At 43.2% G+C, this 72,089-nt stretch overlaps 3 protein-coding genes and 2 long non-coding RNA genes across 5 annotated transcripts; all 5 read left to right on the top strand.

Moving 5' to 3' along the window:
• The first annotated feature begins 18,468 nt into the window (after nt 1-18,468).
• LOC132473303 (uncharacterized) lies at nt 18,469-19,215 on the top strand. The gene is made up of 3 exons (XR_009529309.1): nt 18,469-18,499; nt 18,584-18,949; nt 19,084-19,215. It is a non-coding gene; the product is annotated as an uncharacterized LOC132473303 (long non-coding RNA).
• Nucleotides 19,216-19,445: 230 nt separating this feature from the next.
• LOC132469782 (adhesion G protein-coupled receptor E1-like) lies at nt 19,446-26,235 on the top strand. Its single transcript, XM_060067855.1, has 7 exons — nt 19,446-19,602; nt 21,945-22,067; nt 22,260-22,403; nt 25,303-25,449; nt 25,547-25,693; nt 26,069-26,106; nt 26,218-26,235. Exons 1-7 carry the CDS (start codon nt 19,446-19,448, stop codon nt 26,233-26,235), a joined length of 774 nt encoding a protein of 257 aa, XP_059923838.1.
• Nucleotides 26,236-26,258: 23 nt separating this feature from the next.
• On the top strand, nt 26,259-27,268 carry LOC132473289 (uncharacterized). Its single transcript, XR_009529306.1, has 4 exons — nt 26,259-26,341; nt 26,722-26,751; nt 26,840-26,999; nt 27,154-27,268. It is a non-coding gene; the product is annotated as an uncharacterized LOC132473289 (long non-coding RNA).
• Nucleotides 27,269-27,755: 487 nt separating this feature from the next.
• On the top strand, nt 27,756-34,040 carry LOC132469770 (adhesion G protein-coupled receptor E1-like). The gene is made up of 9 exons (XM_060067848.1): nt 27,756-27,960; nt 28,154-28,357; nt 28,938-29,156; nt 29,586-29,827; nt 29,923-29,989; nt 30,809-30,900; nt 31,057-31,216; nt 31,490-31,555; nt 32,782-34,040. The coding sequence occupies exons 1-9, from the start codon at nt 27,763-27,765 to the stop codon at nt 32,839-32,841; spliced, it is 1,308 nt and encodes a 435-aa protein (XP_059923831.1). The 5' UTR covers nt 27,756-27,762; the 3' UTR covers nt 32,842-34,040.
• Nucleotides 34,041-36,990: 2,950 nt separating this feature from the next.
• Nucleotides 36,991-48,309, top strand: LOC132469762 (adhesion G protein-coupled receptor E1-like). Its single transcript, XM_060067835.1, has 16 exons — nt 36,991-37,233; nt 37,553-37,637; nt 37,903-38,049; nt 40,951-41,094; nt 43,042-43,172; nt 44,046-44,126; nt 44,422-44,581; nt 44,739-44,852; nt 45,121-45,317; nt 45,477-45,671; nt 46,212-46,415; nt 46,813-47,054; nt 47,149-47,215; nt 47,542-47,633; nt 47,790-47,949; nt 48,232-48,309. Exons 1-16 carry the CDS (start codon nt 36,991-36,993, stop codon nt 48,307-48,309), a joined length of 2,340 nt encoding a protein of 779 aa, XP_059923818.1.
• The last annotated feature ends 23,780 nt before the right edge of the window (nt 48,310-72,089 follow it).

Raw genomic sequence — 72,089 nt, 5'->3', positions numbered from 1 at the left:
GCTGACCTCATCAATCCAATGGCAGGTGACGGCTTGCCAACTTTCAGAAATTAAAATAAGGGACGCCCACCACGGGCCCGACTCCTGTGGGGCGTGGCGCCCGCATTAGTGGTATGTTTTATTTTGTGCTGGTGTTTTTAGTAAAGGGTTGATCAAGAAAGCAATTAGTCATACTTAAAGCTTGAAATGCTTTATTACCACATAACATTCTCTTATAACGTGCAGTCAATTAAATCTTGAATGAAATCTCTTTGTGTGGCGTGTGCAGCAATGAACTTTTAAAATATAAACTAAATAAACTGAGAACTTCATGTTACTTTTTAAGTGCATAACTATAGGGACTCTCTTTGAATTTTTTTACGAAAAAAACCAGTACAAATAAACAACAAAAACACTTATAAACTTATGTAAAAAAAGAAAGTGCAAAACATTACTCCTTCCCTCAACATTACTCCTCCCCTCAAAACTGTTACTTCTTTTTCCAGGTGTACTTCTTGTTACTCCTTGCAGCACTGAGTAACTCTTTGTCTTTCAAAGCGCTGTTGTAAAACTCTGAACAGGACTGCTCAAAGTTGAGAGTGATCAGGAGCTCACTTCTCATGAGCTCTGTGGAGCACCTGTTCCTGCAGTCACTCCATTTGTTGGCCATTCTGGAGAAGATCCTTTCCACACATCCAGTGGATGCTGGGATGCTCAGGATGTGGCTGGTGATAGACAGCATGTTAGGCAGGTCAGCTACTCGAAAGAGAGCCACCCACCTGGCAGCCACACCTTTGGACTTCCATTCATCTTCAGCATCTTCTTTGAGCCTCTTCAGAATGGGTTTTGCTGTGGAGCATTCATCATAAAGTTCATCCATGTTGACTTTATGGATGAGGTTGAGCTTGGTGGTCATCCTCTCAATGTCAGTAAAGGTCATGGTGCCATGGTGCAGAGAGAGAGAGGTTGCAGTGAGAACAACCAGTAGTCTTCCGAAAAGTTGAACCATTTCTCAACATATGAGAGTGCTGTGTTGAGGAATGCAGTAAAATCTGCCCTTGCCATGTCAGCATCAAGTGAACGGAGACGCTGCAGCTTCAATTTAGTTAAGTAGCCATAGAACTGTTAATCTCGTCTCTGTGTGAGCTTTTGCTTGAAGTTTTCCATGATGGAATGTAACTCAACACAGGTGGTCTCATCACTCTCCAGCTTCTTTACAACTTCCTCAAAGAGAGAGAGGATATTATTGCAGAAAAGAAGGTAAACCTCCACAATGTCTCCATCTTCCTCAGTTGAGTCCTCACTGAGCTTTAACAATGCTCGAAGTTGTTTGGGACACTCCTCCCCCAGGCTGATGAAGTACGATTTCAGTGCAATCCAGGTTTGCATTAGCCGGGTGATGGCTGGATTAAGGGAGAGCCACCTGGTTGTGACATGTCGCAGAATTTCCTGGAACTCAACATCACAAAACCTACAAAACTCTTTGAGTGATTCTCTTCGTTTGGCAGATGTGGAAAAGAAGGCATAGACCTTCAGCTAAACATTTTCCACATCTACAGTGAGCTGGTCAAGAGCATGCTTCACTGTGTTGTGCAAAATATGGGCATGGCAGTTTCCTTGCAGCAGATCTTTTTGTCACTTCTTCAAGTTGGTGAAAACAGAGTTGTGAATTCCATAATTCACATTTGTGTTGTCTGCAGTGCACTAAATGCTGTCACATGATCCAACGATAAGCCAAATTTGTCAAGCGACTGCTCCATGAGAGCTACAATCCCAGCAGCGGACTCATCTGCATTTTCAATGAAATCCAGCATTTTGTTGGTGACCCCGCATTCTGGACTGAAGTATTGAACAGCAAGGGGGAACATCCTCCTGTTGCCTTTATTTGATGCATCTGTCTGAATGGAAAATGGAAGGGGTTTATCTGATGTTAGGGCCTTGAGAACATCAGCAACTGCCTTTGGAGCAAGGACATCTTTAACCACTGCCTCTGCCTTTGTTCTCCCTATACATTTTTTTTTTGAATTTTTGAATCCAGGAGAATCTTTTGATTCAGTTTGCACAGTCAACACTGTTGTAGCTGAGGTTGTGTCTGACTGTGTGGTACACCTGTGTCACCTCAGCTGCGGTAATCTAGAGAGGAGGAGTGGGATGACATATTGTTGATTAAATTGAACATTTGTCTGCTGCCTGTCTTGTCACTCGAAAAGAAGTCAGGTCATCCAAACAGTTAAACCACACTAATAATATAATTGATGTAATGATCACTGAACACTGCATTCCTCAAAAATATAAGAATTGTGACACAGAATACACAGAAAGCTCTACAAACATTTTTAATCTAGGAAATGTATGTATATTAAAGAATAAAGGTTTTCTTTTAACAAATGTATTTATTTATTTATTAACTGTTAATCCATTAGTATGATTTGTTCTTTAAGTGGCCATATATAATATTTATATACTTCTGTATATTAAATAAATGGTCGTTCATTCGACTTTTAAAACTCAACATCCTAAACATCAATCAAACCACAACAGTTTACTAAAATAGGCTCTGCCCATGCACTGCGATGTTCTGGCAAAAGCACAACCAGATAGGAAATCAATCACAACATAATGTCTCATACCGTATCAACCTCAGGAGATGATTGGGGTATGAAGAACTGTGACACTGACGCTTGGGTCTTCTGTGATCTTTCGTGTCTGCAGTGTTGCTCTCCTGTTGCATGCTGTCTGATGTCAGACAGACCACCGTGCGCCACTGAAAACACTCGCCGACATATTTTACAACTTGCCTTGTAAACATCTCCACTGACGCTGTCCAGCCAAGGATGTGCGTCTTCCCACTCACGTCCGTATTTCTGCAAGCGTTTACGCTTTTGAGGACGTGGTGGAGTACCGGGTGTAGTGGGCATTTTTAAAAGGCGCGGGTTTTGTGAGCAGCGCCGGTGTGTGGTGTCTGTCGCTAGGCAACCGTGACCACCACACGCATGCGCATACACACAGATGACCGGAGCAGGTCTTGCGTAGATCCCGCCGCGACTATTTTGCTGACCGTAGTATTCCCTGTGTTTTGTTTTGATCATTATTGTTAGATTTAGTATTTGTGTGTGTGACAGACATGTGTATTGGACATTTATGGAAATACGGAACAAATCGCGTCCCGTATTGGTTCAATTCCGGGACGCAACATTTAATTGCCAAATAAGGGACGATTCCGTATTTTACGGGACGGTTGGCAACCCTAGCGCCGAGGAAGCTGCGATGATGGGCTGTCCAGCAATCTGTTGTGGTGGCCACGTAATCAATGCAGCTCAGTGCCTGCTTTAACTTTGCTTTCATGGCCTCACACGCCACATTGATTCTTCCCCTCAGAGATTTCCTTGTCATCACTGAAGATGTAGGGCTCAGTGTTGTAATGAGTTCTTTGAAGGATGGAGACTCAACAAGGGAGAAGGAGAGCATTGCCTCACAGATAAGGTTAACAATGAGTTTGTCCACATTTATCTGGGAAACTACCATCCTTGCAGGAAGTTTGGCCTGCACAGTGCATTCCCAGTATTTTGGGGTCTTTGTTCTTGGGTCTTGGATTTTGACATGCACACTCTGTAGTGTTGCATTTTCCCTGGGTGCTTCCTCTGTAATTAAAGCACAAGCAAAAAACGACCATTAGGACACATATAATGTAATATTTGTTGTATGCACACATATTTGGCATCCAGGATATCCATCACATTAATAATTTCATTAAACCCTGTTACAAACACACTTAAAGCTGAGATAGCCCGACAAGACTAGACTACGTTTAGATCTAATAATAATATATCTTTCTCATACTCAAGGTCGCTTCACAGAGTCATGGGCACACAGAACAAGACAGCACAACAACACAAATAAAAATAAATAATATATACAGAGGATCTGATCAACTGCAGAGAATAGCTTGATGTGATACAGGACATCTGCTTTAGTTATATCAGACAGCGCTATAGGCTAAGCTAACAGACGTGTTATGCATTGGGCTAACTTAAACTCATGCAACTCAAGTTTATAAAATAAAACAAATCCAATGAGGTATTTCATTGCACAATTTCGGTTCACTTCAAGACATGTACCCCTGGGATGTGCGATATAATTCGGCCTGTTGGTAAATATGAAGTTACATTATTGCAGCATATTGATAATTTGGCGCCTAATTTTAAAATGACCTTGAAACAATCCCACCAGCATCGACTGGTTTAACTTGATAGATACCCTACAAGCCTAGTGGATAGTGTTGTTTGCTAGGGTAGAACTACCGTAGCTCTCCAACAAGTTTGTTGCACGACCAGAACATGATAGCTAGAACAAGTTAAGTTACAACTTACTTCTAGGCTTGTTCTAGCTAGGTCGAATGCAGGTAGGACTAGCACGCTAGGTAGCACGAGGAGAACCACTGAAAACAATGCAACTTACCTCAACATGTTTGCGGAGGTTGGATGTAGAGTTCTTGAAGGCTGATATTGTGGTTAGCTTAGGGTGACACAATAAACATTTCATAATGTTGTTTTCTCCCTTCCTTCCCATGGGAACGAACAGTGTGGCCAGATGTGCCCAGGGGTGGACCACGGGAGTGGGAGCCGCTCCATCAGCGTCCATCGCTGCTCCATCGGCGTCCATCACTGCAATATTATAGTGGCGCTGGAAATAGCTAGGTCCATGGGAAATAGGGGTGCGACAGGTGCTGTAGCACGCCCCGGTGGTGAAGCTTTCAAAGCGTGATTTTAAAAGTGCAATGATAGTGCGATAAAATGATAGCTTATACAACGGGTGGCTTAAATCCAGCGATCTGATTGGTTCCTAACGGTTGTATAATGAGCGCATACACAAATACTATGACGCCCAATCATTTTGTGAAAGTTTGCATATCACTCCGTGCCTGGAAGTAGAAACGATTACAAAAAGTAGTTGTATAAAAGCAATAGATCCGTTCACTGAAGCCTAAAAATATGTTGAATGACGGGAGTGAGCAAGGCGATGGAGAGACTAACGAAAGACTGCTCCATAGGATAAATTGCCGGCGAACCGCTCTTGCCGAGCCTTCTCTCGGGGGGAAGCTAAAGTGTGTTGCATAGTTACCGTCAGATTTGTTTTGACGCTATTGCGATCAGCCTACGCATAGCATGGTCTGGCTCGAGTCCTCAGCCCCAACGTAATTGTGAGCTGTCTCCCCGGCAATGGAATCGCTGCAATTTTGCAATCTAGGGAGGGGGCGTCGCTAGCGTGTACGCTTGTATTACAGTCAACGAAGATAATATGTTTATCAAAATACTCATTTTAATGAAGGCACGATGGAAAATGTAATTGAGTAAAGAGTAGAATTCTAAATCAAATATTTACTCGAGTAAGAGTAAAATTACAGACTTAAAAAAGGAACGTGAAAAGTACTTGTTGTCCGAAAAAAGTACTTTTTTACTCATTTGCGTTACTTACTTGTAACGCGTTACTACCCACCCCTGCCTTTTACTTAACATGAATGGTTTTTAGGCGCTGTGGTGACTTTTTTATCACCAAAAGTGATTTAGTGATAAAAGGGATTTTTAGACTGGTTCAGCTGCTGCACAATGACTCTCCCGTTCCTCTGCTTGCGATCATTGCGATTCACCATTTATTGATCCATTTATTCAAAAGATCCAAAGACAAAGAACGAGTGCATTACGGTTTCATTTTTATAATATTGTTAATAGCCTTATAAACATTTCAGTTGTGTTAGTATTTAATTTTTCATTTGCTTGTTGAGCTATGTATGACAGTTAACAATGTTGGTGCAGGCCTATTACAAATATTTATGTGGGTAGGCTACTCCAACCTCATTGCTGATCGATATGTAACCATTTATTTGTACATAAATTATTGATAGCATTTTTCGTAAATAGTTAGATGGAATCTGTTTCTTAAGCAATAACATTGAACTGTATTGTTTTCTAGGCCAACATACATTTACTATGTTGTTGGTATTATGTTATATGGAGCAATCTTTCATATGAAGTTAACTTATACTTCCATGGTCGGTAAACAATGCTACTGCGATCATTCAGACCTCTCGTTTATGATGCTACAATGCTAATGCTAAAAAACAAGAATATTTCTGCATCCGGTACGTCCTGAACTATGGCGTGGCTCGGCTCCCATGATGCGGAAGCATATCTCTCCTTGATGTTGCCCTGCGCCAATGAGCAGTTTACATAGGAATGAATGGGCGCCAATTTGGAATATATATATACAGTATATATATATATATATATGTATATATATGGTCATTTCATGGATCCCTGTGAGAGCAGGTTGACTTGGGGATCTGTGTGTGTGCCACGGAATATGAGTGTGATTAACCAGTCCCTCCAGAAAAATGAGGCCTTTTTTTATGATTGTGGCAGCCAAAAATCCCTGATTATGGGGCACGTTTTCTTAAAAAATGCGAGGAAATATGCGGCATATTTATGCAATTTTATGCAATGAAATTGCTGTAACTTGCAAAAATTGCGGCAACTTGCGAAAGATTGCAGCAACTTGCGAAAAATGCAGCTTTTCGATGACGTTCACGTCGCGTAATTACGTCACTTCATAACGCTCCCATGGCAACATGGGGAAAGGTTGGTAACAAAGGTTACCCACGGTCCTAAGCGATTGTGATCTGATTCTGGTTGGTGCTCCAGTTAGTATGCATTGTATATATAGATTGCAGCTAGTAGCAGCTACACACGGTGCGATTGCTATGCCAATGTGGTCATAGTTGGTTTTGTCTGATTGAGATATGTGACGACTTATCCCTGGCCTATCCTGACATAAATATGTTCTCGCATAACCTAGCTGTGTGATTATCCTAAACTGAAGGGGATTTTATTTGCGATGATGTTGTAACGAGTGAAGTCTACATTGGTCCTTCGCAAGTGTTTACTGGTGGTCAGGATTTGGCAGATGCAATTCTCCTCTGGGTGCTTGTATTTTTCTTCTTTTTTTAATGCAGCATAACATATGCTACCAGCAGCCCTTGCTCAGTACCTCGTTTCATTTCGTACCCCCTTTACAGTCTGGCATTGTTTGTCTGGTGTCTTTGTTGATGTCAAGATAAGTGTTAAATTGCCAACACTGTTCTTTGTCCTCTGTGTATTAGTATTAGGCCTACATATCCCGAGCCAATACCCTGGTGTTTCCAACGCCGTTTTGCAAAACAAGCCAAAACACAAACTGTGGTTTTCATCTTTTATTGTTCGAATAGGATCTTCATAGGGCTGGACCGAATGCCATTTTTCAGGCTTCGAATACTCGTTGGTTTTTCCGAGCGAATATTCGAATACTCGTTCCAGAAAAAAACACCATAAAAAACACCATTAAAGCTATACTGTACGATGTGAGAGAGCTAGCATGATTTGAAATTAGCTTCTCTTCGGAGTTCCGTTTAACTCCTCCCCCACCCTTCAGGACTCCCTGCCCCAACCCCTCGACACAGAGCCGTGCACGAGCGCTAATGCTGCTTACGGCTTACTTCAACGGCAACCATTGCGTCACTTTTCAGGCCATTCAACTCCCTCAGCTGTCGCCATCGCTGAAAAGCGAATCCATGTGTGATTGGTTCTTTAGATTCGGGTACAATGTCTCCGATTGGTAAGCATTTTAACAGGTTTATAGCAGATACAGAATTCGTTTTTTTTTCGCTTCTTTTTCATTGCCCATAAGTTATTTATTGCTGTCAGGATGTAAAAACCAATTTCAACAACATATTAAAAAGTGCATATCACTGAAAATCGTACAATATGCCTTTAATAATCCTTATATACTCCCTGGAACCGATTTTGACAGTATCTGCATATTTTGTTGAAGATTTAATAGCTTTTGAACGTTAATTAGTAGGCCTAAGTAGGTTGAAGTTCCTTCGTTTTTCCCTGTGAAAGCGAACAGCTGTTGCTCCGTTCCAAATCAGCTGTTCTCTGCCATCTCAGCCCTTACGGGAGCTTTTCAATTAATCCTGGAACGTGCATCTTTTCAGGGAATTTGTACAATAAATCCATAACAAATACCGAATATTGATTGTCTTATGTGTCCATATTATATCCATTATATTGACCGGGTATTCCCAAGACGCTCACGCTCTGCAGCAAGCCAGTCATAGTTGATTGGCGCGGCGCAGTACAGCGAACGTAAACAAACAACTAAGCTAAGGTTTTAAGTATTACTTTTCCTCCAGAGATCCTGCTAATGTTGTGTTATAAAGTAAAGGGAAACAAGATATCTGTTCTTCCTCCACCTCTCTCGCTTCTCTGCTTGGTGTCGCTGACGCTTATAGTTTGCCTCCCTCGCTCTGGTAAAGTCACGTATGTGAAAAAAATAAATAACGAAGCTCCGAATACTGATTTCAGCATCAAATACTAATTTTCCGCACCAGTATTCGAATATTCGAATAATTTCAACACCTGACAATACACTGTAGAGCATATTGTAATGCAGCGTTGAATGGATGAATAGCTTACATAAGGGTACCCAGCACTTTTCAGACCACACTCAAGCTTATGGTTATTGTCCCCACCACTTCTAAAAACAAACTGACGCCCTTGTATATATATGTCAATATTTCAGATTTTTTAAGCAGACCTCCTCAAAAACTGAAACGAACATGCTCCACAGAACACGCATTTCTCAGACAATTAACGTGCTCCACAAAACGATACGAGAGAGAAAGAGAGAGAGGCTTCAGAAAGGGTGTGCGCAAATAGTACAGTGCACCCTAGTTATGTTTATTCCAAAACCACAAATGCTATATATATATATATATATGTATATTGCCTAATTATATATATTGCCTATATATATATATATATATATATATATATATATATAGGCTATATAATTAGGCTATAATTATATTATTTAGCGTGTAATGAGACAATCTATAGCCAAATTGTCGAAGATGCCCGAGAATCTCCGGAAGTATCAGCATGGGAAATCGGCGCATCAGACCCATGAACCTATAAAGAAAGACGTCATCTCAAGCGGGAGAGAACGTTTGCGGTGCTGGTTTGTGTCACGTAAGTACAGGGCTCTCAAGTCTCACGCATTCGGCGTGAGACACAAGCAATTAAACCCATGCACACGCTTGAACCCGGTCTCACGAAAATACGTGACACTGTCACGTTATTTAATCTATTGAAACGTGATCAGGGAAACGTATTTTCTAAATGTTGTATTTCCATTGGAAGTATTTGTCGTGTCACAAAGCACGACTTCCAAACTAAGGTTCTGTGAGGGAGCGTTCTCTCTAATGTCCCTTTAGGAGCTACGTACAGATCATTCATTGTTGAAAATTGACTGTGATAACTAACAAATTACAGCTTTTGGCCACCCGTTTCTACTTAAAATTGTCTGTGATAACTAACAATGTGACAGCTTTTGGCCACCCGTTTCTACTTTCACCTTTGATTCTGAGATATTGTGACAATTCATGGATACATTAAATGCAGGTGCGCTGCTCTGTAGGCAAACCGCAAAGGAACAAAAGGGTAGCTGCTTCATCTGTTCTTTTTAGAATTGTATGTCTTGATGTTTATTTTATCTAGCCATCTATTGTCTTGTTTTTGGCTATGTGAATGAAAGTCTGCTTCGATGCCTCGCAAGTCCAGTGTCGCGAGCGGACGTTGCCATGACATCTAGAAATCATACCGTATTTAATGGGTTATCATTAATATTGATGTGTAGCCGTTGATTATAACTCGTGAATAATATTGTTTATACCACGGTCTGGGGTAATACTCGTATTCTGATTGGCTGCAGGGCGTGCATTAACTCCTGATATAGGCCTACAGACACCTCCTAAGTAGTTCAAGTCAGTGTTTAGATTCTCTGCCCGAGCCCGACCCGACCCGTCCCGCGGGCCGGGTCGGGCCGATATTTCCCACCACTATCCTCGGGCCGGGCCTTTGATCAAACGTTTTTATTTGTATTTTATCATTGGTTTATTGGCCTGATCTGAGGAGAAATCTATGCCATAAACAGAATATTATAGGCCTTTATTACACGGGTCTTCTCAATGCCGTGGAACGCTCCGTTCACTTGCATGGGTAGTAGTCCGGTGACTTGTCAACCCCAGCGTCTTCCGTTGCTAAGCGACGTCACCGTCTTTGCGGACAAATTATTTCTCTGCTGATCAACACTACGAAAGGTCAAAAGACTTGTATGCCCCCCCCCCTTGAATAAATCCTATGGCAGAATTATTATTATTATTATTATTCTCATTCAACTTGAACATGTGTTTTTACAGTAGAGTGGTGGAGGGATGACGTATGTTGGCCAACCCGGAAGTGAGCGTCGCCCGGGGTTCCCTTGACAAAAAGCCAACCGGTTTTTCCATTGGATTTTGGATTATTGCAGAAACATTTGCATCTTTGAAGCACCTCCTCAAAAACTGAAAATAAATGAATAAATAAAAAGAACCGTGCTCCAAAGAACGAAATGTAAACCAATGCATTCTGAATGTGAGTGTTTCTCCGATTTTTCCATGCTACACAGAACGAAATGTAAACCCATGCAAATAAAGACTTCATGGTCATAATAATTTAAATATCAGTAATCTCCTGAGTGTGTTGGGTGGTATTCTATTTTTTTCAACGGGGCTGCATCCAGTCACTTGACCGTCATGGTTGCTATGGTGGTTGCTATCGACCACCCCCCTCTAATCCTATGGAGCCAGTTTCCCGCCATAATTCAAACCTGAAAAGGCTTGTAAATCTGGGTTTGAAAACTCAACACCTTGTAAAAAAGGTTTTGCAACACTGAAAAAAGAGATTATAACCTGAAAAACATTCAAACAAAAATTCAAACATCTGTAAACATGATTTTGTGTTCTATTTTATCTTCTTCATCATTTTCACCAACACATTTTCAAAGTATTTTTTTTTTCACAAACATGTTTTCAAAGTTCAAACAATTTCACCAGCGCATTTGCAGAGTTTCAAATCTGGCACTGTTCTAACAGTGTATTTCATTGTTTCCCGGTTTTGAAACCTTGTAAATGGGATTCTGCAAACAGGTTAAAAAACTTGCAAAGGTGTACGTTTACGCCATTGCAATGTATTTTTTCAGAACTGACTTTTCAGCACTGACTTTTCAGAGATTTGACCACACAGGCGCAAGCTTTGAGTCACGTGAATATTGGCAGTGTTCTGTCGCGCATTCATTTTGAAACTCCTGACAGTCAAAGACTGAAGAAAAAAAAAACTTTCCTGGGGGCGGGACCATTTAGCTCTAAACCTATTGGTTGCTCTCGGCTGACGTACATTCCAATCACATGTGCCGTTCACCGGGCTGTGCGTGATTGACACTGCTCTGCCGATGACAAGAATGTGATTGGAATGTACGTCAGCCGAGAGCCGCTGACGTACGTCAGCCAAGAGCCACCTCACCCAGAGCCGCTGGGTGAGGTGCAACGAGATGGAGCACTTGCTGAGTCATTTCCTGTAGGCTGGAGGCACAGGTTGAAGCGTATGCATTCTTTGAGACCCCCTTTGATACATAAGAGACCCCAAGGTACAGCTTACTTAAAGGTTCTCGACTCAGTCACCTATTGCATCACTTCCTTTAGGGCTTCGGCCTCCTAATTGATCATTGTAGTATAATTGAATGCCCTCTTTCATATATATGATACCTCCACCACTGGGACATGGCAACAATTCTCCAAATCCATATGGGGAGGGGGGGGGGATGCTTGTGGACAGTAGGGGTGTACACTAGACATAAATAGGAAGCAAACTCAGGAGAAAGAATGACCTCTCACAAATATTGTTTCAAATAACCCTGCCTCGTTAAATCAATGAGCTTGGTGTTTGGCTTTCAAAAATAGGTTATAGAAGAACTCTAAACTGGAGAAAATAAAAACATCCAAGCTGCCTTTTAAAGGTTGGGTATGGGATTTGCGAAACGCCAGCAGATTTTGAAAATACACAACTCAAATGGTCCTACCCCCTCTCCTTCAACGCTGACTCTGACTCCACCCATTCCAAGTACCTGGACGCGCAATCATGCACGAGCGCGAACAGAGATGCGCGAGAGCGAGCCAGGCTAGCGTAGGTTTTCGTTTAACATGGCACTACATTCAGCTGTAAGTTGCACCCAGTACCGCGGGAAGTAGGGGTGCAGGGGGTGCTGCAACACCCCCTGTCCGAGGCCCTGTCTTATCACAGAAAACGATCATTTCTAAAAACTCCGGCCAAAGTGGAGATTTCTGAAAACGCCGGTTATGTGTTGTCGTGTCAACGGGGAGAAACGGGATTTTAGGTTCTGAAGCGTCACATTATGCACCAGGAAATGCTTAACGTCATGTGAGCGCCCGCTGTACCGTATTGGTCCGAATATAAACACAAACCCCATTGTAAGACGACCTATATTTGGAAAAAAGATTTGAAGACCAGATCTTGTTTTAATGAATAAATAAATTGTATTCATTGAAATAATATACGAAAATAAAAAGGCATAGAATAAAACACTGCATTGCCACTAAACAGTAGTGCAAATAGGCCGTACTGATGTGTACACCAAAGACTATTCCTGACACTCCTCTGCCCCGCTGTGTTCGCTCTGGCTGTGGTCGCTCCGAACTGTTTCGGCCCGTGGCAAAGCGAGTCATCCTCGCTGCTGTCCAAGGCATTTTGAGACGCAGCATTTATTTAATGCTCATATGACCTAGTGCTGAAAAAAGGTTACATGAAAAAGTGTGAGGGTAGTGGTGGTGCGCTAAACTTGTTATGTGAGCAGCTGGATGTGAACCATGGTGTGAAGGAAGTGAACACAACGATCGATTTTCAACTGTGCGCGCATGCACTGGTGTAATTGAGCTGCGCTGCTATCTTTTTTATCAATGTAACGAGTTGCGAGTCTAGTGCAGGCTGAGTTTTTTTTTTTCCAGCACCCCCTGCTGAGAATAGCCTACGTTCTCGCGGCTATGGTTGCACCAGATGTTATAAACATTAAACGGTCACATAAATCATTACTATTTTTAGAAAATGTATGTTTGTTTCATATAATTGTATTGGAAGTCCTGGTTTTCACTAGGGTTGCCGCGGTGTGGACATTTTCACACCGAGTAGCCTAATACACTCGTCTCAACACCGGTATTACCCGAGTATAAACGGTATAGACTTTGAAACTAGGTCAACCGCCACACAAGCATCGGTTTTTAGACCCTTCTCGTCCTTCAGTTGCCGCCAACGTTCGAAAGCAGCGCCTAGGATTATTCTTGATTTCAGTTTTTCTCTTTCAGCGTTTTTATTATCAATTACTCTCTGAAAAAGAGTTTTCCTTCTCTTTGCTGGTGGTGGTGGTGGTGGTGGGGATGGTGGCGTCTTGTCTGCCATGGAAATTGTCTTCTACTGCTAGGTCCAAATGTGGATTAACTAGTTCCAGTAGCTACCGCAGGATAACAACAAACAGGAGCTTGCTCTGGGTCACGAGCACTGCACGAAGGGGTCGCGCGCGGGGCGCGGGGGAGGGGGAGTGCAGTACGACCGTTTGATTGACGTACTTACTGTCCAATGCAACTCGGTGGCAATGGAAATGATTGGCTGGAGTTTTTCGAGCCCTGCCCGTTCCACAGATGATTGACTTGTTTAATTTTCATGTCAGTACTTCTAACTCAGTGGCTGTAAGCGGGTTATGATAAGGATTTCAAGTAATTTTGCAAAAATGGCCAAAAAAGTGAATTCCATACCCAACCTTTAAGGATACCTTGGAATATCTGTCTATTTTTTTACCATCAGACCCTAGTTTACGACTAAAACAAGACAATTGACACCAGCTCCTTTGCCGCATGGTTTTTAGAGCCATGTAATGATTAGAGGGGGGCGGTCGATAGCAACCATCATAGCAACCATGACGGTCAAGTGACTGGATGCAGCCCCGTTGAAAAAAATAGAATACCACCCTACACACTCAGGAGATTAATGATGTATAAATTATTATGACCATGAAGTCTTTATTTGCATGGGTTTACATTTCGTTCTGTGTAGCATGGAAAAATCGGAGAAACACTCCCATTCAGAATGCATTGGTTTTACATTTTGTTCTTCGGAGCACGGTTATTTTTATTTATTTTTTTATTTTCAGTTTTTGAGGAGGTGCTTCAAAGATGCAAATGTTTCTGCAATAATCCAAAATCCAATGGAAAAACCCGTTGGCTTTTTGTCAAGGGAACCCAGGGCGACACTCACTTCCGGGTTGGCCAACATACGTCATCCCTCCACCACTCTATCGTAAAAACACATGTTCAAGTTGATTGAGAATAATAATAATAATTCTGCCATAGTATTTATTTAAGGGGGGGGGGGGCATACAAGTATTTTGGCCATTCGTAGTGTTGATCAACAGAGAAATAATTTGTCCGCAAAGACGGTGACGTCGCTTAGCAATGGAAGACGCTGGGGTTGACAAGTCACCGGACTACTACCCATGCAAGTGAACGGAGCGTTCCACGGCATTGAGAAGACCCTTGTAATAAAGGCCTATAATATTTCTGTTTATGGCATAGATTTCTCCTCCGATTAGGCCAATAAACCAATGATAAAATAAAAATAAAAACGCTCGATCAAAGGCCCGGCCCGAGTATAGTGGTGGCAAATATCGGCCCGACCCGGCCCACGTCGGGCTCGGGCTCGGGCAGAGAATCTAAACACTGACTGGAACTACTTAGCAGGTGTCTGTAGGCCTATATCAGGAGTTAATGCACGCCCTGCAGCCAATCAGAATACGTGTATTCCCCCAGACCGTGGTATAAACAATATTATTCACGAGTTATAATCAACCCCTACACATCAATATTAATGATAACCCATTAAATACGGTATGATTTCTAGATGTCATGGCAACGTCCGCTCGTGACACTGGACTTGCGAGGCATCGACGCAGACTTTCATTCACATAGCCAAAAACAAGACAATAGATGGCTAGATAAAATAAACATCAAGACATACAATTCTAAAAAGAACCGATGAAGCAGCTACCCTTTTTTCCATCGCGGTTTACAGAGCAGCACACCTGCATTTAATGTATCCGTGAATTGTCACAATTTCTCAGAATCAAAGGTGAAAGTAGAAACGGGTGGCCAAAAGCTGTCATATTGTTAGTTATCACAGACAATTTTAATAGAAACAGGTGGCCAAAAGCTGTAATTTGTTAGTTATCACAGACAATTTTCAACAATGAATGATCTGTATGTAGCATTAGGGGGACATTAGAGAGAACGCTCCCGGACAGAACCTTAGTTTGGAAGTCGTGCTTAGTGACACGACAAATACTTCCAATTGAAATACAAAATTTAGAAAATACGTTTCCCTGATCACGTTTCAATAGATAAAATAACGTGACAGTATCACAAAATTCCGTGACACCGGGTTCGAGCGTGTGCATGGGTTGAATTGCGTGTGTCTCACGCCGAATGCGTGAGACTTGAGAGCCCTGTACTCACGTGACACAAACCAGCACCGCAAACTTTCTCTCCCTCTTCAGATGACGTCTTTCTTTATAGGTTCATGGGTCTGATGCGCCGATTTCCCATGCTGATATTACCGGAGATTCTCGGCCATCTTTGACAATTTGGCTATAGATTGTCTCATTACACGCTAAATAATATAATTATAGCCTAATTATATAGCCTATCTATATCTATATCTATATATATAGACAGTATAGCATTTGTGGTTTTGGCATAAACATAACTAGGGTGCACTGTACTATTTGCGCACACCCTTTCTGAAGCCTCTCTCTCTCTGTCCCTCCCTCTCTCTCTTTCTCTCGTATCGTTTTGTGGAGCACGTTAATTGTCTGAGAAATGCGTGTTCTGGGGAGCACGTTCGTTTCAGTTTTTGAGGAAGTCTGCTTAAAAAATCGGAAATATTGACATATATATGCAGTAACTAGGGTGTACTGTACTGTCTGGCAAACCATTCTGAAGCCTCTCTCTCGCTCTCTCCCTGTCCCTCTCTCTCTCTCTTTCTCTCTCATTTCGTTTTGTGGAGCACGTTAATTGTCTGAGAACACTCCCATTCAGAATGCATTGGTTTACATTTCGTTCTGTGTAGCACGAAAAAAGTCGGACCATCGTGCTCTGGGACACGATTCAATAGATTAACGCTCGTGCGCATGAGCACGAAATCGCGTGATACCGGGTTGAGCAATAGGTCACTTAGGGATGCCTACAGGTTGACTGGTGTTGAGGAAGGTGTAGCAATAGGTCACTTAGGGATGCCTACAGGTTGACTGGTGTTGAGGAAGGTGTAGGATTTTGGTCGCTTAGGGATGCCTACAGGTTGACTGGTGTTGAGGAAGGTGTAGCAATAGATCACTTAGGGATGGCTACAGGTTGACTGGTGTTGAGGAAGGTGTAGGATTTAGGTCACTTAGGTATTGTTACGTCATTATAGGGGCAGGTATTGTATTTGCGCAGCTGCGCTGGTCTCCGCTGCTGATTCTCCTCCACAGGCTGTTTGTTCCTGCTGCGCACTGATTGTGGGCATGGCATCGGGGAGAAAGTACGCCTGTCCCGATCTCTTGGGGAATATCCCGCACGCATCCCTCTTCCGTGTCGCAACCCCAGGCTGTTTCACGCTATTTCCCATGTGGGAACATTCTTACTTTTACTATCATTTATGCGTTGGTGGTTGGCGATGGTTGTTTTCACGTTTTTAGTTCAGGTTAGATAAGCGTAGTTAGAGGACCCGGCAGACTCACCTACCTTTTATTTCTGGTCGGGAGGAAGATAGTTTTTTCCCCCAGAGTTAGGTTTAGTTATGGTTTCCTTTCTGTTTTGTTCTTTTTCCTTTCGTTGATTTAATAACAATCCTGCCATGTGTCTAAAGCAATGTTTGAATCAATTCTTTGTTTCCAACGCAGCCCATTGTCTTCAGCCTACATGTCATCTGGTACCATCTCCGACCATGTGATGGTGCCGTAACAGGGATGCATAAAAATCGACTGATGTTGGACTTCACAAACCTTTCAGCTTCCTGTGAGCAGCCACAGTTAGTGAGGTCAAATCCCCTCATGCCCATACATTGAAGCACAAGTATCCTTATTGTCTTATGCAAACTCCATGCGTGGTTATGGCGAGATGCCTCTGAGACCTCCTTCCCGGCCATCTGCTGGGATCTGTGATTCTACGTCTTCTGATATTTGTTTATTTGCCTATTCTTTTGCATTAGGCTCAAACCTTTAGCTCGTAAAACACATTTTGGTTATTGGTTATTCTAAGTCCCTCAGACATTTAATCGGACAGGAAGGCTTGGTGTTCATTCAGAGGAGGAGGACCAGCCAGGATGTTCTACTGGGCCCTGCTGTTACATCTCAGTAAGTCTTTCTTGTGACTTTTAAATTACCTTTTCAACCACACTTTTCAACCACACTTTATGCAGCTATCTAACGTGTCAGCCATACACAGATTATTTGTCTGATGTTCTGTTGATCTTCCAATTGTTGAGTGATTCAACCTGAGCTGTTATTATAGTTATTAAAAGGTTGTTCCTGAGGTTTATCATTGTCAAAGACTTGCATGCATGTTTTGATGAATTCATACATGCATCCATCCATATATACATGCATGCATGAATGTATCAGAAACAGTATATGTACACACACATGTTGGGCAAAATAACTTGCTGAGTACATCACATGTACATTATAAATACAGCTAACTCCTACCCTAGCCTGAAGAGCACATCACACGGCAGTCACATTACAATATAGTCAACTTTTAACGCCTGAAGAGCACACCACATGGCAGTCACATTACAATATAGTCAACTTTTAACACATAACACACACATAATATATAGTCAGGTCAAGGCCGGAGCCGAAGGCCCCATTTCTCAGCCAGGCAGATGTTGGACACTCAGACAATGCACTAGTCATCCTCAAGAACGGGAGATTCACAAACAGGAGACTCTGTGAAGCTCTCCCCCATTAGGAAGAACACAAGAAGATCCACAGGCATACACTAAGGCCTGGGAGGCAAGGTCAAGCAAAAACACACAGAACCGTACACATCTCAAACGCACACACCTCATCGAGAGGAGGATACAGCATAAGAGTGTATCACACAGGAACTCATCACCTTCTTCTGCAGCAGACCTTCCACGGAGGCGAAGCTCTGGACGAACCATCAGCGCTGATTAGGGACTTAGACATATTAGATTTCTCACGCTTTATGACTTTGTATAACCGTTGCCACTTTACTTAATAAATCCAAGGTCCTCGTGCCGACAGACTTTATTACCTCTCCGTCTCATTTCATCTGGTCCAGTAACTAGACAGACCGTTTTTCCCTACACACACACATACACACACGCACTTGCATGCATATGCTACATCGATTAGTAATCTTTTAGTGCTTGGTTATTTGACCACTTAAAAATGAAAAGGCAACAGCTGAATATTTCACCTCAATATTTGTTTTATTTCTGCTCAGGTTTGCTTGTCATCCTCTTACATGGTGAATACCTTGATGGTAAGGCTGTTTCATTGATTGATTTTAATGTGAATATCATGAATGTGTTCCATATTGTTGACACCATCACATCAATTCATCCAGGATCCTGCAACGGCTACACCAACCTGACGGATCCATGGCGCAACCGCGCCTTTGAAAGAACTGACTGGCCCGGCCACCCCAAAGATGACAGACTGTTATACAAAAAGTGGTGGAGATTCACAGGGATTGGTGGAGATAGAGCCAGTGACAATTGTCAAAATTATGCGGGTGGCTTCATATACCCAAGGGATATGGTGGTGAATTATCCAGTCAATGAATCCCTGACACCAACAAAGGGATCAGCAGGCGCAAGCAGTAGCTCATGCCGATGGAACGTCATTTCTATTGAATGGGTGATCTGTCCGGGAGGCTTCCATGTCTTCCGACCGCTTGCTGCTGGGGATTCGCGAACTGGATTCGCTACCTGTGAGAATATCATTTTCTGTGTTTAAATTTCTCCCTTCACTATATACAATGTCAAAATCATTTTTAATAACATTTTTAACAACTATTATGTATGTGTGTGTGGGTGTGTGGGTGTGTGCACTGTCACCATTCAGATCATTCTGAATGTGGTCCAGACTCCTGCGGTCCCCTTGCTGAATGTACCAGTACCCCTGTGGGAGGCTGTGTTTGTGTCTCTGGGTATGAAATCCCCCCAAAGCACCTTCCTGTTAATGGTTCCTATGGCTGCGTTGGTGAGCTCCATTGGTCTCTCTTCAGTTTAGTTTATTGTGTTGAAGCTAAGCTTGATTAAGATTGTTTTACTTTAGCTTGTTTAGCTTATCTTATCTTAGTTTACTTATTCATTGCAGGTTTAGATCTGCACTTAATATTAATAACAGTAATTATTAATATTATTAATAATGATGATGTTGATGATGATGATGTAGTGTGTAGTTGTGTAACCGATGCCCGTTGAATGTCTGCAGACATCGATGAGTGTGTCAAAACTTCTGATATCTGCGGCCCAGACTCCATATGCACCAACCTCAATGGAACGTACAACTGTACCTGTCTGCCAGGATTCAACAACACTAATTCAGCAGAGAAACTAGGAACCACTCCCTCCTGTGAAGGTAGTGCGAGATCCTCCTCCTTGCGCTGTGGCTTAATGACATTCTGATATTATAATAATAGCATGAATAGAGTTGAAAATGATTCTCTAACACAGTGGCGGGGGTAGGGTTCATCAGGCAAGAAGGACTTCAGCGGCCCTTTACAGTAAAGATCATAGTGGGTTTCAATTGTTGCGCTTACTTCAAGATTTGAACCAAGCTCATATCAGACCCCGCATGTAGGCCTGGATCACATCGAAAATGACCTGAATGATACAGCGATTTACGGTTATTATAAGCCTATTCTTAAAGGGTATTTCATTAAAGACACAAGATATTCAAGAGTTATTGTAATTCTTATGTAGAGAGTAAAAGTATATCCAGTAATTTAAAGGTTGGGTATGGAATTCGCTTTTTTGGCCATTTTTGCAAAATTACTTGAAATCCTTATCATAACCCGCTTACAGCCACTGAGTTAGAAGTACTGACATGAAAATTAAACAAGTCAATCATCTGTGGAACGGGCAGGGCTCGAAAAACTCCAGCCAATCATTTCCATTGCCACCGAGTTGCATTGGACAGTAAGTACGTCAATCAAACGGTCGTACTGCACTCCCCCTCCCCCGCGCGCGACCCCTTCGTGCAGTGCTCGTGACCCAGAGCAATCTCCTGTTTGTTGTTATCCTGCGGTAGCTACTGGAACTAGTTAATCCACATTTGGACCTAGCAGTAGAAGACAATTTCCATGGCAGACAAGACGCCACCATCCCCACCACCACCACCACCACCAGCAAAGAGAAGGAAAACTCTTTTTCAGAGAGTAATTGATAATAAAAACGCTGAAAGAGAAAAACTGAAATCAAGAATAATCCTAGGCGCTGCTTTCGAACGTTGGCGGCAACTGAAGGACGAGAAGGGTCTAAAAACCGATGCTTGTGTGGCGGTTGACCTAGTTTCAAAGTTTATACCGTTTATACTCGGGTAATACCGGTGTTGAGACGAGTGTATTAGGCTACTCGGTGTGAAAATGTCCACACCGCGGCAACCCTAGTGAAAACCAGGACTTCCAATACAATTATATGAAACAAACATACATTTTCTAAAAATAGTAATGATTTATGTGACCGTTTAATGTTTATAACATCTGGTGCAACCATAGCCGCGAGAACGTAGGCTATTCTCAGCAGGGGGTGCTGGAAAAAAAAAACTCAGCCTGCACTAGACTCGCAACTCGTTACATTGATAAAAAAAGATAGCAGCGCTGCGCAGCTCAATTACACCAGTGCATGCGCGCACAGTTGAAAATCGATCGTTGTGTTCACTTCCTTCACACCATGGTTCACATCCAGCTGCTCACAGAACAAGTTTAGCGCACCACCGCTACCCTCACACTTTTTCATATAACCTTTTTTCAGCACTAGGTCATATGAGCATTAAATAAATGCTGCGTCTCAAAATGCCTTGGACAGCAGCGAGGATGACTCGCTTTGCCACGGGCCGAAACAGTTCGGAGCGACCACAGCCAGAGCGAACACAGCGGGGCAGAGGAGTGTCAGGAATAGTCTTTGGTGTACACATCAGTACGGCCTATTTGCACTACTGTTCAGTGGCAATGCAGTGTTTTATTCTAAGCCTTTTTATTTTCGTATATTATTTCAATGAATACAATTTATTTATTCATAAAAACAAATATAGGTCGTCTTACAATGGGGTTTGTGTTTATATTCGGACCAATACGGTACAGCGGGCGCTCACATGACGTTAAGCATTTCCTGGTGCATAATGTGACGCTTCAGAACCTAAAATCCCGTTTCTCCCCGTTGACACGACAACACATAACCGGCGTTTTCAGAAATCTCCACTTTGGCCAGAGTTTTTAGAAATGATCGTTTTCTGTGATAAGACAGGGCCTCGGACAGGGGGTGTTGCAGCACCCCCAGCACCCCTACTTCCCGCGGTACTGGGTGCAACTTACAGCTGAATGTAGTGCCATGTTGTTAAACGAAAACCTACGCTAGCCTGGCTCGCTCTCGCGCATCTCTGTTCGCGCTCGTGCATGATTGCGCGTCCAGGTACTTGGAATGGGTGGAGTCAGAGTCAGCGTTGAAGGAGAGGGGGTAGGACCATTTGAGTTGTGTATTTTCAAAATCTGCTGGCGTTTCGCAAATCCCATACCCAACCTTTAATGTTGTAGGCCTAATGTCTTTAGGGCTATTAGTTTCATTTTGCAGTTTCCTAGTTCTGGTTGCTTTAAGGCAAAGACAAAAATAGACATACAAAATAATTGGCTCTTTAATCTTACTAAATTAGAAACTCTGCTTTTATGATGTTCACTCCCTAAAAATGTCTTCTTGTCTCCGCAGACATTGACGAGTGTCTTGAATACCCCTGCGGTGAGGGTGATTGTAAGAACATCCCAGCAAGTTTTGAGTGTGATTGCCATGTGGGGTATCAGCTTGGGCCTGCTGCAGCTCCACCATGCCAAGGTCTGTAAAAAACACTCCAACACCAGCTCCAACTCCCAGCGGGACAATATCCCTGTGATATCAACACGGCCGTCATGTTATCTGTGATGTACAACATTGTAATACGTTTGTGTTTCTGGAGTGATTTTGGTTGGAGTTGAGTTCTGTTGGTTAAGATGTGTTTCTTCCTTCAACTTATTCCCCCTGGATTAGATATTGACGAGTGTTTCAATTCCACCGTCTGCGGCCCTCGTTCCAACTGCACCAATGTTCCTGGAAAACATATCTGCCAGTGTGAGCCGGGATACATAGCCACCGACCCGTCCACGGCCCCTGATGAGGACAACACCTGTGAAGGTATCTAGTCATGCCATCTGCTTAATGACACGCGCCTATGTTCAGGGGAACGGCAGACTGAGACATGGACTCGCTCCCCACAAGTCAATGTCAATTTCACTTTAGCATCCAAACAACATGAGCCAATGAGAGGTGAGAATGTGAGCTTTACCGTCGTCACAGATCGCTGATGGGTGAGGAACCAGATGATGGTGCAGAGCATACATCACTTGAGATTTAATTATTATACCACAGTGAGCAAATTTTTTTAAAATCATATAGATATAGTCGCTGTAGCAATGTGCATGCCACACGCCACCTAGGTGACGTTCACTGGGCTCCTCCGGACAAGTTGAGAGGGTAGGGTTGATTAAGTCAGACTGAGGTCGGCTTAGCTCAGGAAGTAGAGCAGTTATCTTGTAACCGAATGGTTGCTAGTTCGATCCCCAGCTCCTCCTAGCTGTGTTGATGTGTCCCTGCAAGCAAGACACTTAACCCTTATTGCTCCTGACGTGCTGGCTGTCGCCGTGCATGGTTGACTCTGCCGTCGGTGTGTCAATGTGTGTTAAGTCACATTGGATAAAAGCGTCTGCTAATTGTAATAAAGACGCTTAATTGTAAACCATGCAGGAAATCTCTCTCTTCGTGTGTGTGGAGAGTGCTGGGGCCTCTACGAATAGTCAAATCTCCTAACCTTTATGCCTCCTTTCCTTAGCCTTTGAGGAAAATGTAATCGGGTCAAGGAGAGATGAAAGGTGCTTCCTTTCGAACATAAAAATAGACAACACTTTAAAATGAATTCGACTCCACTCTTCCTAACCAACGTTATTGCGCGACGGCGGGTATTGCCGATCTATAGCGTCTCTAGTATGAAAGTACAATTTTCCGAAGATTGACCAAAGCAAGCGCTCTTTGATCCATGCGTTCATGTCGTATTGATTTCAATCAGGTTATCGCCAACAGTGAGAATCACTCAGGTCGGACTTGGCCAATGGGAATACTTCAGGTCACTTGAATTCCAATTCACATGTGAATAAAAAGAGGCTAAACTTATGTTGATGTTGAAATTAACTGCCCCCAGTAGTCTTTCTTAAATGTGAAGTTGGCATTTTCTTTTCTTATAGTGTATTTTATGTGCTTACTAACCAGCAATAAATAAATTCATTTATATTTAAATAATTATGTTTCTGGAATTGGTATCCATTATTATCAATTGTATTTTCTTCTCTTCTATTCTTCTGCTTTACTGCGTCTCCCATGCGTCTTCGAGTAGTGTCAGTAAACTTCGTCGGTGGCATGTTGCTTTAAATATTGCCAACGTAAAGGATTATGGGATGCCACTATCTGCTTTCCTTTCTCAAAGGAAGCTCAGGAGTAACCTATGCTAAAGGAGGGTTAAAGGAAGCATCGAAGCTCCTTTCCTAAGCATTTTTAGAATTCGAACCACCTTTCCTCCAAGCACTTCTGGGTCATCTCCATAGGAAAGGAAATTTCCTATGCAAAAAAGAGAATTCGTAGAGGCCCCTGGTGTCACCTGTGCACACTAATTTCTTGTTGGACCACAGGTGTGCAGCTTCTCCCAGCCACAGAGTCATATTCACAGTGATGAGCCTTTTTTTATTTGAGCATGGGTAGCTGTACTTTCATGCTCATTTGACTATGGCGTAGTTGACCAATCAGGTTACCCTCACAAATAATCAAATTATTTGTGAGGGTAGCCCAGGGCGTCACACGCAGCCCCAACTCTGGTCTTGGGTTTCCACACTCTGCCCTCTATGTGTATCCACCAAGAAAATGAAGATTCAACCTTGCAACTCAGGCACACTCAGACACACAGCGCTCAACTCAAAGATTTACTTAATGTAAATTCAAGACACAAGAAAAACCGACCTTCACAAACACTAGATACACACAAGACCAGCTGCAGCCTGGAGCTAAACACACAAGCAGAGTGTTGGAAAGATGCTGTTGAGGCACTCGGGTAGTCAGGGAAACAGAGAGCTAGAGAACCACAAGGGGCATAGACAATATGATGAAGGGAATAAACACACACACAAACGCACGCACGCGCGCGCGCGCGCGCTCGCACTCACACACACACACACACACACACACACACACACACACACACACACACACACACACACAGGGCAGGGCAGGAAAGAGACCATGCAGGAACTAATGTAGCCAAAGGTGGAATATTATAAATCATGCTCATTGTTCAGATCAAAATAACTCAGATCTTAAAACAGCTGCAATGTGAATAATTGACGGGCATTTTATGCATAAGAAGTGTGTATTCGCAGGAAAACGAGAATGGTTGTGTTCTGAAGACCTTAGAAAGAGCCCTCTATATCTACATAGAGAGCGGTCATCTTACACAGAGCCGTCATGTTTCTACAGCTCTAGAGGCGCTTAAATTAACAATCAAGATCGCTCTCTTGCTTGTAAACTAGAAAATGCATTTCTTGCAGAAAATGTGGTTAGTGCTGTAGTGCAAAGTATGGTTGAAATGATGTTTTAATAAAGCTTAAAGGTAAAAAAAATTACCAAGTTGCGAGGTATGAAGTATTATCAGAGAATAAGAGAATGGTGGATCTTTGGGGAACTAATGCTGTGTGTACCAATGGGTGGAGGGCTTTGCCATCGTGGACGTCTTTGCCATCCACCCATTGACTTCTATTATAAGGATAATATGTTAAAACTATATTTTAAAAGTAGAATATAAAACAATGGTAGCGCTCTATTCAAAGCTAATACGAACATTTTAAAACGTGGAATGGAGTATCAATGTGAACAACTGTGGAAGGAGTAGGGTTCCATAGTAGAGAATAATGTAGAAAGGAAAAATAAAGCTGTCGATTATGTGCAAGCATAGGATGAATGTGGTCATGCAAATATGTTATATGTCTCTGAACAGATGCTGATGAGTGTGTGGAAGACGTCACCATCTGCGGTCCTGAGGCCGTCTGTAACAACACAATCGGGGCCCATTTCTGCACCTGTAACCACGGTTACCGCCTCGACCTCTCAGATATGATCGCCAGCTCTGAAAATCCATGCAATGGTGTGTGGTTGGTCATTCTGTGTCCAACAATGTTGTGCTTGTATTGCCCTGATTTAAAAGCAGGTCAGGGTCTACCAACCTCCTGGCTTCTCCACAGACATCGATGAATGCAGTGAGACGGTGGATCTTTGTGGAACTAAAACCGTGTGTACCAACGCACCAGGGACCTTCCACTGCTCCTGTCCTGATGGCTATTACCCCACAACGGGGGTAATTTGGGAACCTGGTGTCACGTTCTGCCAAAGTGAGCAGACCGACTTTTTGAGTATATTGTAGTTAGGAATGCACTTCTTCAATTATGAAAACAACCCCAAGAGAGTGGTCGTTATCTTACATCGAGTGTAAGATACATATGAGATAATATCTTACATTTCCACAAACATGAAGTTCGGTTATGATAAATCATCATAACATTTGCATAAACATACCAAATATGTTTCGTAGAACATTCAATGTAGACAGAAATGAAGCTGATTAAATCATGACAAAACAAAAAACCTGTTCCATCTGTAGTAAGATCATTAATGGGCTTAGGCCACATTAAGGATCTTCAATATTATTATTATGATTATTGATAGTAATTATTAATACGATTTTCTCTTCAACAATAACTAAATAGGTCTTCAGGACATTCTTGATGCGATTGAACCTCCAGAGGCAAGTACTGTTTTTTTCGAGAATAAAATTGTTAACAGAAAAATAATAACTAGTTCGGGAGAAGCATTAGTACGACGATTGAAAAATTAATTCTTAAAACTGTATGAAAAGGAAACGGAAAAAGTTTGAGCAGGGATTTGTGTCGCTGTTTCAGGGACAAACAAAGGAAAGAGCTTTTCTTGGAAATATCGCCCAACAGCTGAAGAATAATGCAGGCGTCATTCTGTCAGAAGCGGTCAGTGTATGCAAAAACAGTTAGTTAGTTCACAGTCTCTCAAGACAGATGAGTGGCGTCTTTTTCTTTCGACGCTCCAGCCTACATGTCTGTTCTTTAGGGAGCCACGTTTTGGGTGAGGGGATTCAGAAACCCAGAACCAGATCCAAGGTATTTCAACCAAGCACGATGCAGAGTTAATTTTCATTTATTTTCATGAGCACCTATTCCAGGAAATTTACTTAGAATTTGGCAGATACTGGCTGGGGCTACTCATCAGTCTTCAGAGACTACTTATTTCTCAAACAGATGACCTGATTGGGGTTTCAAATAATTAAACAGGTTTATACACTATAAACAGTCTAATGACATCAGCAGTTTGTTTTTTGCTTTTTTTTCAGACAGTCAAAAATGGCTTTTCTGCATCAATGGTACGTTATAATATTATGTCTGTTAAATCCGTTAATTCCCTTCAAGAACTTGTCACCCAACTATAGCAACGCTTTCCTTCTGCCCCAGGAAGTGTCAGGTGCTAACTCTAAGTCACCCAAGGCAGTGACCAGTGATGGAGATGCAGATACAGGCAGTGTGATCCTGGACATCTCTGAGGGTCTGGTTTCTTCCCTTGTAGAACCCAGCCAGAACGGAACCAACAAGACACTCCAGACTGCAGTAGTAGGTAGGAAACATGCAACCAAGGCATTAGAACTAGTCACTAGTCCCTTGGTTGTTGGATCTAGGTACTAGGAATGAGGCTATAGGAACTATGTTAAGGCTTGCTGGATCACAATCAACTCGTTTATATCCTTTTGTCTCTGTACATTTCCCTCTAGATTTGAGTATACAGACCTTCAGTCTTGGATGCAGTAATGGAGAGAGTAATGTCCTTTCGGTCAAAGGAATCAGCATGGAGGTCAACCTCGAGGCTCTGGCTCAGGACAACAATGGTGAGGAATAGTGACCCCCTCAGCTGGCTGGGTGGAAGAACTGAATGTGGCCATCAACCTTATTAACCTGGTGGCCATCTTGGGTTGTTTGGTGGGGCAAACTTCTGGTATATTTGAGGACCATGAAATTTGATCAAAATTCATTGTAGTGCGGAAATAAAATGTAGGGAAAAATAATAATTAAATTGTCATAGTTTCCACATATTGTTCTTTGATTGGCAAGTGTGAAGAACATCAAAATACTTGAATCATGACTTTGTGTTCATATGTATACTCTGTATGTTTTTAGTCTGTTTAAAAAAAAAAAAGTACAGATGTGTACAAAAATAACCCTGCTCATAACGTTTAATGGAGGTTCAGACCTTAGGAGCAAAAGATTTATATTTGGCACATTTATAGAGGGAATTCAATGGCCTTGTTGCAGTGTACCACAGCCAAAACGTATAAATATTCAATCTTAGCAACTTATAATGAAGTAAATCTGAACCAAGAAAAATGTTTTTTCTTTTTTTTGCAGGATCGGCAGCAGCTGCAGTCCTCACCCTCCGCGACATGGAGAGGCTTCTCATTCCCCGCTTCTTACAGACCGAGAACCAGACTGAGATGAACTCTGACATCATCACCGCCTTCCTACCCAAAACCAAGCACTCCAACTTCTCCCAACCCGTCAACTTCACCATCCAGCACAAGAAGGTGAACCGTCTGACAGAATGCGCCATAGTCGTCAACTCATCCACCCATCCATCTGTACCTACATCCATGTCCAAACCTAAATGAATACACCCTTCCATCTATCTATCCACCAAAATATTATACCTCGATCCATCATCATCCATGAAGCGATATCAGTTCTTTACTGATTGCTTTTTTTTTTTTGCATCCTCAGAAATCAGAGGCTGGCCTGGTGACCTGTGTGTACTGGGAGGGCAAAGACCAGACAGCGGCGAAGGTGGATGCCTCCGGGGGCGAGGAAGCGGAGGCCAGCCGCTGGTCGGTAAAGGGCTGTTGGGTGGCATACTCCGATGAGAACTACACCATTTGCAGCTGTTCCCACCTCTCCACCTTCGCTCTCATCCTGCAGATCGGAGACGTACGTACCAAGCAGCTCACCCTGAGGTGGTTCGACTGCTCAATGTATTGTCTTTGTTCTCTGTGGACGCCGTATTTTCCTCCTCTAGCTGCCAGATGCGTATTTTCTACAAGAGAGCCAAAGGAGCAGGAAGGACAGGGGTCCATGCCTGCCTTGTTTGATGCAGAAACTGCTCCAACGTAGTGACACATACCACTACAATACAGGTCCCTAATAAAACAATCGGTTTTACAGTGGAGATCTCAATCTCTGAAGTCAGAGAGAAAGTTGGTCAAAGCCCAGCCTGTAGGCCACACCTGCACAGATGAACCACATTACCACTTCTGCCAACAACCCCTCCCAGCCCTGCCACACTGGCAAGAGAGAGAGATTTCTGTCAGATATACTTTGGTAAAAAGAGTGAATGAAAACAATCCAAACCAATCTCTCTTTGGCACTTAGATCCCTCCAGACCAAACGTTCAGCAGACAGTGTGTTCGTTTTGTTTTAGTGCCAAATTACAAGCGGTGACGCTTTTATCGACACAACCATTCCCGATATTTTCACAAGCTTCACGTTTTCTTGTCTTGTTCCTCAACAGCCTCCTCCAGAGGACCCCTTCCTGAAGTGGCTGAACAGAGTGTGTGTGACCATCGGCCTGTTCTTCTTTGCGCTGGCCATCGTGACCTTCCTCCTGTGCAGCTGGAACGCCAAGATCAACAACACGGCCCGTCTGCACCTCTGCATCAGCCTCGCCTCCTCCCACTTCCTGATGCTCTGGATGGACCGATACGTTGACAATAAGGTGTTTGTTCACACAGTAGGGGAACAGATCCACCGCCTGGGAGGATATATGCTCTTCTCATGATACCCTGAGGGCATTCTTAGTGTTGAATAAGAGGGAAGGCATTCTTAGTGTTGAATGGGAAGGAGGGCAACCTTATCTTTTTAGGTATTGCCTTATTAGCATTATATTTTACAATGGGCATGACCAAAAGTTTCATCGTCACAAAATCAAGACAGGGTCGAGACTTGGTCGACCTCTTTATCTGTTGACATTGAAATCTATAGTTTGTAACTACTGTAACCAATTACAAGGTTGTAGACGGTCAGCCATATAAGGAAAAGTAATAGGAAGGAACGCCCTTGGATATGAGGTCATAGGAAGGTAGGCCATATGAGGTTGTACTGAGGATGAAGAGCATAGAGGAGGGTCGGTTAAATACCTTGAACCTGGTCGTCTCTGTAGGTGGCTTGTAAAGTCATGGCCGGAGTGCTCCACTTCCTGATTCTGGCCAGTTTCTCCTGGATGCTCCTGGAGGCCCTGCAGCTCTTCCTCCTGGTCCGGAGACTTTCCAAGGTCCAGGTCATCCAGAGGGACGGCCTCCCTACACCAGTGCTGTACCTGATTGGCTATGGCGCACCGTTTGTGATTCTGGGCGTGTCTGCAGCGGTGTTCTCTGATGGATATGGTGCCACAGACTCACAGGCGTGAGTAGCACTTCCAGTGACCCACAGACTTATGACCATGTGTATCTATAGTTACGTATATGACATACACACACTCTGTTCTTATAACTGTGTAGGTGCTGGCTATCGACAGAACGCAGCTTCAACTGGGCTCTGACAGGGCCTGTGGTCGCTCTCCTTGGTGTGAGTAGATTGACTTTATTTGTATTTGTATTTCTTGTCACACTGTGAGATGGGACATTAATCGACGTGTGGCATTAGCAACCAGTGACTTTGTATTCTGTACTGCTGTACCCGGCAAAGCATGATTTTAGTTTATTTTTTCTAAGGAGTTGTTAGATTTCAGCTTATTTCTAAACTGTTCAGACAGACTCTGCGTTGTGTATTTTCAGTCGTAGTAGTAATTCTTGAAGTCGAAATCAAAGCAGCTTGACAGGTTGGATTAGAGGGTTGAATAGATGGTTTATTCCAGGATGTAATACAGCGAGATACAGACTTAGGTTGAATAATCTATAGTGGACCCGGTGGTCGATGACTTGTTCCTTGGCTGTCGAACCCTCTTCTCGTCGAACCAAAGGGTTGGGGCGAGTATTATACAAAAAGGGGATACATGAATAACACGTGAACAGACGCACTCTCAGCCTTGATAAGGTATCTGGCCCTGGCTATGTCCCAGGTCGGTTCAACCTTGTTGAGACATAACAATGCAGAATGTTGGAGATAACACCTTGTATCAGTATGAGAGGCCCTGGCCTGTTCCTAGACTAGAAATGTGAACAAAAGAGAGACACTAAAATACACCAACATTCTACATAGTTGTCGGGTGAAGGTTTGGCCAACATGTTTAATAGACGTTGGCCAACGTTCTAATGTTTTTTTTGTTGGGCGCTGTGCAAGCATGAGAGGTCCTCTGCTTCTCTGTGCCCAAATCAGGATCCCCTAGAGATTATGCTGTAGGCTAACATGTGGGATCCTCTAAAATGTGCCTTTGTGTCATTCAAGATGAATTTGGTGCTGTTCTTTGCCACCCTGGTGTGCCTGAGGCCCACCCTGGCCAGCATGAAGAGTGATGTGTCGCAGTCCAAGGACACCAGGTTCAACCAGACTCTGTTATCTCTGTCTGTCCGTCTGTCTGTCATTACATCAACTGGAACTATTCCAGCCAATGAGAGTGCAGTAACGTGGTTGGTCCAGAGGGTGCATCCTGTACCTGATCCACTTTGCTGTGCGTCTCTTGAACGTCTCTGCAGGTTGATCGTGTTCAAGATCCTGGCCCAGTCTGTCATCCTGGGCTGCACTTGGATCCTGGGCCTGTACCAGGCCAACCTCTTCTTCCAGGTGCTCTTCATCCTGCTCAACTCCCAGCAGGGCACCTTCCTCTTCATCGTGCACTGTCTGCTCAACAAGGAGGTGGGTCCAAATCAAGAACCCTTGTTATGGTTCATCTTTATACAGGACCATAAGAACAGGACAATGCTTATCGAACTGGTATATTGATAATTGTGATATTATTAGTTATAGTATTATGAGTGAAATATTGAAATATTGAAAATGCAACACACGTTTCCACTTTCCAATAGAATCATCCAAAAAACTGCCTACAATATTTATCTGTCATTAAGTTAAGATTACTAATGATATTATCCTTAGTATTAATCCATGTTACATGGTTGTACCTTCAAGGTAAGGGGAGAGTACTTCAAATGGCTGTCCTGCTCATTCAGGAAATCTGGAAATGCTGGAACAGCGGTGAGTGGCCTAGACACTCAATTCAATTCATATTTACAGATTACAAATTAGAATTTTACATATTTACACAAACACAACTGAATTGTTCTTAGGGATCCAGATTGAAGGATCTATTTGTCGAAATAAGTATATGTCGATTGCCATGGTAAAAAGCACAAAGTTGAATATGTGTTTAACCATACTACTACAAACCCAAACTATCCATCAGTAGTATTAGTGTTAATGTCGTCAAAATGCTACTGCTAAGCCACCAAACGAAGTAGATACAATTTCATCTCTGGGAACAAAGACCCTGGACGAACCCCACGGTGTCACGGTACCCTTGGCAGAGGCATCCAACCGAGCAGCAGTTCATTGGAGAACAGGGCCTTAAGATCCCTCAAGGATCCACCCAGTGCCACGTGCAGCTTAAACCACACGTCTTGCTTCCATGTACAAATAAATGGATGACTAAGGTGCCCCCCCCCGCAGCCCCAGGAAGACGTTACGTCCTCTGGCTCAGCGTCTTGACTTGGTGGGCCCCCTGTCGCTGACAGGGGTCCCAGCATTCGGGGGTCACGGAAAGCGGTTGCAAGTCAGAGTTAACTTCATACAGCTTTGTTTGTTCAGTTTCAAAAAGGTTCTCAAACGTTCCCCGGCTATCGTCAGGATGTGGGTGAAACTGTCTGGTTGAATGATAAGCTTGACTAGACACTTGAATAGTGGCAAGAGTTACGAGGAGGCATTTCATCATGCCTTCCTCAAGGCACCGCCATCTTGGTCCTTCTTTCTGAGCAAGCTTCCCCGCACCAAATCCTGAGTGGTATATAAGGAATCCACCCACCACTAGGGGGTCAAGGGGTACAACCACATACATTTACCAAACACGACAAATATCATCCAAATGCACATCAAACAAGCCGGAGATGTTTATGAACTAGTTCTACAAGTGGGAAATAAAGTAAAGTCAATACCAAGAGGCTTAAGTAGGACCTGAGATCTAACAGCACTCTTACTAGATAATGTGGTGGGCTCTTGAAGGGAAATGGTATGTTCGTAAGACTATGCAATAGCTCGTGTGACGGATAGGTCAAAATTACAACTGAATAATACAAAATATTCGAGTTATTTACCTATTTTGTGGCTTTAGAAAGACGTCAACCATCAACAGCAGGTTAGGGTAAGAAAAAGACAACAGCCAAAATAGTAATTTGATTGTATTATTGTTGTATTGTGATTGTTTTCAGAAAGACTTTCATTCCGGTTCAGACAACATGGACGCCACTGAGGAGCAAGAAAAGAAGTGATGGTGAAAAGAGGAGAATAAAAAAAGGAAAGCAATGGATGTAAAACATTATGCCTTAGATTAATGTATTCATAACGCATGTAAACACTAGGCAAAAACTGTTCCATGCATCATGTGTAAGTCCCTTTCTCGTGTCAAGGTTTGTTTGTCATTGTTTTGTTATACCCGCCCTTTTTGTCTGGTAAATAAGTAAGTGAAAAAAGTGTAAAATATCCTTACTTTTGAGTTCGATATTGTCATGTTCACATAATATACTGAATATCTTACAACTTCATACCAATTCAAAGTTAACCCATTTAGATTTGAAGAAGATTATTTAATCACGGTATAGTTCCCATCTCCTTTGTCCCAAATCGACCACAGAGCCAAGATGCATTGTTTAATCCTTCATTCTCTCACAGAATACCAAGACAACAAATCCCATCCTGCTACATGGATTACTCCGTTGTTGTTAATTATCACAAACAATGTGTCAAAACACATGACAAGGGATGTCCCATCTGTATAGGGTTCCGTTAGTAAACTTTTGCTCTGAAAAAACTTGCTTCAAACACTCTGCAATGCATTCTTTGTTCCACTCGACATGCAGTAAACAGCCCTCTTATTGCATCCATATCGGTAAACATCATTCACATAATGATCACTTCCTGTTATGTGTATCGATCGTTCATCTCGTTAGCAGTCTGCGCTACAAGCCAATGTGTTCCACTGCGGGATGTGAATACAGGGATGCTTTTGATAACATGTCGGTGTGCAGTTGTATTGCAACAGTATTGTTTTGGATACCGGCTTCCCCTGAAAGAGTGCTAGCCTACTTTCTGTTATCGAACAGGGAAACAACCTCAAAAGCAAAAGTTACCAAAACATGGATCTATTAAAGAATGGACACTAGTCATGGGTGATTCATGAATAACTAGTTCTCTTTGAACAAATCTGTTGTGCGATCCAACCCTACGATCCAAATCTGCGAGGGGATCGTACATTTCATTGATTCTTTCTTGGATTTGCACATGCACAAAATGTCTAAGATCTGCTACGTATGATCTGTAGTGGATCGTTCATTTACTTCCTATTGATCACTATTGACCCTTTTTTATTTGATGTTTGTGTATTAAAGTAGATCCTCAGACACAGGTGCATTGTTTTTAGTGTGCCAAGCAAAAAAAGAATTATGGTGATTGATTTCTTTTTTTTTTTAATGTTGACAATATCGTGTACTATTTGTCTACTTGTCTGATTAAAAACGAATGTTAACTTAGCCCCCTATGTCTTCTCTGTGTTACCATACATCTCCTAGTATATGCAAAAGCGCATTAGACTACCGTATTTGACACTCATTATTTATATGATCTGGTACGTACAATCCGGATCTGCGCGAGGGTCGTTCATGTCGTTCTTTTGTTTTTCCGATTTTTTTCCGCATGCACGATTGAAAGCTCCGGATGATTTGGGCGGAAAGGCAACTCAGTCCCTGTACGGCTTACAGCAATCATAACAAAACCCCCTTCTTCAGTCGCAGCCCAAAGGCACTCTAAAGGCTTTGCCCACCTTGCTCAGGCATGAACCACGGCTTTTGGTTTACTGGTCTCTGTTTCTGACAACTGAGACCAGTAAACCGGGACATGTCTGCATGATGCTGCAAGGATGGAGATGTGGGGAGCTCCTACTCTTCGTGACCACCCTGGTCGTCAACCAATAGAGGTTGGGATCCCAGGCTGAAACTGAAGAGTGGGGTGGCACCAGTGTAGAGAAGATGGCAAGAACCCTGGAGCCTTGTCCTTTGGACTGGTGGCTCTCTCGGGGGCGGCTTGTGTAGACCAGTAGACCTCCTGTGTAAACACATTCTATTCCATCTTGGTGTAGTTACATCTGGATTGTGCCTCATCACCATCATCAGGAATTTTTTTGGCTTGGTGGAGCCCGTGAACAGCTTTGATGTTGGCTGGTTGCGCTGCCATTGTGCATAAGTACATGGCAGGGGTTGGTAGCGCCTGAAATCATCTGTTTGTCAGCATCCCAAGTATTTCTTGTTTGATTCGGCATAGTCTTTTCCACGGCCTCGTCTTATCATTCCGCCTCTTGCTGGGCGACTCTCCTTGGTCTTTAACACTGTCCAGGATGAGGGTTCCTAATGTGCATTTGTCCAGTCAGGTGGGGTGCTGTTGTTATCCTTGTTGATAGTGTATTTGTGGTGGTGGCTCCATGTGCAGCGGTTCCCTTTGTGCTGGGACCTTGGTGATCTTGGATTGGTATTGTTGCTTAGGTCATTTTCTTCCAGAACAACCAGTTGTTTCTTTACTAGGTAATCTGTACCCTGACTTATTCTTCTTTCTCTGCCTTTTCTGAGCCTCTGTGCCTTTTGGTTTGGCGGACTGTGCTATCCAATCCTAGAACAGTCCGTTGCACTGACTGTGTTGCTGCTGATATGTTCCATGGTTCTCCAGTCTGATGCTGCTATTCTGAATGTGTCCGCATCATGTCAGCGGGATTGGTTTGGGTACGTTTTGTCATAGATAGTAGTGTATGAAAGATGTTCCTTGGCGTTTTCGTTCAGTTGGCCAGAGGGCGCTGAAAGAGGATCAGATATTTGGCCTTGTTATTCATAATTGATTCACGCCTTTTGTTTTGTGTCCTGTGATGGAGGCGACTACTTGCTGGATGTCCCCGCAGGTGAATGCTTGATCAGTGGTTAGTAGTTCGAATTTGAATATCCACAGTGAGGCGCCATCTCCTTATCTTGGCCTCATGGAGTGACAGTGTCCTCATTGACGGTTTACACCGTCAATGAGACGTTAGTGGTGATGGGTTAGGTTGAGTGTTGGTTTTGTGTAAATGTGTGTGTCTTGATATAAGACAACTCTCGCAGTCATGCGGTGAATGGGGCACGAGAGATGTATTCTGCTGAACCTGGGCTCCCGTCTCGCCTTCCCGTGCTGCTCACAACAATATGTATTCTATCTGCATTATTTGCACAATATCGAGTAATTGCCAAATTTAAGTTGAAAATTAGTCTTGTTCTAACAGACAGCGGTACTACGACCAGTTGAATCAATTGTTTGTTAAGCATTTCTTTTTTCAATATAGGTATTATTACATAATATAATAATACCTAATATTACAGGGAACCAAGTTGTATATTCAACATGGGAAAATGGGTCACACCATTACTTATTCATCTGACTTGGACTCACAACATTGTTTGTCAAAATGTTTGGTGGGCAGGGACAGTATTTTGTAATGTAGGCTACATTTAAGAATAAATGTTACATGATTTTGAAACGTAAACATAAGTTCTAATCTTAAAACAATAATTAATAAAACTGCTGTTTTAAAGGTGTATGTAGAAATAAGTGCCATCTAGCAGAACAAATGTTCTATTATTGTAATGCTTTGTTCATTAGACACGTCATTATTCAAAATATATATTTCATCTTCTCCAGTATCTTCAATAGTAGATACCTCTGAGTCCTCCTTCCCGGCCACCTGCTGAGATCTGTTATTCAACATATTCTGATTAAGTTTTCGTTCATTTGCATTGTTATTTGAATTGAGCCCCTCCTATAACACGTTTAGTCATCGTGCCAACCCCTCAGACGTGTGTCTTGTTGAGGAAGGGTTGGTGTTTTGGGATTTAGAGGAGGAGGAGCAGCAGTCAGGATGTTCTACTGGGCCCTGCTGTTACATCTCAGTAAGTCTTTCTTAAACTGCACTTTTCAACTGCTAATAATCTTTGTATTGTAAGATATATCCCTACTTATTTATTCAGCTATAGCTTAAGTTGCCATAATAATAGATTCTTCGTCAAATATTCAGTTGACCCCCTTAGCATTGTTTAAATCATTATTCAACCTGAGCATCAAGTTATCAAGGAGCAATCATACCTTGGTTTTATATTTGTCGTTAATGTGCATGTTAACTTCAATCATAAATGCATTCATCTATACGCATTCAAACATATTTACATACATACACACGTACACCCATACACTTGCATACATGAATTTACTTCATATAACAGTAATAATTAAGTGTTTGGTTACATGCTACGTCCATATTTGTTTAATTTCTGCTCAGGTTTGCCTGTCATCCTCTCACATGCTGCATACCTCGAAGGTAAGGTTTTTCATTGATTCATTTGAATGTGAATACCATGAATGTGTTCCGTGTTCTTGACACCATCACATCGATACATCCAGGATCCTGCAACGGCTACACCAACCTGACGGATCCATGGCGCAACCGCGCCTTTACCCAATACGACTACCCTGGCTTCCCCAAGGATGACAACAAGTTACTCAACAAGTGGTGGAGATTCACAGGGATTGGTGGAGATACAGCGAATGACTATTGCAGATATTATGCGGGAAGCTTCTACAATCCATGGTATGTGGAGGTGACTTATCCATTCCATGAATCCCTGACACCAACAAAGGGATCAGCAAGCCGAAAAATCTGGCCTCATGGATGCGGCCATAACAAAATTGCCGTTGAATGGGTGATCTGTCCGGGAGGCTTCCATGTCTTTAGACCACTTGGAGCTGGGCCAGCACGTACCGGCTTCGCTACCTGTGAGAATAAAATTTTCTATGTTTACATTCTCCCCTTCACCATGTTCAGTGTCAAAATACATTTTGAAACGATTTGTATTGACTATGTGAGAGAGTGTGACGGTATATATGTGTGTTTGTGTTGGTGTGTGTACTCCCATTCAGATCATTCTAAGTGTGGCCCAGACTCCTGCGGCCCCCTTGCTGAATGTACCAGTAGCCCTGTGGGAGGCTGTGTTTGTGTCTCTGGGTATGAAATCCCCAAAGGGCACCTTCCTGTTAATGGTTCCTATGGCTGTGTTGGTGAGCTCCATTGGTCTCTCTTCAGTTTAGGTTTTCTTTAATTTAGTTTAATGTAGCTTATTTTAATCTAGTTTTGTTGCGCTTACCTTCTCTTAGTTTGGTTTACTTCATCACTGCAGGTGGAATTTTCTTATAATATTAGTGTTAATAATAACAATGAAGAAGATGATGATTATTATCACGTGTAAACAATGCCTGTTGAATGTCCACAGACATCGATGAGTGTGTGAGAACTCCTGATATCTGCGGCCCGGACTCCATATGCACCAACGTCAATGGAACGTACAATTGTACCTGTCTGCCAGGATTCAACGACACAAATCCAGCAGAGATACTAGGAACGACTCACTCCTGTGAAGGTATCCCTCCCAAAGAGATTTAAAGGAGACATATTATGGTGTTTTCCCAACAAGTAAACATAGTATTTGAGTTCCAGAAAACATGTTTTTGAAGCTGTTTGCTGCAAATAGCTTTTAGGAAAGAAAATATTGTCTACCGCTATTCCCCTCTGTTTCAGTCCCTTCAGAATACGCTGTTTCTGGTGTCTGTAGCATTGATGCAAATGAGCTGCTGCCCATTGACCAATGAGCTGTCAGACTGAACCACAGCATGGAGGAGAAGGGTTTTTTGCAATTTGCTGACTCCTGGAGCTCTACATCTATATAATATAATATAACATAATAATAATATTAGATACGGGTATTTATATAATCTATCTAATATCACGGCCAAAAGCTATGTGCGCCTCGGATGATATTATGAATAATAAAGACTGTCTGATGTCTCTGGTACTTCCACAAGTAAAGACTCATAGTGGGGGATATCTTGGCCATGGTTGAGAAGAATTGGGGGGAAGGAACTTTGGTATTGACTCTCTGAAGTCCATGAACCGTGACATGGAGAAGAAAAGGATTGTACTCCGGGAGCAACATGGTCTCACAGGAATCCGTGAAATGACTACGGTCGGACGCTCGAAATCCGTGGCCACATCACGGAAACACGCCGATATCCGTGTGTGAGCCACGGAATAACAGCGTCATTTACTTGCATTGGAGCAATTTCCGTGGCCACATCACGGACAATTGAAGTGATTCCGTCAGACCACTGCGGATTTTGAGTTAAGCCCCCGCTGTGGTCAAATGTGGCACACACACAGATTGAAACGGGAGCACACACACAGATTGAAACGGGAATCTGTGTGTGTGCCACGGAATATCATTGTCATTTACTTGCATTGGAGCAACTTCCGTGGACACAACAAGGACAATTTAAGTGTTTCAGTGAGACCACCCCAGGTTTTGAGTTAAGCCCCCGTGGTCGACTCGCTCGTTGAAACAGGGATCCGTGTGTGAGCCACGGAACATCAGCGTCATTAACTTGCATTGGAGCGAATTCCGTGGCCACATCACGGAAATCGGCGTGTTTCCGTGATGTGTCCACAGATTTCGAGTTAAGCGTCCGACCGTAGTCATTTCACGGATTCCTGTGAGACCAGGTTGCCGGGAGCTGAGCTGCCGGACTGCCTCCGAGCTCCCTGCGCCAGGGCTGCCGGCCGCCGTCGAAGCCGCCCGGCCGCAGTCCGGCAGCTCGGGCGGTGTACTCCGGGAGCTGAACTGGCGCCGAAGCTAGGTGGCAGCTCCAGCGGACTAGTGTCGTAGCACTTTTTTGTTAACGACTTATCTAATTTACTTCAACTAGCTATACGCAATAGAAATCGGGGAGTCCGGAAAAAGTAATGACAGAGACTTTATTGTTACCCACAAAATAGGCACAACAGAGCCGAGCATGTGGTTTTGCAAAAGACACACTGACTGGGGCTCCGATCCCAGTCCCTCTTATCCACCCCAACCGAGCTGTCATGCATGTTATATGACCGTCCTGGTATATGTTCAAAATGGCCTTACATTCCCTTACGTATGTGCTCATCTCCTGTAGTTAATCTAAAAATGGGAGGATGTCAGTAGCCTGGGCCCCAAAGTCCTTGGCGCCTTATCAGGCCATTACTCTGGGTCCAGGTGTGGTTTCTCTACATTCACCATTAATGTTTATGCCTGATGTATATAGGCCTGATTATACTCATAGTTAATATAAAAGTAATGGTTAATTTCTCCCACACTAGCAGCTCCGGTGGACGAGCAGCTCCGGCTGGGATAGCTTGGCGGCAGTACGGCAGCTCAGCTCCGGGAGTTCAATCCCTTTCTACTCCATGTGTCTCCTCCTCCCGACTTCCTTTCGGCGGTAGCTCCGGCGGGGTGAGCTCGGCGCCAGAGAAAGGGATTGTATTCCCGGAACTTAGCTGCAGGGCTAGGGCCGAGTTCCCCCCGCCGGAGCTGTTCGTCCGCTGGCCCACACAATCTTAGCGATGCTCTGATTGGAGGGGAGTGGGGAAGTGGGAGGTAATATTCAAATGTGCCCCGTTCCTACATAGGCGGGGGCGCCGAAACTGACAAGCTCGTTTGGTAGCTATAGGCGGGCTGCTTCAAGAAATGCGTATCTCACTCAAAAAATCATGTACAGACTTATTTCAAAGTTTGTATGTGTGTGGGAGCACCATCTACCAACAACAACACCCCAAATCCCAGGAAATGTGCTGTTTTCATAATATGTCCCCTTTAATAACATTTCAGGGTAACAATTATTTTCTTCTAGATTCAAGCCGATTTAGTAAGTAGATTAAGCTTTCTAGCTCCCACATGCGTACACACAGAAAACAAGTCTGTTTTCCGTCAAGAAACCTCGTATAATAAACGATTTTATATAGTATAAATATCTAAAAATCTCAAATTAAAGGAAGACATCCAACTGCCTCAAACCAACAGATGTTTCTTCTCCCTGACCGAATCCGACAGACTAATCACAGCTTTTCCTCTCCACCTCCTCTTGGTCTGTCCTCTGGCTTTCATGACATTCACTCCCTAAAATGTCTCCTCGTCTCTCTTCACAGACATTAACGAGTGTCTTGAAGTAGACTGCGGTGAGGGAGATTGTGAGAACATCCCAGCAAGTTTTGAGTGTGATTGCCATGTGGGGTATCAGCTTATGCCTGCTGCTAGTCCATCATGTCAAGGTCTGTAGAAACCACTCCAACACCAGCTCCAACCCCCAGGGGGACAGTATCCCTGTGATATCAACACAGCCGTCATGTTATCTGTGACGTACAACATTGTAATACGTTTGTATTCTGGACAGATTTTGGTAAAGGGTTGAGTTCTGTTGGTTAAGATGTGTTTCTTCCTTCCACTAATTGCCCCATTGATTAGATATTGACGAGTGTTTCAATTCCACCATCTGCGGCCCTCATTCCAACTGCACCAATGTTCCTGGAAAACATATCTGCCAGTGTGAGCCGGGATACAAAGCCACCGAACCGTCCACGGCCCCTGATGAGGACAACACCTGTGAAGGTATCTAGTCACGCCATCTGCTGAATGACCAGCGCCTATGTTCAGGGTAATGGCAGACTGAGAGCCGTGGAGTCGCTCCTCAACAAGTCAATGTCAATTTCACTTTAGCGTCAAAACAACATGAACAAATTAGACTGCATTAATAATGCGCGACTGCACTCGTGCATTATTTATTTTATCGTGAGAGCAATATTATAAATAAGCACATTTCACATGCATTTGAATGCTACTAGCGCCAAGATATAGTTTGAATCAAAAGTAGTAATATTCACATTGATGAGGCATTTTTAATTTGAGTATGGCTTATTTTACTTTCCTGACCTTACGATCACAGTCTAGTTGACCGAACAGGTTACCCTCATGAGTAATCAAATGAAAAATAATTGGCAGTTGTTCAGTTACTGATTCCATATGATCGACATTATGAAATACAATTGGTTTATGTTGCGCAAAGATTTTTTGTGGAACATACAGTGCTCTCAAGTTGACGATCAGACCTTCAAACATTTGACTAGGACTGATCATAATGTTGAAAAAAAATATTTTCTTTTCGGAATTGAGAAGCCAATTCCAATGTGAAACAGAGTCAAATACCAATAACAACAATGGCTGATGCTCACTGCAGTTCGCCCAGACAGCCCAGGGCGTCACACACAGCCCCAACTCTGATCTTGGATTTCCACGCTCTGCCCTCTATGTGTATCCGTCGTCTCTCACCCAGCTCTGAGCTTGCAGATTTACTTCTGTAAATTAATCACAGACAGGGGGGGGTGGTGGAGGGGATCCAGGGCTGTGGCCTTGAGCTAAACACACAAGCAGTGGGTTTGAAAGATGCTGTTGAGGCACTGGGGAAGTCAGGGAAACAGAGAGCTAGAGAACCACAGGGTTCTCTATAGTTAAGGTTAGAGCTGCAGTATGCAGAATTGAGTGGCTGATGGCGGAAATGGAAAGTAATATTGACAAGTTTTGATCATTGTATATCCCATGAAAATAGGATTGTTGTGTTTTCGTTACCTTTGAACAAGCCTTTATATCTACATGAGGAGCAGCGCAACATGGCAGCTCTGTGGAAGTGGGTCATCTTCCATGGAGCTGCCATGTTGGGCTGCTCCTCATGTATGCTCCTCATGAGCTGCCATGTTTCCACATTAAACCATAAAAGACAAATATGAAGTCATAATCGTTCTCTCACTGGTTAGCAATGACCTACAGTATTACAGACTAAATAGATCATACATTTGATCAATCTATCAAGGAACCCCATAACTTGACACTTGGCTACTCAATGTTGTCATAGACATCACACCGTGGGAAGTAGCTTGTTCGTTGGGGATGGAGGGGTGAGGGGAGGTGAGGGGATGTAATTGGCATCCTCACCGTTAGAATGCCAATTAATCCTACTGCTTAAAGGCTGTTGGTTTGGCCATTCATTCATCTTTAAGTAAACTATGAATGAAGTGAAAACTGAAATATACAATGGCTTGTTCTAAATCACTCAAAGTAGAATTATAAAATGTTGTCTACTTAATGTGGATAATAATCGTGTGGATTATGATACCGAATACAGTGGGTGTACCCAAACTAGCCAATGAGTACATGATTAATATGCTTTATGTCTCTGTACAGAGCCGCCATGTTTCTACAGCTCTAGACCCAACTCGCTTTCACTGGACAAACAAGATCGCTCGCTTACTTGTAAACTATGACGTATTATTTTATAGACTAAATAACCACATAATGTATCATCACTTGCTTGTTCTAAGTCACCCACAGTAGATTTGTGCTATTTCGTCTGATAAAAAATTCTGTGGATTGTGTTACCAAATACAGTGTGGGTGTATCCAAACCAGCCAATGAAGGATACATTTTACAGAGTCAGCAAATATACAAAGCAAAGGATGGTTGTGGTGAAATAATTTATGTAAAACATGTTTTATCTTTGGACAGATGTTGATGAGTGTGTGGAAGACGTCATCATCTGTGGCCCTGAGGCCGTTTGTAACAACACAATCGGGGCCCATTTCTGCACCTGTAACCAAGGTTACTGTGTTGACCTCTCAGATATGATCGCCAGCTCTGCAAATCCATGCAATGGTGTGTGATTGATCTTTCCGTGTCCAACAATGTTGTGATTGTACTGCCCTGATTCAAAAGCGGGTCAGGGTCGTCAAACCTCCTGTCTTCTCCACAGACATCGATGAATGCAGTGAGTTTGAGGTTTTTTGTGGACTTGATACTGTGTGTACCAATGCACCAGGGACCTTCTACTGCTCTTGTCCTGGTGGCTACTTCCCCACCACGGGGGTCATTTGGGAACCTGGTGTCACATTCTGCAAAAGTGAGCAGACCGACTTATCAAACATATTGTCGTTAGGAATGCAATTCTTCAAGTATGAAAACAACAATACAAGAGAGTGGTAGTTATCTTACAATGAGTGTAAGACAATATTCATATACATTATATAAGCCATCTTACATTTTCACAAACATGAAGGTCAGCCATGATAATCATAATAACATTTGCATAAGCATACCAAAGATGCTACCAAGAAATTATGATGTAGACAGATATGAAGCTGATTGTAAAACCTACAATAAATATCACTTAATTTAAATGATTATTGTAACAAATTCTTATTATAATCATGTAAACAAACAAAAGTCCTGTTCCATCTGTATTAAGATACTTTAGGGGCTTAGACAATGTAAAGGTTATTCAGTATTACATTTATTATTATTTATTGTAATTTTTAATATATTATTGTCTTCAACCATTACCTAATAGGAATTCAGCAGGTTCTTGATGAGATTATACCTGCAGAGGCAAGTAAAAATAAACCATAAACTACAAACCATAAACTATTCCAAAATGTAGAGTCTGGTAGACAGTGCAAACATTTTCTGAAATAAAATGTGAAATACCTGAGGATGGATTTGTGTTGCCTTTCCAGGGACAAACAAAAGAAAGGGCTTTTCTTGGAACTATCGCCCAACAGCTGAAGGATAATCCCAACATCCTTCTGCCAGAAGCGGTCAGTGTACGGATCAATAGTTAGTTATTTCAGTCTCTCAAGACAGACGAGTGGCGTCTTTTTCTTTAGACGTTCTCAAAAAGATAACCTGATATGGGTTTCAAACATAAAACAGGGTTACACAAAATAAACAGTCTAATGACATCGGCAGTTTGTTGTCTTTGCTTTTTTTTCAGATGGTGGAAAACGGCTTTTCTGCAGCAATGGTACATTTAAATATTATGTCTGTTCAATCCGTTAATTCCCTTCAAGAAGTTGTCACCTAACTATAGCAACGCTTTCCTTTTGCCCCTAGGAAGTGTCAGGCGCTAACTCTAACTCGCCCAAAGCGGTGAGCAGTGAAGGTGACGCAGATACAGGCAGTGTGATCCTGGACATCTCTGAGGGTCTGGTTTCTTCCCTCGTAGAACCCAACCAGGACGGAACCAACAAGACGCTCCAAACTGCAGTAGTAGGTATGAAACATGCCACCAAGGCATTAGAGCCTAGAGTTCCTAGTCCCTAGGTTGTTGGAAGTAGGAACTAGGATTGAGGCTATAGGAACTATGGTAAGGCTTGCTGGATCACAATCAACTTGTTTATTGCCTTTTGTCTCTGTACATTTTCCTATAGATTTGAGTGTACAGACCTTCAGTCTTGGAAGTAATGACGGAGAAAGTAATGTTCTTTTGGTCAAAGGAATCAGCATGGAGGTCAACCTCGAGGCTCTGGCTCAAGACAACAATGGTGAGGAATAATGACCCCCTCAGCTGGCTTGGTGGAAGAACTGAATTTGACCATCAACCTTATTTAGCTAGTGGGCATCTTGTTTTTTTTGGGGGGCAAGCATCTGGTCTATTTGAGGACCATAAAATTGTGCCAAAAAGCATTCAAGTGGGGAAATAAAAAAAATAATGCGTTAAGTTGTGATCAGTTGAAGTGATGAACGTAGGTGTGAAGTGTGGATATAATAATATATATATAATAATGAAATATAACTGACCCTTTTTTGCAGGATCGGCAGCAGCTGCAGTCCTCACCCTCCGCGACATTGATAGGCTTCTCATTCCCGGCTTCTTCAAGACCGAGAACAAGACTGAGATGAACTCGGACATCATCACCGCCTTCCTACCCAAAACCAAGCACTCCAACCTCTCCCAACCCGTCAACTTCACCATCCAGCACAAGAAGGTGAACCGTCATACAGAATGCGCTTCAACTCATCCACCCATCCCTCTGTACCTCCATCCATGTATCCACACCTCCATCCATCCATTCAAAATATTTTACCTCCATCCATCATCATCCATGAAGCGATATCAGTTCTTTACTGTTTGCTTTTTTGTTTTTTCGCAACCTCAGAAATCGGAGGCTGGCCTGGTGACCTGTGTGTACTGGGAAGGGAAAGACCAGACGGCTGTGAAGGTGGATGCCTCCACGGGCGAGGAGGCAGAGGCCAGCCGCTGGTCGGTAAAGGGATGTTGGGTGACGTACTCCGATGAGAACTACACCATTTGCAGCTGTTCCCACCTCTCCACCTTCGCTCTCATCCTGCAGATCGGAGACGTACGTACCAAGCAGCCCACCCTGAGGCAGGTCGACTGCTCAATGTGTCGTCTGTGTTCTCTGTGGACGCCGTCTTTTCCTCTTCTAGATGTGTCTTTTCAACAAGAGAGCAACAGGAGCAAGAATGACAGGTGTCCATGCCTGCCTGGTTTGATGCAGAAACTGTTCCAATGTTGTGACACATACGATACAAAACAGGTCGAATATACAACAAATGGTTTTACAGTTGAGATCTCACTCATTGAAGTCAGAGAGAAAGTTTGTCAAAGCCCAGCCTGTAGGCCACACCTGCACAGATGAACCACATCAGCACTTATGCAAACCCAGACCTGCCACACTGGCAAGAGAGACAGATTTCTGTCAGATATACTTTGGTAAAAATAGTGAATAATTACTAAAGAAAACAATCCAAACCAATCTCAATTTGCCCCTGCAATCCCTCCAGACCAAATGTTGTTAGTTTTGTTTCATGGCCAAATTACAAGCGGTGATGATTTTACAGACAAACCATTCACATTATCTTTTCTTGTTCCTCAACAGCCTCCTCCAGCGAACCCCTTCCTGGAGTGGCTGAACAGAGTGTGTGTGACCATCGGCCTGTTCTTCTTTGCGCTGGCTATCGTGACCTTCCTCTTGTGCAGCTGGAATGCCAAGATCAACAACACAGCCCGTCTGCACCTCTGCATCAGCCTCGCCTCCTCCCACTTCCTGATGCTCTGGATGGACCGATACGTTGAGGCTAAGGTGTTTGTTCACACAGTAGGGGAACAGATCCACCGCCTGGGTGGATATATGCTCTCCCTATGGTACCCTGAGGGCAACTTAGTGTTGATTGGGAGGGAGGAAATTCTTATCTTTTGAGGTATTGCCTTGTTAGCGTTATATTTTACAAGGGGCCTGACCAAATGTTTCATAATCACAAATGCAAGCCATGGTCCAGACTTTTTTTCTGTTTCTTCTACTTTCTAACTTTTGTTGCAACTAGCAAGGCCATAGAAGGATAGGCCATGTAAGGAAAGGTAGTAAGAAGGTAGGCCCTAGAATATTAGGTTGTAGAAAGGTAGGCCATATAAGGATGTAGGGAGGATATAGAGCATAGAGGAGGGTCGGTTAAATACCTTGAACCTGGTCGTATCTGTAGGTGGCTTGTAAAGTCATGGCCGGCGTGCTCCACTTCCTGATTCTGGCCAGTTTCTCCTGGATGCTCCTGGAGGCCCTGCAGCTCTTCCTGCTGGTCCGGAGACTTTCCAAGGTCCAGGTCATCCAGAGGGACGGCCTCCCTACACCAGTGCTGTACCTGATTGGCTATGGCGCACCGTTTTTGATTCTGGGTGTGTCTGCCGCGGTATTCTCTGATGGATATGGCGCCACAGACTCACAAGTGTGAGTAGCACTGCCAGTGACCCACAAAAATATGACCATGTGTATCGATATGTACATTCATGACATACACACACTTGTTCTAATAACTCTGTAGGTGCTGGCTATCCACAGAACGCAGCTTCAACTGGGCTCTGACAGGGCCTGTGGTCGCTCTCCTTGGTGTGAGTACATTGGCTTTATTTGTATCTCTGTTACACTGTGATCGACACGTAGCATTAGCAACCAGTGACTTTTAATTCTGTAATGCAGTATCCAGAAATTGTTTTTAGTTTGTTTTCCTTGGTAGCTGTCAGGGGAAGGTTTGGCCAACATGTTGAAAGATGTTGGCCAACGTTTGTTTGTTTGGTGGGGCGGTGTGCCAGCATGGGAGATCCTTTGCTTCTCTGTGCCCATTCCAAGATATTCTCTTCTCTGAGCCTTTCCCCAAGAGATAATGCTATAGGTTAACATGTGTGCTCCTCTAAAATGTGCCTTTGTGTCGTTGAAGATGAACTTGGTGCTGTTCTTTGCCACCCTGGTGTGCCTGAGACCCACCCTGGCCAGCATGAAGAGTGACGTGTCGCAGTCCAAGGACACCAGGTTAAACCAGATTCTGTTATCTCTGTCTGTCTGGTTGTCTGTCATTACATTATCTGGAACTATACCAGCCAATGGGGGTGCAGTAACGTGGTTGGTCCAGAGGGAGCGCACTGTACCTGATCCACTTTGCTGTGCCTCTCTTGAACGTCTCTGCAGGTTGATCGTGTTCAAGATCCTGGCCCAGTCCGTCATCCTGGGCTGTACATGGGTCCTGGGTCTGTACCAGGCCAACCTCTTCTTCCAGGTGCTCTTCATCCTGCTCAACTCCCAGCAGGGCACCTTCCTCTTCATTGTGCACTGTCTACTCAACAAGGAGGTGAGTCCAAATCAAGAACCCTTGTTATGGTTCATCTTTATACAGGACAGTAAGAACAGGACAATGTTTATCAAAATGGTACATTGATAATTGTGATATGATTAGCATTTATAGCATTATGTATGAAAACAAATATTGAAAATACAACCGATGTGGACACTATCTAATATACCTAATTCACTATTCAATTAACAAAAAACATCTTGCAATATGTGCTATGTTTGTCAGTTAAGACTATAAACAATATTTTGTTAATCAATGTTATGTTGTTATACCTCATAGGTCAGGGGAGAGTACATCAAATGGCTGTCCTGTTTATTCAGGAAATCTGGTAGCGCTGGAAAAGCGGTGAGTGCCTAGACCTGCAATCAGAAACACAATTGCGCACCAGCTTGAATCCAAACAGTTTGTCGGGATATCGACATCTCGATCCTATGTCTGATGTTGCTCAACTATAATTTAATGTGAATGACAACCCAATGATAATGATAAATCCCGGGTGGGCGTTTTATATATTTCTGAAACCTGTCTCGATCCCTGTATCAATGACTCTGAGATTGAATAACTATAGCCTAATTAGGAAAGACCGAAATAGGAACGGAGGAGGAGTTTGTGTGTTCATTCGATCGGACATACACTTTTTAGTAAGCGAGGATTTAGTCAATGAAGAGGCTGAGATCCTACTGATAGATATATGCTTTCGCAAAACCAATCCCATTCTTTAGGGGTCTGTAGTTCTTTTCATGAACACTTGGACAATGTGTTAAATAAATATCTTAAATGGATGGAGAGGGAATGCATTCCAATAGGTGATTTTATTAAGAAACTGATGTCATTAAGAAAAAGAGTCCAAAATAACCTATTTTTCTGAAAAGATAAACAAAAGCAAGGACAAACCCCAGAAATTGTGAAAGGTTCGGAAAAATCAACCTGGTCTCACAGGAATCCGTGAAATGATCACGGACGCTTAACTCAAAATCTGCGGATTTTGCTCAAATGCAAGTTATGACACTCATATTCCGTGGCACACACACAGATCCCCGTCTAAACGACCGAGTCGATCACGGGCGCTTAACTCAAAATCCGTGGTGGCCTCACGGATTAACTTAAATTGTCCGTTAGATGGCAACGGAATTTGCTCCAATGCAAGTTGAGGACACTCATATCCAGTGGCATGCACAGATCCCCGCTACGATGAATGAGTTGACCGCGGGCGCTTAACTCAAAATCCGTGGTGGCCTCACGGAATCACTTAGCCTAAATTGTCTGTGATATGCCCACAGAATTTGCTCCAATGCAAGTTAATGACACTAATATTCCCTGAAATGACAATATATATGAATGAAATTCAGATTGAGGGTATGGCAGTATATCCCTTTTCTCGCCAATGCACCCTGGAATTCAATAGACCATTTTCGTTGCTTCGACAAGATCTGGTGGTCTCCGTATACAATAGGTAAATAAATATCTATGTGTGACAAAATAAATAAATATCTATAAATATGTATGTGTATTTATATAGATATACATGTACACACACATAAATATTTAGACATATAGGCCTATAAATTATTTTTTTTGTTGCTTCAAGGAGGTCTGGTTGTCTCTGTAGGCCTAGATAATAATTAAATATATATAGATAAATAGGAATGTATATATATATATATATATATATATATATATCCATACATACATACATACATACATGCATGCATGCATGCATACATACATACATACATACATACATACATACATACATACATACATACATACATACATACATACATACATACATACATACATACATACATACATACATCAGTGGCGGCTGGTAGTTTTTAAAGTGAGGGAGGAAGGACCGCACGCTTGGTTGCCATTGGCCTGCTTGCACTGTTGGTGTATGGTGGCATAAGAATGTGAGACTCAAGTTGTTTCAGGGTGTTTTGGTATACTACAAAATAGTAGGGAGGGATAGTTATGTGAATAAATTTGATACAAAGCCACCAGTGGCATCACTGTAATTTGGAAGCTGGTGGGCAGCATGTCTTTGAAATGGACTACAAGTGCAGAAGGAAAGGATGCAAAGCCCATTAGTCAAATCAGGCCTACCCTTGATTTGTATAAGTGAATAAAAAAATCTGGGCCTATTTTTGCCCTCAATGACTGAAGTTATTGATTGTAATTTAGCTATGTTTATTTTCAGGTACAATTGTTTTAAAGGTCCCATGACATGAAAATCTCAATTTATGAGGTTTTCTAACATAAATATGAGTTCCCCTAGCCTGCCTATGGTCCCCCAGTGGCTAAAACTTGCGTTTGGTGTAAAACGAGCACTAGCTGTTCTGCTCGCCTTTGAAAAAACGGAGGCTCAAGCGCGCTGATTTGGAAATCTGTGCTCATGACGTCATGAGGAATCTCAGCTCCTCCCCTTACTCTGCCTGGCCCGCCCAGAGACGTTGGCCCGCCAATGAGACTCGACCGTGCGAGCGCCACATGTGTGTGTGTGAATACACACACTGTAACGCAAGTGTTTCTTGTCGGTTCTTTGACGTGTCTTGTATTTCCACAACGAGACTGTCGTGGGGGTTATCTAAGCCATGGTTTAGAAGGAATTGGGGGAAAGGAACTTTGGTTTGACTTGCTGAAGTACATGAACTGCGACATGCCGCCGGTTGCCGCGAGGCACCATAGCTCGGCAGCGGGCAGCCGGCCGCAGGCAGCGCGCGGTTCAGTCGACTTCAGGTTGATGTGAAAGTGGAAGAACCAGAGACGTCGCAGACGTCGCAGAACCCGACAAAGTCGTTTGTGATTCATAATATCGTCTGGAGGCGCACACAATATGTTATATGATATATATATCTATGTATTATATTATATTATTTAGATATAGAGCTCCAGGACTGTAACGCAAGTGTTGTACACTTCCTTGTTATTTGGATAACCGTTCTGCTGTTGGTGTGATGGCTCATAACACGTCGGACTCTCGTCTCTGGTATTTCTACAACGAGACTCGTATTGGGGGTTATCTCAGCCAAGGTTGAGAATGAATTGGGGGGAAGGAACTTTGGCTTTGACTCCCTCAAGAACATGAACCACGACAAGGAGGAGAAAGGGATCTTTGCCGGGCAGCGCTTATGCACCTCCGCCTCCGGCGGTGGTCCCTCAGCGGGGCTCAAGCGGGAGACATTCGCCGCCAACAATCCCTTTCTCCTCCATGTCGTGGTTCATGTTCTTGAGGGAGTCAAAGCCAAAGTTCCTCCCCCCCAATTCATTCTCAACCATGGCTCAGATAACCCCCACGACAGTCTCGTTGTGGAAATACAAGACACATCAAAGAACCGACAAGAAACACTTGCGTTACAGTGTGTGTATTCACACACACACATGTGGCGCTCAGTGTGAGCGCCACGTTACAGTGTGTGTATTCACATTGATGTGGACGTTGAAGAACCAGGAACGTCGGAGAACCCAACGCGGTCGTTTGAGATTCATAATATCGGCTCACACAGCTTTTGGCCGTGATAATATATATTATATGATATAGATATGTGTAGGCTATGTGATAATATTTAGATATAGAGCTCCAGGACTCCCGTGTGTTCTAGAATATTTACAGAACACGGCAAAAGGCTGTGTGCGGCTCGCCATTGCGATACATCCACTGTAAACAGAGCGCATGGTGGCTGCAAGCTGCTCAGGGCCACACCCCCACCCTCCTCCTTGACACGCCCAACGAAACAGCGCATTTGGGGGAAGCTCAATGTGCGACTGGCTCGGAGTGGCTGTAACTCTGCACCACGGCTGAATTTAGGGAACGTCTTTGAATACTGTGTTAGTTGCCCACTAATACCTATATTAAAGAATACATAAAATAGCATGTCATGGGACCTTTAAGAAAAGAGTGATGCCATTTAAAATGCATCATGCTCTGAATCATTCACCCTTTCCACACCATTTCCACAATATCAAACAGAACGGTCAGCAGTGGCGGACTCAGGGGGGGGGGGCCGCCCCCCCTCGTGGGTCAATGGTTGAAAAAGCGCACTAAAGTGCCCTTCAAGAGAAATGCCTTATTGGCTGCCCTTTTCACGTGCAAAACATGATTAGGCCCTCTAGGGTGCTCCTTCATGCAATAAATTATGATGATGTGCTCTCTAGAACAAGAAAATTCAATGACGTGCCTTAATGAGTGCCATTATAGTCCCCTTCTGCCCGCCTGGTGCCCTTTTAGTGCCCCCTTTAGTACCCTGATAGTGCCCTTCTGCCCGTCTGGAGCCCTTCTAGTGCCCTGATAGTCCCCTTCTGCCCATCTGGTGCCCTTCTAGTACCCTTATAGTGACCTTCTGCCCGTCTGGTCCTTCTAGTGCCCTTCCAGTGCCCTTCTAGTGCCCTTCTAGTACCCTGATAGTGCCCTGCTGCCCGTCTGGTCCTTCTAGTGCCCTTCTAGTGCCCTGATAGTGCCCTTCTGCCCGTCTGGTCCTTCTAGTGCCCTTCCAGTGCCCTTCCAATGCCCTTCTAGTGCCCTTCTAGTGCCCTGATAGTGCCCTTCTGCTCGTCTGGTCCTTATAGTGCCCTTCTAGTGCTCTTCTGCCCGTCTGGTGCCCTTCTAGTGCCCTTCTGCCCGTCTGGTGCCCCCATGGTTGAAAAAGTGTGCTAAAGTGCCCTCTATGGTTGTGAAAATGAGAGAAAGTGCCTTATTGGCTGCCCTTTACACGTGAACAAAATTTAATGAGTGCCCTAGGTAGCCCCTGATGATGATGATGTGCCCTCTGGAGCAAGAATATGGCAAACCGAAAAAAACATGTTGTGGTTAGCTATTGAGGTACAGACGTTCCTCTCTTTGGTAGCTGACGAACGGGGAATGCGAGGCTTTGCTTTTATGTGGCGTCGCCATGACAAACAGGTACATCGAGTGGTACTTAAATCTCCACTGGATAACGAAGCAAAAAGCGGATTAAGAGTATGTCAGTACCCATAGTGGAAAAGCGCAATTAGATGCCAAGTTAGAAAAACTTAATATTTTCAGTTTGCATAATCCGTTTAAAATGTAGACATTTTTTGAGCGTTCAAGATCATTCAAGTGTAGGTCATTTCATGCAAGAGAGACGATAATGGTCAGCTATCACCTCAACATGAAGGAAAACTTCCTTAAATTTTTCCGTAGCTGGCTGTCAGCGGTCAAAGACTGTATGGTAGCGGCACATTGAATTTTCTCCAGTCTAATTTTTACTTAAATGTTAGTGAAGATGAAAGCAGTAAGGCATCCTCCTTTCTTTGGCTAAAATGTGAAAGTGCACAATGATGTGAACAACTCATTTTGGTGTCTATAAAGTCGCTAGAATAAGGGGAAACAGTGTCTTTGAAGCAAAACAATTTCTGGGGGAGGACCCCCAGACTCCCCGTTTAAATTATGAGCCCACCAATACTTTTAAGTGCTACATGGAGATGTAACAAGTGCCCCGAATGGGACCTTCAAGGCAGCGCTTGCTAAGGTTAGGGGATAGGACCTTCCAGGCAGCGCTGCCTTTAAGGCTCCGTTGGGGGAACAAAACACCATCAAGATAGAAAAGCCACTGTGTCCGCTGGTGGGGCCCCATGTTGTCCAGAATGTGCCCTTTTTATTTTTTCGCCCCTGCCCTTCAAACACTCTGAGTCCGCCACTGTCGGTCAGAGTAGCAAACTAGTAAAAGAACGAGAACATTATTCTAGATTCAACCTGATCAATAGGCATGGTGCCTAGCAAAGAAAGTCGCATAGCAGCACCAACGTGAACTTGACACTAGTCGTGGCGTTTGGTTGCCCTATCAAAATTGTCCACATCAGGGAAACCATGAACAGCCCACGTTGGAGATTTGCCATTATTCATTAGCAAACAGGGCCAGCAATACAGATGATAGCTAGTTATGCTACCAGTAAGCCATGAGTACCTAGCAAACCATGTAGCACCCACAACACTGACGTTGCCATTACTTTTGTTGATCTCGATTTTGCGAAGTGGTCTACCTTTTTCTTTGGTCGCTAATTTAGCACTGTAACTCAATGAATGGAATGCCTTGTGTAATTAAACATGAACAATGTCCTCTGTTTCCATTGTACACTTTATTCGCAAATGTTAGAATCTCGTTATCCTTCAGATGATTTCACCTGCTTTGCATCTCTTAGACTGAGCGCCGGTGTCACGTTAAAATTGTACCTGGGACGAAAATTGTACCGGGTACGTAATCAGTTGTCCGTTCCCAGGCAACGGACAACAGATTACGTAAGGGGTTGTCCGTTGCCGGGCAGGTTTCAATCGCGTTCATGTTGCCGAAGATGAAATAATATAATACAGATAACGGATCGCTAGATAACACTTGTTTTTACTTTATATTTGTATTGCATTTAAGTGTTTAATGTGTTTCATAGTCTAGCTAGCTTGTGTTAATTGAATTTCCTTAATTTAATTTAGAGAATAGATTATAGGTAATAGATAGATAGATAGATAGATAGATAGATAGATAGATAGATAGATAGATAGATAGATAGTAGATGGATAGATGGGTAGATAGGTGAGCAGGCATTTACTAACTGGTAAATGTTTTTTATTCTTATTATTCACGTTATCCCCATAACATTTAGCTAGTACTGTGTAGGGAAATAGATAAATACAATGCAATAAAATACAAATATAAAGTTAGGAACGCTAATAAATGTAATTTGTAAAATAAGTGTTATCTGTCTCGTCGCGCTCAATGAACGAGTTCGCGAATGTTCAAGAACCTTCTCACGTCATTCGACGCAATCCCCCGTTGCCAGGCAACGGGCGACGCGATCGTCTGTTGCTAGGCAGTTCGTTGATTGGATTGTTTGAAGTGGATTGTCAATGGTCAGATACAGATCTTGTTATAACGATAATAGCTACATGGTCTACTTATAATATTATAACTAAATAATTTTACATTTATTTATATGGGTATAATAAATATTTTAATATTATTTAATTCAATATTAAACCAATGCATTGCAATCGGGAGATTATTTTCGACTTCAGAAGGGGGGGCGGACTGGATTCGTCAAAACAACAATCCTATGGTGGTTGCCACCGACCGCCCCCTTCCATCCCCCCCCCTTCCCCTTCCCACAGTTATGGTATACATCCATATGCACTACTTTACGACCTATGGCCATTACTTCAATTTCTGTAACATCCACGCATATATCCTGCATTTAATACATGTTCATGTTATACGCACAATATTCTGAACAAACCCCTGAACATACTGATTCTAGATTCCTGTGATAGGAGTGGGATGCTGTGATGGGTAACATTAATGTACACAATGTATGAACCGTTCACGTTTTAAACGACTTCATGAGTTCAAACACCTCTGCTCCAAACCACGTTAACGACGTTAAGGGCGGTGTCATGCCAAATTTGTACCGGCTGCCAAATTTGTACCGGCCTACGTCATCAGTTGTTGACAAATTCCAAACCTGCCTGGCAACAGACGACGCGATCGTCTGTTGCCTGGCAACGGGCAATCGCGTCGAATGACGTAGGAAGGTTCTTGAACATTCGCAAACTTTCATGCTCGTTCATTGCACTCCTTCATTGAGCGTGACAGGTTTTTGAAACCTGCTTTTAACACAATTCAATACAATACAAGTATAAAGAAAAACAAGTGTTATCTAGCGATCCGTTATCTGTATTATGTTATTTCGTCTTTGGAAACATGAGCCGAATGTTTTTTGAAACCTGCCCGGCAACGGACAACCCAATCAAATCAGTTGTCAAGTTGTCAACAACTGATGACGTAGGCCGGTACAAATTTGGCAGCCGGTACAAATTTGGCATGACACCGGCAACTGAGCTGCCGTCAATTGTGTAGCTTTTGTTGTAAACTAGGGTCTGCTAGCTAGGAAATAGAAGGACACCTTGGAATATGTTTCCATTTTACGCAGTTTTGTAATTGTGACTTGTAATTAATAAGTAACTTTTGTATTGAACTTGACTCGTTTTTTTTTTTTTTGTAAGGAAGTGATACAATAGGTGACTGAGGCGAGGACATTAACAAGTAAGCTATTGACCTGGGATCTCTATTATATCAAAGAGGGTCTCAAAGAACACATACGATAATCAACGGGGGGGCTTCAGCCCTACAGGAAAGGCTCACACAGCATCATCAAATGCTCCATTGAAACGCATTGGCAACAAGCCGTTGGTAGAAATTAATCTAAATTAATTTACAAGAGATAGAATCTTGTCCATTAGATCTTCAACCAGAGTGTATCTTGGGATTACTCTGAAAACTGTGGGTCTCTGGAAAAAAGCCAGCCCTAACCCAAAACCCTAACCCTAACCCTAACCCAAAACCTCAGACCCCCCCCGATCCCTGCCCTCGGCGTCAGAGAGGGCCAAGTTTCAGTTTTGGGGTCCCAGTTAGGCCCTAGAATAAGATAATCAAGTTTCAGGGCGTTAGAACCTTCCTATCTCAAAAACTGTATTTAACCACATTCTGATCCGCTAGGACTTGCAGGCAACTCTTCTGAGAGGCTTTTTCCAGAAAACTGTCCATTTTGGAAAACTTTTTATCTGTAAGGGCTAGAACTCAAAATCTCAGATATGTATGACCCTAGGAAATGTGCGTACACATTTTGGCATCTGTAGCTATCTTGAAAAGGCGGGAAAAGGGGCGTGACCTCCAACAGTAAGGTAAATGTGCATAAGACAGGTTCGTTTCTGGTCCCCATTTTTGGTAGCCTGGCTCCGCCCGCCTAAGTACTTCCGCTCAATTTGAATTTCCCTTCAGTACTACTAGGTCTGGACCTGCTGTATGTAATTTGGTTTTCTGGTGGTTTTCTGGTGCCGCCACAGCGGCCGCCAATCAGCGAACAGAGGGCGTGTCTGAGAACAATGACGATAAAGTCGTACGCCAGTTTGAGTTGTTGTTGTAGGTCGGTAGTTGATTTACAATGTGCAATTTTTCCCTGATAAATTAAATTCGACGAACAAAACCTGCAGCTGTCGTTGAAGGACATTTTCGTGCAGACGCGCAAGGTGTTTGGTTTGTGTACAACCTGCGCGTGATTCCCGGCGCATGACATGCGTCACAACCAAACGTTAGCGATTGGTTATGGCAGATCCAGAGTGGCACTGGGCAGATCCAATCATTTTAAACTTCAACAGACACCCGCCTTCAAGTGAGTTAACGTTTGTCAATTGATTAGGTCCAGACTCTCTGTACAAATGAAATGAAATGAAGTGAAGTACGAGAGTCTGGTAGAACCAGGCTACATTTTTGGTGGGATGGAGGTTTAAATTTGTGCGTTAAAGGAGACATATTATGGTGTTTCCCCAACAAGTAAACATAGTATTTGAGTTCCAGAAAACGTTTTTTTTAAGCTGTTTGCTGGAAATAGCTTTTAGGAAAAAAAATATCGTCATACCCCTGTTTCAGTCCCTTCAGAATGCACTGTTTCTGCTGTCTATAGCATTGATGCAAATAAGCTGCTGCCCATTGACCAATGAGCTCTCAGACTGAACCACAGCATGGAGGAGAAGGGATTGTTGCTGTTTGACTCCTGGAGCTCTATATCTATATAATATAACATAATAATAATATTATATACAGGTATTTATATAATCTATCTAATATCACGGCCAAAAGCTATGTGCGCCTCGGATGATATTATAAATAATAAAGACTGTGTCTGACGTCTCTGGTACTTCCACAAGTAAAGACTCGTAGTAGGGGATATCTCGGCCATGATTAAATATAAATATGTATGTATGTATATATATATAAATACCTATTTATTTATATATATATATATATATTTATTTATTTATTATATACGGAGACCACCAGACTTCCTCGTATATATGTGTATATATATATATATATATATATATATATATGTATAAAAATTAGTGGTGGGCCGTTATCGGCGTTAACACGAAAATGTTATTGCGCGATAAAAAAAATATCACCGTTAATCTATTTTCAAACACTTCCTTGTTCGGACCCATCACGTGACTGAACTAACCAATCAGAAGCTAGAATTTAGACTGATGTAAACGTGAGGGAATCAGAGAGGCAGATTCAACAGAATATCCTGACTGTGTTAAATATGTAAACATGTAAATATGTAATAATTGTGTAACATAAATATGTAAATGATTAACTGACTAAAAATTGTAAGTACATTTCTAGCAAATTAACTCCAATATAAATTATATTAATTTATTCTACAACTTTCAAATATTTAACTTCTAAACCTTACATTATTATGGATTATGAATGAATGAATGAATGAATGAATGAATGAATGATTTATTTCAAATATGCAACAACAAAACAACAATAATAATGCATCAACAGGAGTCAGCCCTAGTGACTCCTGCACTGATAATGCCGCCAAGCATTCTATATAAATGCTCAAATTACACGGCTCTTCTCAATGCTGTAGACTGCTCCATTCACTTGCATGGGCCTTCCCAACGTTCAGCTGTCAATTATTTTTGTTTATGCTCCGTTCACTTGCATGGGCACTTCACAACTTCCAGCGGTGAATTATATTTGATAAATCACCATTGCCCAGTATAATTGACCGCTGTCAAGGTAAACAAACAGATTTTTTGCCGTTTGCCATTTTAATCTAGATTAATTTTGGAATTAATCTAGATTAAAAAAAATTATCTATGCCCACCACTAATAAAAATACACAAACATATTTCTAGATATTTATTTATTTCGTTGTTTATATTTATTTATTTATTTATTATATACGGAGTCCACCAGTCCTCCTCGAAGCAACGAAAATGTTCGATTAAATTCAAGATGGGTGCATGGGCGAGAATAGGGATATAGTGCCATACCGTCAATATGAATTTCATTCATACAGTATCTATCTATATATATATATGTATATGGTCATTTCATTGATTCCTGTGAGACCAGGTGGAGTCGGTCGTTGATACGGGGATCTGTGTGTGTGCCACAGAATATGTCATTAACTTGCATTGGAGCAAATCACAGACAATTTAAGTGATTCCTTCAGGCCACCACGGATTTTGAGTTAAGCGCCCATGGTCGACTCGTTCATTGAAACGGGTATCAGTGTGGGTGCCACGGAATATGAGGGTCACTAACTTATATTGAAGCAAATTCCGTTGGCATATCACAGACAATTTAAGTGATTCCGTAAGGGCACCACAGATTTCTCAAAATTCTAAAGAGAAACCTGAGAAGAGTTAATCATTTTGTCAAAACTACACAAATTCTTCTAAAAACTGATTTTTTCCACCAAACAGTAAACACAGCTTTCAAATGAATATCTCTTAGAGAGCACCAATTAAACACTCGTGAGATCAATTCAAAACTCTTCCATCAAAATACTATTAACATATGTTTTTGCTTTATTAGGCCATGTTACATATTCCATGTAAATACATATATGTATGTATACATAGTATAAAGACTGCTGCCATGTTGTAATACAATACTTTGAATATATCTTATAAAAATTGCATTGACACAATCGTATCAGAATAGGATACAATGCATATTTGTCCATCCAATGAGCTCCAATGGGCAAAACTCACAATCCCAGCTTCCCAGAGTCATACTGTACACTAGGTTAGTCAGGGTAGTGCTGGGGCTCACATCAAGGGATCATGTGGGTAAGCTTCAGTTCCAACAGCTGGGCTGGCTCCCCCTGGAGGCTAGGGCAGTTCAGCTCCAGCTCAGGGTGGTCCATAATGTTTGCAATCACAAGTCACCGGCATACCTTAAAAATGACTTCATAAGGAGTAGGGATGCCCATGCTTACAACACCAGAGCTAGTAATGCAGACTTCTATTTGCCTAAGTTCAAAACAAACATTGGTAAGTGTACTCTCAAATATAGTGGTGTGGTGAACTGGAATAAATTACCTTTGGAAATTAAGAGCATAGACAACTATCATTGTTTCAGAAAAAGGGTTAGGGAAGATTATTTTATATGTTTAGCTGCTCATAGTCAATTTTTTGTGAATTGTAATGGCCTGTCTTTTAATATCAGGGACCATGATGGAAATAAGTGCTTGCACCTTGTCATGTTTTTCTTCTATCCCTTGGATATGTCTTTATTCCAAATAAATCAATATAAGATGGGTCAAAATGACAACTGAATACAAATGATAGATTTTCTTCAAAATTGTTAGACCTATTTCATAAGTTCAACCTTTTTATAAGATCAACCATTAACACACAGTAAGTTATATCAAGACTAAGAAAGCGGTTACAATAAAAATAAGTATTTTACTGCAACATCGACAAACATCCTGTTTTCCGTTTCAGAAAGACTTTAATTCCGACAACATGGACCCCACTGAGGAGCAACAAAATAAGTGATGGCGAGAAGAGGAGAAAGGACAACAATGATTGTGAAATATACTGACTTAGATGAAAGTATCCAAGATGCATATAAAACACTACGAATAAAGGGTGACTTGTAGCTTAGCTAGTCCTTAGAGAGGTCAGAATACAGGCGGTACTAGCAACGTGTAGTCCAGTCAGCAAAGCCTGAAGCTGCTGTGCTGAATGGAGTGCTTCCACCAGATGAAGGTCTCCTTGGAAGACCGCCTCCATGCCCCGCCTCCATGCCCCGCCTCCTCTGTGGCCCCCTCAGGGGAAGTTCACAATGCAGTGCTGGAGACGGAGCAGTGAGCGGCGTGAACCAAAGCTCTTCACCTGCATGAGCATCAGGATCCGGTGGGCTGCAGCACAGGACCTAAGCTGGTTCCCTGGACTGGTGTCATCCTGTGGAACCCAGTGAGTGAATGCTGGGCAGCCCGTCCACCACATGCCTGGGTCTTTACATGGGAGCTGAATGCACTAACCAGTCACCTCGTACTCATTGACTCTGCATTGAGCAGAGGTTGCACAGATGCACACCCCTGGACTGATTCTATCTTTCGTAGTGGGACGTTGTGAGACTAGATTCTAAGCTTATTGGACCTGAACTAGTCGCTATGCAGAGGTCTCTTCCTTCGAATGATGTGTGTGACCATGCCAGCCATTCACTCGGTTGGGTTTCTTCCTGGTTTTGGTACTTATTCCAACTGAGGCCAGCGTTGTTTAATGACCTAAAGAACATTGTTGAAACACACATTGAGAAATTTCAAAGCTGATATTTAGTGTTGGGTAGAAATGATCGTAATGGACTCCTCCGTTCCTGCTACTCATTCATGCTCATTCTGCTTCTGGACTGCGAGAGACTGCGCAGTACAGCACATTATTGAGAGACCTGTGTATTTATCACTGTTTTCTACTACTGTACTGCAAGGTGGTTAAAAATAAATCTGCCTCCATGTACCGGGTCGCCTTTGTGTCCTTATTCAATAGACACAGGAGCAGGCACTTAGTTATCTGCTGCCATCTGATGTTCTAGTATGTATTTCCGCTCTTCCTCCATGACCTTCAATTGATCGTAAACCTGTATTCTCCCTCATGCTACATTGATAACCGTACACTGCATCTTTCTCCTGTTTTCCTCCAGTCTTATGTAGAGTTGCATGCTCTTCTTCCAGATTAGCTTTCATTTGACCTTCCTCTTCCTTGCTCTGTATTCCTAACTTCACCTTCCATGCATCTCGTTCTAAACAATGCTTTACGACTTCACCAGTAATCTGCTCTTTCGCTTCTGCTTCTAGGTGCTGCATTTGTAATTGTTCCGTTTCTTGTTCTTCTAACAATTTCAGAACAGCTCTATAGAAGCGCCAGAACCCGATCGTGCGGTACCTCAGTCGAACAGAGCCTGCTTCCTGTCAATCTTGTCCTTCTTCTAGAATCCCTTGGTATAGTCGACTTGAGGCTCCGGATTCAATGAACCTGGAAATCTCTACACAGCGGTCCACCCTGACGCTTGCCCTGGTCTGGAGTTGAGACTTCTCATAGTTCAGCATAGACTCCAGAAAGGCTCCTGACATCACCAATGATATAATTTAGCTGCTCATCAGATAAAGACTCATGACATCACCAATGATATAATTTAGCTGCTCATCAGATAAAGACTCTTGACATCACCAATGATATCATTAGGCAGGTCATTAGATAAAGGCTCTGCTTGTGATAATGGCCACTGAGAAGATTTAACTTGTGTTCTCCGTTATTTGTAAACATAGGTAATCCTTTGGGGAAGCGTTTTAATATTTTGGACCTGTGCTTTTCTATCCGAGTACCGGTTCTTTGACATGGGGTTCTAATTATGTTCAGACATATATGTGTTACCTACACTTCTGTTCCATTCACACTTTAACTTCTCCATACCTTGTTAATAGTAATAAGTTAATAATAATAATAATATTATTAGAAAATAATATTAATAATGAATACAATTGATAAGTACGGTAATTCATTAATAATAATTATAATTATTCTTAATTGATGACGCAATTAACACAAACAATTATAACTTGTCAAAATACTAATACAGAGATGCGAACGTCTCCAAAACCATCCTTCCACTTACTAAATGATTAATAATCAACCATATGGAGAGTAATATGCAACATCTGCTCCCACTACTTTTTATATTTTACACTTATTTAAAAGTTAGTACAGTACAGCTTTTCTTGTTTTTTGTAAAGCTTGGTCCATTATTAATAACACATTAATCAAAAAAATATCTTCAGACATTACAGTTTCACTATCTAGCAAACAGTTTTATCAAAGGCAAGTAACTTTGAATTTGGTTTTGGATACACAACTTTACGAAAAGGTATTTGAGTTAGGTAACCCGCTGAGGATGCCTACAGGAACTCTTTTATCTAAACCTCATGCACGGTAATGCTAAGATGCTTTTGGTTTATTTGCATTGTTCTTTGCATTTGGCTGTTACCCTCCTATAAAAATTGGTTATTGTGCAAATTCCTAAAACGTGTCTTGTTGAGGAAGGGTTGGTGGGCATTCAGAGAGGAGGACCAGCCGGGATGTTCTCTACGCCTTTCAACTACTTTGGCTATAGGTCAAGGTGTCAGCCATATACTTTAATACATTATTTGTGAAATGTTCAGTTGATACCCTTAGAATTTTTAAGATGATAATTGAACATTTATCTTTATCTCATATACTGTCATTAGTGTTCTTTTCAGTCATAAATGCATCCACACATACCTGCCTGCATAAATACATTACATACACACACATACATACAAACATATTCATACACAAACAAATACACATGATTATACTTCATATACTAGGGATAATTAAGTGTTTGATTACGTGCTACACCCTTATTATTTTTGCTCAGGTTTGCTTGTCATCCTCTCACATGGTGAATACCTCAATTGTAAGGCTGTTTTATTGATTCATTTGAATGTGACAATCATGAATGTGATCCATGTTGTTGACGCCATCGCATCAATACATCCAGGATCCTGCACCGGCTACACCAACCTGACGGATCCATGGCGCAACCACGCCATTAGAAGAGCAGACATCTGTGGCAAACCAAGCGATGACAGACTGTTGGTCAACAAGTGGTGGAGATTCACAGGGATTGGTGGAGATAGAGCAAGTGGAATTTGTGAAAATAATGCGGGTACCTTCTTATTCCGATGGGCTGTGACGGTCACGTATCCAGTCAATGAATCCCTGACACCAACAACGGGATCAGCAGGCAGACACCACTTTGGATGCCACAATGACAAAATTTCCATTGAGTGGGTGATCTGTCCTGGAGGCTTCCACGTCTTCAGACCACTTGGTGCTGGGCCAGTGCGTACCGGCTTCGATACCTGCGAGAATAGAATTGTCTACGTTTACATTCTCCCCTTCATCATGTACAGTGTGAAAATAATTGTTCATACCATTTTTAACGACTATGATGTGTGCGTGTGTGTGTGCGTGTCACCATTCAGATAATTCTGAGCGTGGTCCAGACTCCTGTGGTCCCCTGGCTGAATGTACCAGTACCCCTGTGGGAGGCTGTGATTGTGTCTCTGGGTATGAAATCCCCCCTGAGCACATTCCTGTTAATGGTTCCTATGGCTGTGTTGGTGAGCTCCATTGTTTTACTTACTTGTTTTACTTTAACTTGGTTAGCTTAGTTTATTTTATCTTAGTTTACTTATTCACTGCAGGATGAGATCAGCACGTTATAATATCCCATTATCAATAATTAGATTAGAAAAACTTTATTTATCCCAAGATGGGCAATTTCGTTCACATGATGAAGATGATGACGAAGATGATGATGATTCTTATTTAGTGTGTAGTTGTGTAAATTATGCCTGTGGATTGACCACAGACATTGACGAGCGTGTGAGAACTGCTGATATCAGCGGTCCGGATACCATATGCACTAACGTCAATGAAACGTACAACTACCTGTCGGCCAAGATTCAATGATAATAATCCAGCAGAAACTAGGAACGACTCCCTCCTGCGAAGGTAGTGTGAGATCCTCCTCCTCGTCCTACGGCTTTATGATATTCTGATATTATAATAATAACATGAATAGAAATTAATATTATTCTCTAACACAGTGGTGGGGACAGGGTTCATCAGGCAAGAAGGACTTCAGCGTATTTCATTAAAAACACAAGATGTTCAAGAGTTATTCTAATTCTCATGTAGAGAGTAAAAGTATATCCAGTAATTTAATAAAGTTAATAAAGTAATGTTGGCCAAATGTCTTTTGGGCTATTCGTTTTTGTTCTGACTATTTGACAAAGACCAAAACAGACGTAAAGTCAGAATAGGGCAGTATTGCGCTTTAATATAACTGAATTAGAAACACTTCTTTTATAATGTTCACTCCCTAAAAATTACTGTCCTCGTCTCTCTTCGCAGACACTGACGAGTGTCTTGAATATCCCTGCGGTAAGGATGATTGTAAGAACATCCCAGCAAGTTTTGAGTGTGATTGCCAAGTGGGGTATCAGCTTGGGCCGGCTGCAGCTCCACCATGCCAAGGTTTGTAGAAAAGACTCCAACAACAACTCACACCCCCAGCGGGAGAATATCCCTGTGATATCAACACAGCCGTCATCTGTGACGCACAACATAATAATACGTTTGTATTTCTGGATTGATTTTGGTTGGAGTTGAGTTCTGTTGGTTAGGATGTGTTCCTTCCTTCCACTTATTGCCCCTTGATTAGATATTGACGAGTGTTTCAATTCCACCGTCTGCGGCCCTCGTTCCAACTGCACCAATGTTCCTGGAAAACATATCTGCCAGTGTGAGCCGGGATACAAAGCCACCGACCCGTCCACGGCCCCTAATGAGGACAACACCTGTGAAGGTATCTAGTCACGCCATCTGCTGAATGACCAGCGCCTATGTTCAGGGGACGTAGAGTCGCTCCCCAACAAGTCAATGTCAATTTCACTTTAGCGTACGAACAAAATGAGCCACTGAGACGTGAGAAGGTGAGCTTTACCATCGTCAGCAGAACGCTGATGGGTGAGGAACCAGGTGATGGTGCAGAGCAAGCATCACTTGAGATTTATTGTTATACCACAGCGAGCAACAACAACAAAAATCATGTAGATATAGTTGCTGTAGCAATGCTACACGCCACCTAGGAGACGTTCACTGGGTTCTTCCGGACAAGGTGATAGGGTAGGGCTGCTAAAGCTGCTTTATTGTAAATTATGCTGGTAATGGTCCATGGCCTCCATGTGCTCCATGCTGCCATGAAGGAGATCTCTCTCTTAGTGTGTGTTGAGAGGGCTTGTAAACTATGACCTATCATTTTATAGACTAAGGCCCAATCCCATTTACACCCCTTACCCCCTTACCCCTCCCCCCTCTCCCCTTGACCCTCCATACAGAGGGGTAAAACGTTACCCTAAAAAATGAGACACCCCTCCATTACATTGCGTCATATTTGCTTGAAGCTCGCGGACTGCTATGTCAACAGAAGCCAAGAGTAGGCGTGTTTCCGAATGACAACAGCTAGTAATAATAATAATAATAATAATAATAATATCAGTCTTGTATAGCACATTTCTAGGACCAAATGCACTTCACAAAAGAAAAAAGTAAAGTAAAAGGGCTCAGAAAAACAAAGCAAAAAGGATTTATGACGGCTGCCAAATTTGCTGGCCGGCTTTTCCTCAAAGCTCTCCATTTATAGTGTGGTCCTTTGGAAGCTTCATTTCAAGGGCTACGTAGCCCTATGTCTTGGCCCTAGCCCTTAACCCAAATGAGAATTGGGACAGCCCTACCCCTACAAAAACAAGATGGAGGGGTAAGGGGAAGGTGTAAGGGGTTGAAATGGGATTGGGCCTAAATATTTAAACACAATTTATAATCACTTGCTTGTTCTAAGTCACCCACAGTAGAATTGTGCTATTTTGTCTGATAATTTTTTTTGTCTGATAAACAAATGATGGATACATTTTACAGAGTCAGCAAATATACAAAAGCAAAGGATTGTTGTGGTAAAATCATTTATGTAAAATATGTTTTGTGTCTCTGGACAGATGTTGTTGAGTGTGTGGAAGACGTCATCATCTACGGCCCTGAGGCCGTCTGTAACAACACAATCGGGGCCCATTTCTGCACCTGTAACCATGGTTACTGCGTTAAATAAACCCAAAAGATTTTGTTCTCCAAATTGAGAAGCCAATCCCAATTTGCTCACTGCAGTACGCCCGCACAGCCCAGGGCGTCACATGCAGCCCCAACTCTGGTCTTGGGTTTCCACAATCTGCCCTCTCTGTGTATCCTCCTCCCAAAAAACTATGGGAGGATCATCAGATAAAGACTCATGCAACCTTGCAACTCAGACACACTCAGCAACCTTGCAACTCAGACACACTCAGCGCTAAACTCGCAGATTTTCTTAATGTAAATTCAAGACACAAGAAAAACAGACCTTCACAAACACTAGGTACACACAAGACCAGCTTCGGCCTGGAGCGAAACACACAAGTGGTGTGTTGGAAAGATGCTGTTGAGGCACTTGGATAGTCAGGGAAACAGAGAGCTAGAAAACCACATGGTCAATAGGCAATATGATGAAGGCAATAAACACACGCACGCATGCACGCACGCACACACGCACACACACACACACACACACACACACACACACACACACACACACACACACACACACACACACACACACACACACACACACACAAACAAAGGTGACCAAAAGTGGAATATTATCCATCATGATCATTGATCGGATCAAGATCACTCAGATCTGAATTAGGGTTAAAGCTGCAATGTGATTAATTGACTGGCATTTTATGTGTAAAAAAGTGTTAATTCCAAGGAAAACCCGAATGGTTGTGTTGTGAAGACCTTAGAATGAGCCCTCTATATCTACATAGAGAGCGGTCGTCTTCCACGGAGCCGCCATGTTTCTACGGCTCTAGAGCCGCTTTAATTAACAATCAGGATCGCTCTACTTGTAAACTATGACGTATTGTTTCATAGACTTAATAACCAAACACAATTTATAATCACTTGCTTGTTCTAGGTCACCCACAGTAGAGTTGTGCTATTTTGCCAGATTAATAATTCTGTGGATTGTGTTACCAAATACAGTGGGTGTAACCCAACCAGCCAATGATGGATACATTTTACAGAGTCAGCAAATATACAAAAGCAAAGGATGGTTGTGGTAAAATAATTTATGTAAAATATGCTTTATGTCTCTGGACAGATGGAGTGTGTGGAAGACGTCACCATCTGCGGCCCTGAGGCCGTCTGTAACAACACAATTTGGGCCCATTTCTGCACCTGCAACCACGGTTACCGCGTTAAATAAACCCAAAAGATTTTGTTCTCCAAATTGAGAAGCCAATCCAAATTTGCTCACTGCAGTACGCCCGCACAGCCCAGGACGGCACATGCAGCCCCAACTCTGGTCTTGGGTTCCACACTCTGCCCTCTCTGTGTATCCCCCTCCCAAAAAAAGATTCAACCTTGCAACTCAGACACACAGCGCTAAACTCGCAGATTTACTTAATGTAAATTCAAGACACAAGAAAAACAGACCTTCACAAACACTAGGTACACACAAGACCAGCTTAGGCCCGGAGCGAAACACACAAGTGGTGTGTTGGAAAGATGCTGTTGAGGCACTCAGGTAGTCAGGGAAACAGAGAGGTAGAAAACCACATGGTCAATAGACAATATGATGAAGGCAATAAACACACTCACACACACACACACACACACACACACACACACACACACACACACACACACACACACACACACACACACACACACACACACGCACACACACACACACACACACACACACAGGTGACCAAAAGTGGAATATTATCCATCATGATCATTGATCGGATCAAGATCACTCAGATCTGAATTAGAGTGAAAGCTGCAATGTGAATAATTGACTGGCATTTTATGTGTTAAAAGTGTTATTCCCAGGAAAACAAGAATGGTTGTGTTTTGAAGACCTTAGAAGGAGCCCTCTATATCTACATAGAGAGCGGCCGTCATCCACGGAGCCGCCAAGTTTCTACATCTCTAGAGCCGCTTTAATTAACAATCAATATCGCTCTCTTACTTGTAAACTATGGCGTATTGTTTCGTAGACTTAAAAACCAAACACAATTTATAATCACTTGCTTGTTCTAGGTCTCCAACAGTAGAATTGTGTTATTTTGCCTGATTAATAATTCTGCGGCTCTGAGGCCGTCTGTAACAACAAAATTGGGGCCCATTTCTGCACCTGTAACCACGGTTACCGCATCGACCTCTCAGATATGATCCCCAGATTTGAAAATCCATGCAAAGGTGTGTGGTTGGTCTTTCTGTGTCCAACAATGTTGTGCTTGTAATGCCCTGATTCAAAAGCAGGTCAGAGTCGACCAACCACCTGATTTCAGGCCAAAAAGATTTACCAAATGTGCACTTTGATCTCTACAATTTGTTCATATGTAATCATAAAACCATTCTAATCATAATAGCACAATATTCTACATTCATATGTAATCATAAAACCTTTCTAATCATAATAGCACAATACTCCACATTCAGCATGCAACTATATCAAATGTGTACCTAGAATACCCACAAAATTGTTATGCCTAGTCCCGCTACACGGTCCAACGCCCACCTCTAACGGCGGCAGGTCGTAACGGATTACTCTTCCCTCAACCCACCTGTCGGCAATCTTCAATCTACGTTCCCTATTTCAGTCGGGGATCCCCAGTCTGCCGGCGCCAGTTCGTCGTTCACTTCTAGCAAGTTCGTATCGTCTAACCCGCTCTATTGCCAAGTCCTGCTCGAATTCCCTGTCCCTCTAGTAATCCCATTTCCCCTTCTCTAGTTCTCCCGCTACCTGCCTGTCTACCCGCTACCGGACCTCCGCTGTTGGAGAACAGGTTGTACGTCAAGGCGGAGAAGTGCGAGTTTCACGTCCCATACATTTCCTTCTTGGGGTATATTATCAGTCAGGGTCGGGTTGAAATGGATCCCTCAAAGGTCTCGGCTGTGGCTGAGTGGCCTTCTCCTTCAACCCGCAAGAAATTGCAGCAATTCCTTGGCTTTGCCAATTTTTATCGTATATTTATTCGCGGTTACAGTCAGATCGCGGCTCCCCTCACGGCCTTGACTTACACTAAAAGCACCTTTGCCTGGACGCCGGTGGCGGAGACCGCCTTTCAGGGCCTTAAGCGGCAGTTCGTATCCGCTCCCATCCTTACCCAGCCTGATCCCGCACTTCAGTTCGTGGTGGAGGTCGACGCCTCGGACACCGGTGTGGGCGCGGTACTCTCCCAGCGTTTCCCCTCCGACCACAAGCTCCATCCCTGCGCCTTCTTCTCCCGAAGGTTGTCCCCACCGGAGCGCAATTATGATGTAGGCAACCGCGAGCTCTCAGCGGTCAAGCTTGCCTTGGAGGAGTGGCGGCATTGGTTGGAGGGCTCGGAGATCCCTTTTATAGTTTGGACTGACCATCGCAATCTCGCGTACATCCAATCTGCTAAGAGACTAAATTCCCGTCAGGTCAGATGGGCCTTGTACTTTGGCCGGTTAAATTTTTCACTCACTTACCGTCCCGGTTCCCAGAATGTCAAGCCGGATGCTCTCTCCCGCCTGTACTCTCCGGTGGACCCCGGCACAGACCCCGAGACCATTCTGCCACCCACGTGCCTCATTGCCACACTCACCTGGGAGGTGGAGTCCGCGGTCCGCCTTGCGCAGAGGCAACAGCCGGACCTCGGTCTCGGCCCCTCTAATCGTATGTTCGTTTCGGACGAGGTTAGGTCCCGTGTTCTGACTTGGGCGCACTCCTCCCGGCTTACCTGCCACCCTGGAATAGCCCGCACCCTGGATTTCATCCGCCGGCGTTTTTGGTGGTCCACCATGGACAAGGACGTCCGCTCGTTCATCTCGGCTTGTGCAACTTGCGCCCGGAACAAGACCTCGACCCGCCCCCATTCCGGTTTACTATGGCCCCTACACATCCCTAGCCGCCCCTGGTCACACATCGCTCTTTACTTCGTCACCGGTCTTCCCACGTCTGAGGGCAATACCACCATCCTTACCGTGATAGATCGTTTTTCTAAGGCCGCCCACTTCGTCGCTCTTCCCAAGCTTCCCTCTTCGAGGGAGACCGCCGACCTCCTGGTCAAACATGTCTTCTGCCTGCATGGCTTCCCCGCAGACATTGTGTCAGACAGAGGTCCCCAGTTCACCTCGCAGGTATGGCGAGCATTCTGCAAGGCTCTTGGCGCCACTTCCAGCCTCTCCTCTGGTTTCCACCCTCAATCTAACGGGCAATCGGAAAGAGCCAACCAGGAGATGGAGGCGGCACTCCGCTGCATCACCCACGCCAGCCCCACCACCTGGAGCTCCCAGCTGCCCTGGGTTGAATACGCCCATGACACACTTCTAAACACATCCACAGGGTTATCCCCATTCATGGCCTCCCTGGGTTACCAACCTCCCCTGTTCCCAGATCTGGAGGAAGAGATTGCCGGCGCATCTGGAAACGGACACGCACTGCACTACTCCACGCATCCACTCGCTCCCAACTTCAGGCTAATTAGCGGCGTCGACCTGCGCCTCAGTACGCCCCCAGACAAGCGGTTTGGTTGCGTGCTAAGGACCTTCCCTTGAAGGGGATTCCAGCCAAGCTCTCCCCACGCTTCATCGGCCCCTACACCGTCTCCAAGGTGATCAACCCCTCTGCGGTTCACCTGAACCTCCCCCCCGCACTCCGTCGCATCCACCCCACCTTCCATGTCTCTCAGATCAAGCCAGTCTCTACCAGCCCGTTGTTCCCTCCCATCCCACCTCCTCCTCTGCCTAGGATGATCAATAATCATCCAGCCTGGACGGTCCGTCGACTCCTGGATGTGCGGTGCCGTGGGCGGGGTCACCAGTACCTCGTAGATTGGGAGGGGTACGGTCATGAGGAGCGCTCCTGGGTTCCCCGGAGCCGCATCTTGGACCCATCTCTCATCCAGGACTTTCTCCAGGATCATCCGGCTGTGGTGGGGCGTCCGCCAAGAGGCGTCCGTCGAGGGGGGGGGTACTGTTACGCCTCGTCCCGCTACACTTCCCTCAACCCACCTGTCGGCAATCTTCAATCTACGTTCCCTATTTCAGTCGGGGATCCCCTGTCTGCCGGCGCCAGCTCGTCGTTCACTTCTAGCAAGTTCGCATTGTTAACCCGCTCTATTGCCAAGTCCTGCTCGAATTCCCTGTCCCTCTAGTAATCCCATTTCCCTTTCTCTAGTTCTCCCGCTACCTGCCTGTCTACCCGCTACCGGACCTCCGCCTGCCTGACTACTCGACCCTCGCCTAGCCCCCCACCAGCACGATCGCCCTCCCGGTTCCAGACCCCCGCCTGCCTGACTACCCGTCCATCGTCTAGCCCGTGACCACCTGATTGCCAGCCCGGTACCAGACCCCTGCCCGCCTGACTTCCCGAACGTTTTTCGAATAAATTCCTTTGCCTTTACCCTGTCTCCGCCTCCCTGCGTCCTGCACTTGGGTCCCAGTTACCCGTACCTTAACACAAACTAATCATAAACATAATATTTTTCAGCAGCAATTGAAAACTGGCATTTCAAAAATATGTGACATGATGATATACACTTCAGAAATGTGTGACCTAATATTATACAAAGAAGTGACATAATATACATTTAAAAAATATGTGACA

Source organism: Gadus macrocephalus, chromosome 2, assembly GCF_031168955.1.
Source record: "Gadus macrocephalus chromosome 2, ASM3116895v1".
Classification (NCBI taxonomy): Eukaryota; Metazoa; Chordata; class Actinopteri; order Gadiformes; family Gadidae; genus Gadus; species Gadus macrocephalus.
Note: the sequence above shows the minus strand (reverse complement) of the source record. Positions and strands in the feature narration are given on the sequence as shown.

What these genes read in the sequence shown, in the direction of transcription:
- LOC132469782 (XM_060067855.1), top strand. Translation starts at nt 19,446, where the DNA reads ATGTCTGCAGACATCGATGAGTGTGTCAAAACTTCTGATATCTGCGGC. An exon ending in AACCACTCCCTCCTGTGAAG is followed by an intron (nt 19,603 to 21,944) that starts GTAGTGCGAGAT and finishes TTGTCTCCGCAG; the next exon opens with ACATTGACGAGTGTCTTGAA. An exon ending in TGCAGCTCCACCATGCCAAG is followed by an intron (nt 22,068 to 22,259) that starts GTCTGTAAAAAA and finishes CCCCTGGATTAG; the next exon opens with ATATTGACGAGTGTTTCAAT.
- LOC132469770 (XM_060067848.1), top strand. Translation starts at nt 27,763, where the DNA reads ATGTTTTTTCTTTTTTTTGCAGGATCGGCAGCAGCTGCAGTCCTCACC. An exon ending in TCATCCTGCAGATCGGAGAC is followed by an intron (nt 28,358 to 28,937) that starts GTACGTACCAAG and finishes GTTCCTCAACAG; the next exon opens with CCTCCTCCAGAGGACCCCTT. An exon ending in TCGCAGTCCAAGGACACCAG is followed by an intron (nt 30,901 to 31,056) that starts GTTCAACCAGAC and finishes ACGTCTCTGCAG; the next exon opens with GTTGATCGTGTTCAAGATCC.
- LOC132469762 (XM_060067835.1), top strand. Translation starts at nt 36,991, where the DNA reads ATGAATGTGTTCCGTGTTCTTGACACCATCACATCGATACATCCAGGA. An exon ending in ACATCCTTCTGCCAGAAGCG is followed by an intron (nt 44,127 to 44,421) that starts GTCAGTGTACGG and finishes TTTTGCCCCTAG; the next exon opens with GAAGTGTCAGGCGCTAACTC. An exon ending in ACTGTCTACTCAACAAGGAG is followed by an intron (nt 47,950 to 48,231) that starts GTGAGTCCAAAT and finishes TATACCTCATAG; the next exon opens with GTCAGGGGAGAGTACATCAA.